The 65,451-nt window shown below is 39.8% G+C and overlaps 1 protein-coding gene across 3 annotated transcripts; it reads left to right on the plus strand.

Moving 5' to 3' along the window:
- Positions 1–1,440: 1,440 nt before the first annotated feature.
- Positions 1,441–35,847, plus strand: SLC39A12 (solute carrier family 39 member 12). 3 transcript variants are annotated; one of them, XM_065399494.1, is made up of 12 exons: positions 1,441–1,713; positions 6,072–6,353; positions 9,022–9,229; positions 14,723–14,910; positions 19,665–19,836; positions 22,295–22,467; positions 24,185–24,337; positions 25,599–25,709; positions 28,013–28,073; positions 32,053–32,211; positions 34,256–34,443; positions 35,719–35,847. In XM_065399494.1, the coding sequence occupies exons 1-12, from the start codon at positions 1,441–1,443 to the stop codon at positions 35,845–35,847; spliced, it is 2,097 nt and encodes a 698-aa protein (XP_065255566.1). The 3 variants fall into 3 exon arrangements, with proteins under 3 accessions (XP_065255566.1, XP_065255567.1, XP_065255568.1); XM_065399495.1 differs by having other exon boundaries at positions 25,602–25,709; XM_065399496.1 differs by lacking the exon at positions 25,599–25,709.
- The last annotated feature ends 29,604 nt before the right edge of the window (positions 35,848–65,451 follow it).

The following is a 65,451-nucleotide window of genomic DNA, read 5'->3' on the forward strand; positions in this document are numbered from 1 at the left end:
CTATCCACCTCCATTGTTACCTTAAGAACAGCTCTCTCCATAGCAACTGAAAACTTTTCAAGGCAGCAATAAACTAATCCTCTCCAGCTTCCCGAGCACCATCAAGGAATTTTAAAAACATCGGACTTTCCAGCAGCTAAATACTTTTGGGGATTCAAAAGGCCACAAAGCTAGAGATACACAATCATTCATTTTTTTCTGCTGAAGGTAAGAACACGGTGTTAGAAATGGTTGTGTCCCTATAACTGTGATGCTTTTAAATGCTAACCTATTTCTAAATGTTAACTTAAAGCTAAAATAAATTTTGAAACATCAAAACCTTTCAGAGTGTGCTATCCCACGCTAACTTTTATCTGAATGCATGCCAAGTTATAACTCAGCAAAAGTTTTTAGTTTACTCTACTTTAGCAATCTGTTAGCACAGCATTTTTTAAAAGGAAATCAGATCTGTATTATTTTACAGTGAAAAGAAGCAGATGTTGCGTGTGGCTATTTAACATATGTATGTATATTTCCAAAGGCTTGCTCCTCAGTAAAGGGAGAACTCTTTAGTGGAAAACAAAAGTTAAACTCCTTTACAACTGGCATGCTCCTATATCAAGATAGATTACAGTAAGGACAGATCCTACAGTACGTTAGGAAAGATATGTCTAGGATAGTTTGCTTTTACTGTTTGGAACACTATCTTTGCATCTAGGATTATTGAAAGTGAGAACTAGTTACTTTTGAGACATTTCTACATTTTTCAAGTTGTATGAATGACATAATTACAGCAATTTTGCAGCTCTTTCCTCTGACCATAAAGCAGCATTAATTTCCGGTTAAAATGTTTTGGGTTTGTTTTTTCCCCCTGCTTTATAGCTAATGTTAATTAATTAAGATGAAAACTACTGTAAGTCATTGCTAGGCATCAGTACTACTGAACATGTATATCAGAATTCCTGCACAATGCTTTATTTGCTCCTCATACACAAGTACATCTACTAGCCCTTGGGAATCTGTTTCCTAATGGAGTAAAAGAGAAAGCAATTATATTTGTTCCTGTACTTACTAAAGGAGATTATAATCAAATATAGTAACATAACAGGGAAATGAAAAATGTGTATTATACTCAAAACTTTTAATGTGAAGGAAGGGCAGTCCGATTTAACCACTTACCAGTAATTCTACAGAATTTTTAAGGCCACTGTCATCTTAGTTTCCTGCTGTTTCAGGCTGTAAAGTCCCTACAAACCCCCTGTTGTTCAGAAACAGCTTGTCACTGCAAATCAGCTTAGCCAACCAATTAATAAATCCTTTCAAACATATTGCAGTCACTCTAATTAAATGGTTTTTGTTTTTCTTTACCATACAAATTCCTCAGGGTTCAACTTTAAGCTGTGAACTACGAACCACCATTCAACTCTCAACACGGACACGCACTTACAGGAAGAAGAGGAAATGTGTTTTCTGACCAAGCATCCAGCTTTTTGGGTGGCATTTTCAGCTTTCATATTTGGTGTGGTCACTGCAGAAGCACAGTCTGGGAAAGAGCACAAGCAGGAAAGCAGCTATGCTCCCAGCCAAGGCTATCTGACGGAAGTTTTACGCATTCTCTCAGCTGACAACTACACTGAGCTCCACAAGAATCACTCAAGAAAACTTATCAAAATGTTATTGGAGAGAGCTGAATGTCCACAGTGGATTTATGGGATGCAGGAGGATTGTAATCTGGTTAGTGTATCAATTAATGAAGGGTACATTTAAAAGATGAGTTAAGAAATCATTTATTCAGGTGAAGCCATCCTAATGCATATCATGGGCACACACGACATTCATTCTTTCAAACAAAAATGAACTGCTACAATTATTTAATTGCTAATGATTTATATTGCTTATTTATTTTTGTAAAGCGGACCCCCAAGTACTTCAAGTACACCTTAAAAACTTAGATCAATTTATCTTTCACTTATTGCCAGATATTTCAGATATTTATTTTCAAACTAATGTTTTCCTCTTTACTTCTTCCTACAGTTATATCGTTAGCTTGAATTTGAAACACAAAAAGAAATTTCCATTGTAATTAGAGATGGATGGGGAGAAATAGGAATGGTTTTTTGAAACATCATCATTCTGGTTGTTATTTTGCAAAACTCAAACCCAACCCATGGTTTGTTCAGATCCATATGCCATTTCCCCCAAGCCTGCAAGGGTTAGGGGTGGTTTTGGAAAAAAATGTTCTGGTCAAGATAGATCAAGAGCAGATAAAGGATTCTGAAAATCCAGACTCTGGGATTGGAAGAATTCCAGGGTATTAAAATGTTTGGAATCACAGCTCCATGCGGGGGCTCAATCCCCTAGTAAATTCAGACTACTGACTGGGCTATTTCTTCCCACTGGTTTGACCATGGAAGGAAAAGGGGAATAGGATGCCAGATTCAGGTACGAGGGGGACTATGCTGTGGTCGAGGGCCCAGATGGAAGGAAATGTAGATTTGGAAGATGCTCCAAGTTTGGATTGGGACCCCAGAAAATTGATGGATTCTGGCTCCAATTAAGATTAATCCAGCTTGTTCTAGGTCTGGCTTATCTCTAACAGCAGGGCATTATACAGAGAGTATTGTGGCTTCATGTCAGAATCAAGAAGCAGCAGGTGGTGAAGGCTAATGATGGGGAAAGCTGACGTTTACTGTGAAAGTAAAATGCTCCCTGTATTCAACAGGACCAATGTGTTGGAGAGGAGATTTCAGTCCTCTGCCGTAGAGCACCTACTCATTTAAATAGCCATAGTAACAAATGCTGACATTTTTCATAACTGCCCCAGGGTGAATGAGCACTGGTAAATAATGTAGGGCTCCATGCCCTCCTACAGGGGTTATTCCTGCATAGAGGAGTGGGAACTTCCTGGGAATTCTTCCATCATGGGCCAAGGTTTTCCTTGTGTTTTGTGACCTATTTATAGAAAGCACAGGGATGATGGCAAAGGAAAGATTTTCTGAATCTTTCTCACAGATTCAGCTAGGCTAGCCTGGGCAAATAGTAAGGTCCATGCAGTACAGTGGCTTTTTTATAAGCTTGAAATCCTGCAAGAGCTAACAAACGCCCAAAATGGAGAAAAACTCATGACAGCAATTGTTCTTGAAACATCTGCAGTCTTTAGAATCAGAAATTAGCCCTTCTCCTTGGCACTGGAGCTAACTTCCCAAACAGTGGGGATAGGGAAGCCCCAGATCCCTCCTCCCCACCAACAAAACCAACAAAATGGATCAATCAGACTCACATTTCCCTTCTGAATCTGGGATCCCAGCCATCACAAACCATTGCTTTTTCAGATTATTTAATTTGCAAACAAGACTCCATCCTGCATTTAAATCATTGCCCTGAAGTTCTATACCTTTATTAGACCCTTTCTTTTTTCTTTACTAATTGACCCTCCAAATCCATGGCCATGTGCTTGATGCTCCTTAAGCAGTATCTGGCATTACTCTATCTCCCAAGTGCACAAAAAAGGCATACCTTCTTCTGTATTGATGGAATCCTTACTAATAATCATTAAAAAATAGGGAGTTCAGTAAAAAACATTCTGCTCCCATATTCAGAAAGGGACTTGTTTGTTTTAGAAAATAAGCATTCTGAAAGTAAGGTCATGCAGGTGTTTGTGACTCTAACATGTTGATAACAGCAAAATAACTAGTGATGAATCAATCTATATTCCCCTGACACCTTCTTTAAGTACTCCCAGTGGAGGATCCCACATAATCTCCAATAACGGCAACTCTTTCAGTGCACCTGCTGCCCTCCCAGTAGCAATTTCCTTTTCAAACATCTTGCTTGCCAGCACCAACAACCTTAGTGATTTGAAGTTATCCTTACTAGACCTTGAGGTGTAATTATAGAAATCTCTGAAAAGCCTCCACCCCATATAGTATGTTTGTCTTATCGCCCACTGGGTAAATTTAAAAGGATAGATTGGCTTAACGTGAGGCCTTTAGGGAAATGAGCTAGAAGAATTAAATGTATTCCTCCTAGTCCAAAACAATAATACACAAAGACAGTCATGTTAATACATGTTATCAATTCTTTGTACACTTGGGAGATAGAGTAATGCCAGATGCTGCTTAAGGAGCATCTAGTACACGGCCATGGATTCTGAGGGTCAATTAGTAAAGGCTAGTATTGTAGATGTTGATAGCCATATTAGAAAGGAGACGGGGCCAGATCCTAATCTAATTTACTCACCAGTGTGAATGTTTAATTTGGCTATTGGCACCCACAGTGCATAACCTTTTCTAACATTCCTCTTGGTGTGGATTTAGGTTGGGAATATTTCTATTAAAATGTCTATGAAACGTCAACTCACTCACTTGCTTATAGTTGAGGGAGTATATGTAACCTGAGCTCCATAATCTGCATTTGATTCAAGTTTTTTGGGGGGTAAACATTCAAGGAATGGGTTTTGACATATACGGTGTACCAGATACACCAGTACACAATGTCTGTAGCCATAAACATAGTTTAACCCAGTAAACTAGGTTTTTTGGCTGCTTTGAATCATTGGAATGTGGCAAAATAGCTGAAGTGTGTTGGTGTATCTTGCCTAGTGACTATGATTTAGGTGCTTTTGTCTATTTTAGAGTCATAGGTACTGGAACTAGGGGCGCTGCCGCACCCCCTGGCTTAAAGTGGTTTCCATTATATACGGGTTTAATGGCTCTCAGCACCCCCACTATGAAAATTGTTCCAGCACCCCTGTTTATAGTCCTTATGATCTGTCAGGATAGTGGAGATCAACTCAAGAGATAGTGCTCAAGATATGATTGGATTTAAACAGGAGGGAGCTATTAGCATCCTTCCAATGGGACCAGCTGATATGGCCTACAAATCACAACAGGAACAGGATATTTTCAGGAAGGGGCTTTCTGTTCTGGAACTTGCTCACCCACTTACCCTAGTCTGAGAGCACTTGCTGGTTTTCTAGGCCTATCTGCTCATAAAGCCTTTTGCCTGAGATGACATTGGAAGGGGTCTGAGTGTGAGGAGAAATGGTGCCTTATTGGCATTGAGCTATTTTGTTTTTAAAATATTATACATGCCCTTAGGGGGGGAATTCACCCCTCTGTAGAGAGCAGCACAGACCCATGCATGACTTCTGTCTCTCTTGAGTCCCATTCTGACGACTTAATTGATGCAGAGGCTTTGTGCTGACCAAATGTTCTGATAGCACAATTAATAAATTGAGTAAGGCTCAATTTGAGTAAGTGAACAAGGTCGCAACGCTACTCAGACAGATTTGGCCCAGCTGGCTCCTCATCAGGGGCTGCAGCACCACAGGATGAAAAGTCTGGAGTAGGGAGCCAAGGTGACCCCAGCCAGCCCCACAGGACCTAGCCTCTTCCAGGACTTCCCACCACCACCCCACACAGCCTATTTACTAGGTTGCAATAGGCCATCACCCACCTCCCCACAACCCTCTGGAGCAGGACCCAACCCTGACCCTTGGCCTATTTACTGGGTTGTGACAGGCCATCAATGTTTACAAATGGATCCTGACCAAAAAGGTTTAGAACCACTGCCTGACACTGATATAACTCAGGTCCAAATTTGGCTTTTTCTGGCCTTCATTCTGCAAACCCACACAAATGCAAGTGGAGGCCTTGCAGCAGTTAAGGTAAGGTTAAGCGCTAGCTGTAGTCCTTTGAACTGAGGGCCAGAAATAATGCCTAGTGATGTCAATGGGGGTCTGTAAATGGACTACAACAGTCCCGAGTGGGAGTAAGTCTCAAATCCTTTGGGCATCTGCCCCCTTGCTCACAAGCAGGCACAGTTTATGAAAGGCAGCACGGAGAGTGATTTGTCAGCCATGCAGCAGCCCTCATTACTGCAAGATTGGATTTCCATGTGCTTCCCTTGCTGTCCCTATTGCTCATCACATTTTACCGTATACACACCCCACTCTGCATCTGTGTAGCCTCAAGACCAGTCTCTTCAACATAAAGTTGAATTCTCCTACTCTGTTCTCTAATCCTATTTTCAGTAGAATAATAGTGACATGTAATTTGAAACTAATTTCCATTTGTTTTAATTATTTGCAGTGCCTTGAACCAGATGCTTTGTTATTAATAGCTGGTGGAGATTTTGAAGACCATCTCAGTAAAGAAGTATTCCAGAGAATTTCCCTCATTCTTCTCTATTATATTATTCATCAAAGAGACATCTGTTCTTCAGAGCTCATTCTGAGTAACAAGGATTATAAATTTTACCTACACAGTATGCTCAGTTTAAGGCGTGATGAAGACTGCTATTATTTCTCAAGGAATGAAACTGAAGACATTTTGGCTGCAATAAGGCAACATTTTAAAACTCCTGAAAGCCAGGTAAACATATACCCCCAGCACTCCAAAACACTTACCAAAGATCTAAAGGCTAAAACCTAGTTCTGCCATCAAATTTGCAGTCAAATAATATGGTCCCTAGGGGACCATACCCGCTTGGGACAAATAAGAGCAGCCCCTTGGCTGATCTAACCTGCGCTGGAGCTGAAGCTGGAGAAGAGAATCAAGTTTCTGTAACCAGTTCCCTGCTGGTCCTTCACTGTGCTACATCCATCAGATACTGGATGTAGCAGGGAATCTGCCAAAAGATGTGGCTGTTTCTTTGACATGCCAGATACATCTGAAGCTAATCTACCTACCATAGTCAGTTCCTCCATCAGAAAGAGTCATCCAAAGAAGACTAAACTTACGTTAGGAATGGCAAATAATGCATTCATTATATTTAGCTGTAAAGACCCTTTTAAAATCAGGAAATACATGGCAGGTATAACTCACCTAGTATTTATTGTTATTTATCTATGTCAGTGCCTAGGGACCAACCAAGAATAGGGCTCCATTGTGCCAGGCACTGTACAAACACAGAATGATAGACAGTCCCTGCCCCAAAATGTTTACAATCTAAATACATCTATTCTCCTTACAATGTACAGTAATCAAAACCACTTACCAGATTTTCAAAGTTAGAGACTTGTTATAATATATATATTGACCTGCTGTGAAAAGTTCATCAGCCCTTTGGATGCTACAGGATCAGACTCTGTCCTGGTCTGATGCTGACTCTCCAATTCTTCTTTTCTTTTCCATCTCACTGCTCTTTAATTTACACCACACAGTGGTAGCAGCAATCAAGGCAAATGGAAGATTGCTAGAAGCCACTAGCTATGCAGCATAAAGCAGAAGGCCTGCAATTCCTCTTTCTCTTCATGTGCTTTGTGTAATCTTTTCCCGTCATAAATTATTCATTGACTAGTACAGTTGGTTCTAAGTCTCACTGAAAGTGCCGATTTCCAGGAACTCAAACAGTATCTCGGCAGCTATAAAGAGGCATCGGTGGGTATTTGGCATGTCAACGTGGAGTAACAATCCATACAGCGCTTTACAGTGTTGTCTATTTGTTTATACTGGCAGTGCACTCAGTATGTCTGTTTAGTGTCTGTGATTTCAGCGTTCACAGAGAGGAGAGTGGGGAGACTCTTTGTCAAAGGTAGTGAAATCATTACAGCCTATCTAATGCTTTGAATCACAACATCTGTGGCTAGGAGAAAGGGTAGTGATCCAGGGGAAGAAAACCATTTTGGTCAGTTTTTAAATGTTATGATTGTTTAAAACTTGTTTCCTTCTCGCCATAGCAACTAATATATTCAATTTGGTAGGAAAGAAAAGTCTTCAGCTTGTATGGAGATATATTGGCAGTGAATTTGACATTAGAAATACTTGCTTTTCTTCATGGTGCACAGCGGGGTCCTGGTTCGGGATTGGGGCTCCTAGGTGCTATGATGATACAAATAAATAAATAATAATAATAATTAATAATAATACATGAATAATTAACCAGCTAGCCACTAGCCAAGGCGGGGTTACATGTGTATGTGTCTATGGCTGCTGTCTATGTAAAATGGACACGCCACTCCGAATGGTGCGCTTATGAGGCTGCAGCACATTTAAGGCAAAATGAAAAACTGGCCTTAAAGGTGTCTCATTCACAGCTGGACATGAAGACCTGAGCTTCATGCACAAAAATGCTCACACATTTACAGAACTATGTCTGTGCACCTCTCTACTGCAATGACACATGCAATTACTAGCATATTTTGATGGCTAAGTACACTTTTACTCATGCAACTGTGATAACTACATGTGCAGCTGAACTAAATGGACATGGAAACATAGGCACACAAGTGGACACTGGAAATCAATTTCTTAAAATTGATCTCATACATTTCTTCCTTCTTCATCTTCTTCTTCGATTACAGTAACTTAGAGGTCCCAGGCCAAGATCAGGGGCTCACTGTGCAAGGCACCATATACATGTGCTGTAAGAAACAGTCTCTGCCCCCAAGAGACTGCAGTGTAACTAGATAAAAGAGACAAAATGTCAGAGAAAGTGAATGTTATCACCCCCGTTCTACAGATGGGGAGCTGAAACACAAAGGTATTCGGGGAATTGCCGAAGGCTATACCTGAAAGCTGTGGCAGAGCTGGGAATTAAATCTAGATCTGCAGTGTTGCAGTCCAGTGCCTTAGCTACAACATCCACTTCTCTTCTTCCTCTTCTGCCACTTTTTGGGATTGTACTGGCTACACTCTACGCAGCAAAAATCTTGAAGAAAAAAATTAAGCAGAAATTGCATGAAAACAAAAATAAATAAAAATAATTTAAAGTAGCTAATTGAATGTGGTGTTTTTAACTGTTGCCTCAAGTTCCTTCCCCTCCTTCCCAAACTGGCTTCCTCCCCATTACATGACTGAAACTGATCTCATGTTGGTCTCTAACCACCTCTTCATAGCATAAGCTCAGGTCCTGCATTCCATTCTCATTCTCTTTGAGTCTCTTCTGCTTTTCATGCTGTTGATTATACACTCTGTCCTAACAACCTATCCACCCTGAGCTTCCGCAATACTGTGTTCTCTTGCTTCTTTTCCTGCCTATCTGATGATTTACACTAATGTGACCAAGAACCGCTTAACTAAATTTTTATTCTGTTTGCAGTGTGTTGATGTAACCGTTCTGGAGAAAGAAGCTGCCATATTGGACAGTGCCGGTGCTGATGAAAATACACTTCCTCGCCTGGCTGCTACAATCATTACTTTGGCTCTCCAAGGAGTCTGCCTCGGGAGAGCAAGTTTACCCACCCCAGAATTCTTTATAAAATATATTTTCAGTTCTCTAAACAGCACTAATGAACTCCAAGTAACAGGTAGGGCTCTGTATTTCAGGTTTGCCTTTTGTGTCAGTACATTTTAGGTACTTCTGAAATCAGGGTTTGAATCACTATTTCATCATTTGTATTTGATAGGTGGAACTCTTCTAAATGTAAAAAGAAGGCAGGGAGACAAGCTCCTTCTTTATTTTGAAAATCATTTTGGGCACTATAAAATAAATAATAATAATCATATATAAAGTGACCTCAGTTAACCTTCGACAGCCATTTTCTGGAGATTGTATCAGTAGATGTAGACTGGGACACGGGGAGCTTCTCAGGGCAGATGAAGTTTGTTCACCCTGTCTTGACTGGATGATTTCTGATCTTTACTCATAGCTCCTTTATGTATTATTTCTCCCTACCCACTTTCTGAAGTCACCAACCTCCAGTGAGACTGGGACATGTAAAGTCCATTTGGTTTAGAAATTCCACTTCAGTTCTAAAAGATCTTTTGCCAGATGCAACTAAACTTAACTACAAATAAGTAGGCCCAAGATTTTTTTAACTGGGCCTAAAATTAAATAATCTAAACAAGTAGCCTCATTTTCAACAGTGTTGAGCATCCATCTCCCATTATGTTCACTGGGGAGCTGCAGGATGCTCAGCCCCTTTGAAAATCAAACCACTTATTTAAGTGCCTACCAGGGCTTTAGGAACTTAACTTTAGGCACCTAGTTTTCCTTGTTTGTGGTTCATTGACTAATAGTAGCTCTTTACAAGGATCTCAAAGTGCTTGAAAACATTAATTAATCTGTGTGATGCACCAGTGAGCTAAGTAAGAATTAATATCCCTATGATGAGTGTATTGAGTCACGAGGGGCCAAGTGATCCCAGGTATGGTAACACGAAAAACAAGCTGCGTGCATAAAAGAATTCAAGCATCTTGACTCTTAGACCTGTTCTCTAATTCATAGATCACACTCACTCCCATTAACCCTGGTTATGTAACAAACACTTTCCCTTAAAAAATGTCAGTGTAGAACTCATAAAATAATTGACTCATGACAATGAACAGAGCCAGTTAGAATGCAGAGGGGCACTGTGCTATTTAAGTAGCTATCAAGAGTGAAATCCAGATCGGGGCCACTGAAGTCAATCACAAAACTCCTGTTGACTTCAATGGAGTCAAAATTTCAACCACAGAATCCAGAGGATATATTTAACCAGATTGGGAAAGTGCCAGCATATTTTAAACCAAAACTCATTGGCATTCCTCTTTTAAATATATTTACATTTCAAATATAAACTGGAAAAAAGGGCTAGAATTGGCAGCATATAGGAAAAAATGAAAATAAAGCTGATTACAGTGACAACTTTTAGAAAGAAGCTTTAGCTGACTTCAAAAGTATTTTTGCTCAAGAGAAAAGAAGTAAATAGAAATCTTAGCATACATTTTTCTTTAGGAAAAAGGTCTAAATTTTTTTTTTCAAGCACTGATGGGGACAATTGTTCTAAATAACAATGAAAGTTATAAAACAGGGGTCGGCAACCTCTGGCACGCGGCTTGCCAGGGTAAGCACCCTGGCGGGCTGGGCCAGTTTGTTTACCTGCCGCATCCGCAGGTTCGGCCGATCGTGGCTCCCACTGGCTGCGGTTCGCCACTCCAAGCCAATGGGGGCGGCAGGAAGCGGCGCAGGCCGAGGGATGTGCTGGCCGCGGCTTCCCACCGCCCCCATTGGCCTGGAGTGGCGAACCGCGGCCAGTGGGAGCCACAATCGGCCGAAACTGCGGACGTAGCAGGCAAACAAACTGGCCCGGGCCGCCAGGGTGCTTATCCTGGCGAGCCGCGTGCCAGAGGTTGCCGACCTCTGTCATAAAACAAAGTATTGCCATCATGTGGAAACATTCTTAACATCTGTTTGGTAGTGTGTAGCGGGGCAGTAACCCCGCTCCTGCCCTGAAGGGCTTAAACAGCCCTGGGAGAGGACTGTGGTAGGGGAAAACCTGGGCTGATTGGGGAAGTAGCCACGCCCCAATCAGGCTGCAGCTGGCCCTTATAAGAGGGCAGTGGACCAGGGAGTAGTCAGTCTCTCTCTGCTTTCAGAGAGAGAGGGGTGCCTAGAGTAAGACAGGGCTGGCGAAAGGCCAGAGGGGCTAGGGAGCTCCAGGCTGGCAACTCCCCAGGCTGCAGGGCCTTGTCCAAGGCCCCATAGAGGTACTGGGTTGCAGAGAAAGGCAGGAGGTCCAAAACACTCCTTGCCTGTGATGAGTGGCTTATACTGCAGTCTGCCCCAGGGAGCAGTGGCTAGTTGGTGACTGGCAGTAGCCTACGACTGAGGCGAGGTGGGGATAGGGGGTGGAGGTTCCCCGGGGAGGGGAGACCCTAAGAGTGAGGGGTTACTGTCAGGGGCAGCACCCCAGATAGCGGGGCACCGGAGTCCAGGGAGGGATGTGGGGGCCAAGCGGCAGCGGGACACCGGCCTGCCGAGGGCACTCCGGAGGCTGGAGAGCTAATTCCCTGAGACGACCAGCAGGAGGCGCCGCTGGGGTGAGTCCCGCACTGCTACATAGCTAAATACCCTACCTAAAATTAATTGGTGGGCTCAGCCCAGTTCTTAATGGACAAAGTCTCCATTTCACAAAAATCACCACAATGACCCTAATTCTGCAAGTTATTCCATGTTGGCCCATGGCATCCATCCACATACAATAACTTGCAGGATCATGGACACTATTTATCAGTACCTTGTTGATGATTTCAGCAGAGCTATCAATGATTATATGGCCACAAAGGGTGAACTGCCTTCTTATCTCTTAGAGATCGTCAAGAGGAAAACATGAATGTGGCAGTGTGGAGAAGTAACTGCTTACTGTATAGGTGACTTCATACTCTAGAGCTGTCAAGATGGGATCTTCGCATTTACTAGAGAAAAAAGTTATTTAAAAAATATTGTTAAATAAATCCTCAATGCTGATTTTCAATAAATATTACAGCACTGGGGAAGTTCAGAAGACTGGAAGAAAGCTAATGTTGTGCCAATTTTTTAAAAGGGTAAATGGAATGACCCAGATAGTTACAGGCCTGTCAGCAAGACCTGGGCAAGATAATGGAGCAGCTAATATGGGACACAATTGATAACAAATTAAAGGAGTGTAATGTAATTAATGCATATTAGCGTAGGTTTATGAAAAATAGATCCTGTCAAACTAACTTGATATCTTTTTTGATGAGATTACAAGTTTGGTTGATACCTTACAGAACTCTTAGTATTTTATTTTGAGTTGGTACCACACAACATTTTTTATTAAAAAAATAAAATGTATGTTAGGCAATATTTTGATTGGACCAACTTCTTTTGGTAAGAGACAAACTTTCAAGCTTACACAGAGCTCTTCTTCAGGTCTGGGAACCCGTACTCAGCGTGTCACAGCTAAATACAAGGTGGAACAGATTGTTTAGCATAACATATTTCAAGGGACCAGTCAAGGTGAAGTGGCCCGTTAACACCACTCCAGTCATAGGGTGGAAAGAAAGGGATGGGGGGAAAGGCAGCTCGGGGGATGGGATGGGGGCTACAAAAATAAACGAGCCTCTCCAAGCTCATCATTAGAAGCAAGCTCCCCAAAGACCCGGAGACACCACCTTAAAGCTGCACCAGACCCTGCCAGAATTACAGATGCAAAATCTGTAGACATATTTCCACTGCCATGATGATCAACACCCCCAACAACACACTTTCAAGATCCATGGCTCCTACACATGCCTATCATATATGGTGTACCTCATCCAGTGTGCTAAATGCCCCAATAACAACTATTTGGTCAAACCAGATAATCATTATGCTCTTGAATGAACTCACATAGGAAAATGATAAAAGACAAAAACTCCATCTCACCTGTGGGTGAACACTTTCCACAAAACATTCACTCTATATCTGACCTCTCAGTCCTCACTCTTGAAGGAACTCTGCATAAACCTTCAAATGATGAGCCTTGGGTCTATGAGTGTTGATTCATAACTTTGCTAGCCACTAAAAATCATGGAGTGAATAGAGCCACTGGATTTATGGCTTATTACAACAGTTTATAACCCACTAACAGCCCCCCTGCCCTGCCTCCCAAGCTGCCTCCCTCTTTCCTACATCTTGACAGACCTTCACTTTGAATGGTCCCTTGAAATATGTGGTAACTGCTTACGCTAAACAATCTGTTCCACCTTGTATTAGGTGTGACACTTTGAGTACATTTCCCAGATCTGAAGAAGAGCTCCGCATAAGCTTGACAGCTTGTCTCTCTCACCAACCGAAGTTGGTCCAATCAAAGATATTACCTCACTTACCTTGTCTTTCTAATATCCTGGGACCAACATGCCTGCAACAACAATGCATGCATAAAATTTACATGGCACACAACAAATGGATTAAAAACTGGCTAAATGATAGGTCTCAAAATGTAATTGTAAATGGGGAATCATCATCAAGCAGATGTGTTTCCAATGCGGATCCACAGGGACTGATTCTTGGCACTACACTATTTAACATTTTTATCAATGACCTGGAAGAAAACACAAAATTGTCACTGACAAAGAGTGCAAATGACACAAAAATTGAGATAGTGGTAAAAATCACTCATTTAGAGCCATCTGGATTGCTAGGTAATCTGGGCACAAGCAAACAATATGTGTTTTAATATGGCTAAATAAATGTAAATGTATATATCTGGGAACAATGAACGTATGCCCTATTTACAGAATGGTGGACTCTATCCCGGAAGCAGTGACTCTGAAAAAGATTTGAGCTGAACACAAACTCCCAATGTGATGCTGTGGCCAAAGAGGCTAACGTGACCCTGGTATATATAAACAGGGGAAACTTGAATAGGAGCAGAGCTATTATATTATCTCTGTATTTGGCACTGGTGCGACCACTACTGTAAAACTGTGTCCAGTTCTGGTACCACAATTCAAGAAGGACGTTAATTAATTGAAGAGGGTTCAGAGAAGAACTACAAGAATAATTAAAGGGTTGAAAAATATGCCTCACAGTGATAGACTCAAAGAGCTCAATCTATTTATTTTAACAAAGAGAAGGTTAAGGGGTGACTTGATTGCAGTCTGAAAGTATCTACATTGGGAACAAATATTTAATAATGGGCTCTTCAATCTGGCATAGGAAAGTATAACATGATCAAGTGGTTGGAAGTTGAAGGTAGATAAATTCAGACTGGAAATAAGGTGTAAATTTTTGACAGTGAGGGTAATTAACTATTGGAACAATTCAGCAAGTGTCATGTTGGACTCTCCATCACTGACCATTTCGAAATCAAGATTGGATTTTTTTTCTAAAAGATACACTCTAGTAATTTTTGGGGGAAAGTTCTATGGCCTGTGTTATACAGGAGCACCAACTAGATGATCACAATGGTCCCTTCTGGCCTTGGAATCTATGAATATGCTATATTTTGACATTTTGAACAATTGCTATTTCATCTTTCTCTTTAATTTGTGTTTATAATGAGGTAACACCACATTTTCTAATAAATTCCTAGAAATAGACCAACTCCTAAGCATGCTGAGGGATGGAAAGACCTGCAACGCAAATGGACAAATGGACAGTCATGGCATGACAATCAGAGATGTTGGATATTTAAATATTCCACTCACATCGAGACAAAAGAATGGGGAATATATAAGTGGTTATCATGAAGATAATGAAAACACTGCTGATTGGGATCAGGTTAATTTATTTTTTACTATTCTTACCAACAGTTGGAATCGGATGTCAATTACAAAAGTTCAGGTTGGTTTGCAAATATATAGTACAAAGAATAAATCACTTCAACAGGTAACATTTATGAATTTTGTGAATTTCTAAAAGTCATATATATATATATATATATATATATATATATATATATATATATATATGACTGGCCTTTGTGCTTTAGACTCAAGTCAAAGCAGCCAGGACATATCTGATGACTTAGGCTTTTCTTCTTCTTCTTTGTAACCCCAGGTTACCTTTGTAACCTGAGGTATGGTTGCAGTCTTCTCCCTTTTCTCCTCTGGGGTTCCTGTGTTCACCTATAAGTGCACCGGGTGCCTCTACCCAAGGAAACCCCTCCTAGTGCAAGAACACAGAGGGCCTGTTTGTTGGGAAAATTCCAACACCCAACTCACACAGCCATGTTAGTCACAGCACAATAAAATAAAATAGCTATCACAAATTCCACAATAATAAAACAGTAACTGGGGCTTTGTTAGGTATGGGTAACTCAAGTGAGAGGAAAATGGAAAAGAGGAGTAGGATAATAAAAGATAAAACCAACAATACATAAACTGTACCACCTTAACGTTTTTTGGACAATTTATTTAGGAAGTTTTAACAAGTTTATAAATCTTTGATATGTAAATATCAGAAACAAAATACCCCTCCTAACATTTACAGCCAATAAAAACCGCACTGTGCTCCCTCCTAGCACCTGCTTAGGCAGATAGTTTAGGCTCAGTCTTCTGGTGGGCAGTACAGCACTGAAATCGGTGACCGGCTTAAAATGCAATATCAAATTAAATAAAGTCTTCACGCCAAGGATGGTAAGATTGTTCTTGTGGCTCTCTGGTCCAGATTCAAATGTGCAGTTAGACAGACTCTTGGTAGCTTGGCCCTGACTCTCCTCAGCCTTTTGGGTTTCTGGTCTCTACTGAGATGACACTGATCAGTGTCCCAGAAATCCCAAAGTCTTTCCTTGGGAGGAATGTGGAGAGTCAAAGGGTCCTCCCTGGCTGTGTAGCTCCTTTCCCTACTACACTGTCTCCAAACAAAACCAAAAGTAATATTTCCATACTGAACCCTTTGTCTCTGATTTGTTCTCACAGTGTTCCTTTTCAGTTCTGTCTCTGGCCTGGACCCCAGGCAATCTGGGAAATGGAGTCTGAGCCTCTGTAGCCATTGCTGCTGTAGTACAGCTGCAAATCCCCTATAGGCTTAATGTGGTATTTCAGGAGTAGCCCTTCCAAAGGGGTTATATTTTTTAATAATACATTTTAAGATGATTCAAAGCCTGGTGGTTTTACTATCTTGAGTGGATAAAAGATGTACATCTGGCTTTCATTTAGTGTTCATTTTATGATATGAAGATGACACAATTGCCTTCGGAGTCAATGCCATCCTGACAGTTGTTTAGCTGAGTGATTTTATTTTTTTATTTTGAATTCATATCCCATCAGTATAATTATTTTCATTCTGGTGGACCTCAAAGGAGAGTCATGCCAATCAGCCAAGTAGATGTTTAAATCAAATGTGGCCCCAAAATAACTTAAATGAAGGTCATAGGACAGTAGTGATGCCAGGAGTCCAAGGAATATAATTCCCCTGGGCAGAAGGCCAATTTACAAAACTGAGCACTTTTTAGAACTGTTTTGAACTTTTCGACTTCCAAGACTGTCCTTGAATCAAAGGCTATGCATTATTCCAGGCATGGCAGTCAAGCTGAGAGCCAAAATATTTTTGTGTAGCCTTTGAAAGGTTATAAAGATACATTTGGAGAGAAGAGATTTGCCATCCTTTTCTGATATCTAGCTTCTATTTTTCATTCCATTTTTCTTCTTACTATTTACATTTTCCTTGACAGATCGTTCCTTTAGAAGAATTTGTATTTGAATGTTATTGCTAATTTTATCTTCTGTTTTCCACACGTCCCTAAGATAGCCATTGTGTTCCATTAGTAACAGATGCTGTTATGTGTAAGAAATGGACTGGTTTCTTGCTTGCTTCTGCCAGTTCAATTAAGGGCTGTAATTTAGTTTTTCAGATATTAGCTTCATATTTTGATATATAATGCTAGAAAAGTAGGTCACTGCAGTCTTTTTAAAAATCAGCTTTGTCTTCAATGATTTTTAAAGTGCATATAAAACTTAAGTAAATAGTAAGATGAACTAATAAGAGCTATAAAATTTAGTCACTTAAAACTATATAACTCATGTCTATATGTTAATGTATGGCTTCTCATTAAAGAAATCTATGTGAGGGGAAAGGAAAGTCATGCATCTATCTGGTGTTTCATAAGAGAAAATGTAAGCTCTATTTATCTTTTTCTGTATTATTCCCCTCAAAGACAGTATAGATTTCTTTCATTAATAACAAAGGCCCTTATCTTTTCGTCCTCATATTAAAAGGCACAGAGAAGCCAGGGTTTATGGTAGAAGATGCAAAGGTTCTAGTCACCTATATTCATTTGGAAGGGATATAAACCCTCGTGCTTCAGGGCTTAAGACAACTTCTAATAAATGGGAGTTAATAAAAAATTTCCCCATAGACAGGTTACGCCGGAACTGCCTGCTGCAAGGTTTCTTGTACCTTCCTCTGAAGCAGCTGGTGCTGACCACTGTCAGAGTCACCATACTAAACTAGATAGACCTCTGTTCACAGTGGGGCAGTTCCTGTATTCTCTTGGTGGCAGGGCCACCTATGCTCATAGAAGACAAGGATCCTCAGGACTCGATTGATTGATTGATAGTCCTTTATTCACTCAAACTGTCACTGAAGTCCAAAGAGAATGTTGCCTTGGTAAGGGATGAGCAAGGACAGAAGGATTTCTCCCATTATTTGTATTACTGAAGAATAACTAGAACCTTCTTTCATTTACATGGTAATTTTCTTCCTAAAAGAAGCCAAATAGTTTTATAAGTTTAACTTATAAATTTTAATTAATAAAACTTATATATAGGGATCATTTCATCATTAGTGATATGCAGCCACCTTTGGGGTGAAAAGAACAAGCATTTAACAATGCACAGCAATGGGGACAAGAAATGAAGAGTACCTTTACTCTCTTCAATTCGGGGTGTATATATGTAGTCAGAATACACTTTCTTGAGCTGGAATTTTGCCAAGATACTGGAATTAGCAACCATGTTCTTATGAAAAGTATCATGGGAACTTTAATAAGTACAAATGATCAGGACCTCCATTTAATGTCTCATCTGACCAATGGTGCTGTTCCCCTAGCATTATACTGGGGGACTGGTTCAGTTCTTCTGCAAAATAAAGAGTGACATCAGCTAAGTAACATTTCTGCAGCATCTCATTCCCTGCCACACACATACACAAAGTACTGACTCAGGCAGCAATGTGGAAATCCATGTTGTACCTGAATTGATCCTTATTACTGTCATGTAATGAATGAGCATTAGAATGCAAAATCTGTAGTCATTGTATTAAAACATGCCCCTAAAAATAAATCTTAATACCAAAACTAGATTATCTCACTAATACTCGCCGGAGGTAAAAACAACAGGGCGTTTTCTAAAAGTAGTAGTAAACTCTATGCAATGCTTAGTATATCTGTGTTATGATTCAACTAGTAAAACTTTATAACTTTAATTATCTCTATGTGTTATGAAGGGCACAGATATGCAGCACAAATACAGACTTCATTGCAATACTACCGCAAACTCTGGCTGCTAACTTCCAAACTTTGTTCCAAACATGCAAGTAGAAAGCCATGATGTAATGGGTGTGGTTTAATTAGGTTGCAATTTTATTCATGTAACCTATCTGGAAGTACCCAGCTATAAATCATACAGTGGGCAGGTCATCATTCCTGCCTCACTTGTTTCTACCTATCTGGGAGAGCTGCCATCAGCTCTCCCCCTTCCCAGTTTGTCTCAGCCCGTTGCGGGGATCCTGCTGCCCTCCCCTCATATGAGGATAAAGGGAGGCTGGGGGGGGGGAAGGGGGGGCTATCTCCCTACTGTACCAGAAGTTAGGAGCCCACACCCTTTTTCCAGCTTCTAAGTAAGGCTTTATAACTTCCATTAGCTCGATATGTAGGGTGACCAGACAGCAAGTGTGAAAAATCGAGACAGAGGATTTGGAGCCTATATAAGAAAAAGACCCAAAAATCAGGACTGTCTCAATAAAATCTGGACATCTGGTCACCCTACCTATATGTTAAGAAGGACACAGACACACAGCACAAATATAGACCTCACTGCAAATATCCGGCCTGCTAACTTCCTAACTTCTACTGACTCGTAAAGGGTCAGCAGGTGCCATCTTTGAATACTCAATAGCAGCAAATGCCCAGCTGCTGTTAATAGTTTTAGCACTAAAAATAGTCTTGGTTGAGAAATATGCTATACACATATTTAGATATAATAATGGGCCAGATCCTCAGGTGATGCAAACTGGCTTCAGTGGAAACTACACTGACTCACAGCAGCTGAGGATCTGGCCATTGAAATGTGGAAGTGAAGATGATGTATAAGGTTTTCATCAATAAACAAAAACTTCATTATCTTTTATTTTAAAAGATGTAACCAGGAAGCAGAAATGGAAAATGCAACTTTTCTTTGGATCCACTTTTCATTTTTTTTTAAAGTTCATGATTCCATGTCATTTAAAAAGTCCTGCAAATCCGCATTTAACCTGAGCATCAGACACAGTTAATGGTATCTATATTTAGTAACCACATATCCTTTCCCACATAGGCTTGCTTCTCTGCCAGTGAGCTTGTGAAGATATTTTTACAAAACAGTCCTTCGTCCATTTCTAAGGAACATTTCAAGCAAATCAGCCCAGCGATCATTCAGCAACTACTGAGCTGTTCTTGTCAGCTTACAGAATCCAAGCAAACAAAGCTGCCACCAACAACTCTGGAAAGTGAGTTATGTTGCCATTGTGCAGTATTGCATTGTGCTAATTCAGCTGAAGGGTTGCAGGAGTTTAGCTTTCTGGAGCTTTTGTATTCATTAATAACTAAAAAACAAAACACCCAGATGTTTATACACCAAAGAATTTCACGGTGTGCATGCTACACAGTACTATACAATGAGAAATTCAGGGATCCAGCTCCCAATAAGTGTTTCACTCTCTTATCAAAAGAACTCTCATTTGGGCTGATTTTTCTTCCTTCTTAGATGCTTGTCAGAGACACAGACAGTAGGTATAATGGCTATGGTGCTATAAGAGGCCCTCCCAGTAGTAGAGACGGGAGCCTACTTTGACCCTGTTTCTCCAGTTTTACACTGGTATAACTTTATTGGTTTCAAGTGGGATGCTCTGGCATAGAACTGGAGTAACTCAATGATGAATCAGGCCTCAGTGCTGTAACATCTGTTATTTTACACCATGATATGCTGAATTAGTGGTGTTAAGATGCTCTCCAGAAAGTAAATGTGTATGAAAAGTGCAGATTTTCACTTTGTGAAATTTTCACAGCAAAAGTAAAGGTTTTTGTGAGATGTTGTTGTGAAAATAAAAAATAGCAGCTTTTCAAGATCATCTACTGTCCTGTGCCAAGCAAAAATGAGCTCCAGGCTTTGTACACCTTGGCCTGTAGAAAGAAACCAGTTAGAAAAATTTCTCAGGGCACATATCAATCCATTCAGTGCCTATGTCTATTGTATTGTGCCTTACTCACCTGGTAGCTTGCCAGATCCATTGGGGGCTAATAAATGTTCCCCATGCATCCTTCCAGCCAGTCATCTGTCTGGGATAGAGCTTTAACTCCCTGAACTACAATTGTTAGTCAAGATGGTCAAGGATGCAACCCCATGCTGTGGGTGTCCCTAAAGCTCTCAGTGCCAGAAACTGGGACTGGATGGCAGGGGATACATCACTCGATAATGGCCCTGTTCTGTTCATTCCCTCGAAGCACCTGGCACTGGCTGCTGTCGGAAGACAGGATACTGGGCTAGATGGATCGCTGGTCTGACCCAGTATGGCCATTCTTAGGTTCTTAAACTGGATTAATTAGGCTGCTGCTGGGAATGGACTGAACCACAGTTCCACATTGTACATTTGTAGTATCAGTGTGCATTGATTAAACAACATGGTAGATCATTGGCTGGAAGGAGGTTTGTAGACATCCCACTAGTACTCAAAGGAGACAGGAACCTACAAAGTAGCAAGAGGTACTGAGACTCCCCAAAAAGAGTTATTTATTTTCTTCAAGTCCCTGTTACTGTAGTGTCTCACACTCTTTCAAGTATTCATCCTCAAAACATCTCCATGAGGTAGTGAAGTACTATCATCCACATTTTACAGCTGGGATACCAAGGCACAGAGGGGCTAACTGACTTTCTAAGGCCACACAGGAAGTCTTTCGCACAGCTGGGAATTGAACAACAGTCTTTTACAGCTCAGGCGAGCATCCGAACCACCAGATCATCCTTCCTCCTCTAATGGTGATCTCTTTGGAGTGAAAGAGACCATGTGTGAGAGATGAAGGCCTTTATGACCACATAGGTCTCTTTGCAGGATTAAGGCCTAAATTTGAGGAGTCTCCCAAAAGAGAAGACAGGCAAATGGCCTGATGTAAGACAAAAGTAGCCTAATGACCTGAACCTAGGACTGGGAGTTTCATTCCCAGATTTTCAGTTAGTTGCTGGTTGGTCTTGGGTAAGTCACTGAGGCCTAAGTTTTCAAAAGTGTCTGCTAATGTAGGGTGCCTTAGTGTTTGGGTATTTAACTGGCGTTACCTAGGATCCGATGTTCTGAGGTGCTGAGCACTCTCCGCTCCTGGTGTGTGGAAAAAAAACTTGATGCACCCAAATTAGTGGACACTTTTGAATATTTTATCTTTAATTTCTTTGTGTCTGTTCCCCATCTTGTGACTTACCTACCTCACAAGGGTGAAGGGTGTGGTATGGATTAGTTAGTTCATGTTGTACAGCAGCTTGAAAATGTAAGCGCATACATGTGAGTAACCTCCCAATCACTCTATTGAATTAGGAAAAGGAGGTTATCACTCCTGATTGCATCCCTAAAGGAAGTGTGTCCACACCACACAACAAATACAATTTGGAACAGTAGGCGTGGTGTGTTCACAGGAGGCCGATGACCTGTCTACTAAGAGCATATTTATCTCTTTAAGGCATGAAATCCAGTGGATTGGGCTTTTTTACCTGCAGGTCCTTGGCCAATGAATGCTTTGCAGACCTTGAACCCCCTCTTCCTTCTGTTATGCTGTCTGTCCCTTATATATAGCAAGAGAATGTGGTACAACTCAAGAATTTCCCTCCTGTTTATTCACACAGTTCAGAATAAAGGGCCTCAAGTAATTAGATACTGAATTGTTAAAGCTGGACTTGGTTTTATTTTGATTCCTTTTCCGCAGAGTATGGCTACAGCACTGTTGCCGTTTTACTTATTACTATTGGATCTATGTTTGGTACAACCCTCATTTTCTTCAGCTCCTGTCAAGAAATCTATACGCTCATTTTACAGCTGTTTGTGGGTTTAGCTGTTGGGACGCTCTCTGGAGATGCTCTGCTACATCTTATTCCACAGGTAACACGCCAGTTTGTATTTTCAAAAGGAAGTGTTCCTATATATATAAAGAAATGCGTACCTAGTGAAGCTGCATTCCTTTGATTCTCCCACAACACTGATGGACAGGAGCTCAGGTGCTCTCATCTTTTTTTTAAAATAAAGCTGTCCATGAGATCTGAGAACCAGAGGGCCAGCACTCTAGTTATACTAGGAGCTGTGTAAAATCAGAAAGAGATTTCAGGTTGGGAAATAAAGAAGCAGAAGCCAAAGAATGATGAATGCTGAAGAAACACAGGTACTGTTTTAATACATAAGTACTCAGTGATTAAAAGAAATGGGGGGGGGAGTATATGATAAACAGGTAAGACAGGGCTAGCTCTAGGTTTGAGTGGGGCTCTGTGTGAAGCCAATGGGTAAGGTCTCAGGCATGCTTCAGTAACCCACTCAACTGGGCTAGGGAACAATCAGGAGCAGGCTGGTAGATAGTTGGCTTGTGGTCACTTGTCAGTGGTAGGTGCCAGCGACTTTTCTCAGCTGGTGGAGTCAGGGAGGCTGGACTGTCAGGCCTCCCTCCTCCCGTCCCGGGGTTGTGGGAATGGAGTTCTGTAGCACAGAACCCATAGAAAATACAGGGCCTTATGCAAGCTCCACACTCCACATATGCTTAAGGCAGGTCATGTAAGGAGAACTGATTCAGGAGAATGCTGTTCAAAGTTTTCCCTGAGCATCAGCAGCCCCACACCCAAGTTGTTCTAAAATTCCAGGGGCTTTCAGAGACATATAGTTCAGCTGTCATGAACTGCAATAAAAATGCCTCAGTGGTAGGATTTTCTTTTAAATTCAAATATATATTTTACATACATGACAGTGTAAAAGAAAAGACAAGCCTTTGATTAGTTATTCATTTGGTTTTGCTGCTTTTTCTCTGCATTGCACAACTCGAAATAAGTAACTGAAGGGTTCTAACAAAAGGGGGTTTAACAATTTCATTTACTTGGTAAATTGGGCAAACACATTTCTGATGCTTCTCCATCTTAAAATGTTCATTCTGGTTTAAGAGACAGTAAAAGTTCTTTGAGGTATTCCATATAACTAAAAATGGGAAAAACCATCAAAACCAGTAATATTTCAGGAACTAGAGCTGGGAGAGATTTTCAAAAGCACCAAAAGGATTTAGGAGCACTAGGTCTCATTAAAAGTCGGTAGAATTTGTGCTCCTAAATCCCATGTGTGCTTCTGAAATTCTCCCCCTCAACTTTTAAAGTGCGGTGTCCAGTATGCATCTCTTTTAAAGTGACAACTTTCAAATGAAGTCAGAACACTTCCAAGGAAGGTTATTATGTTCTTTCACAGCATAGAAACTGGAGCAAAGACCATGAGCAGAAGGGTTAATTGATTATTTTCTGTATGAATTTGACTTTTGAAGATGATCCGAACAATTTTTTAAACTGTAAAAGTCTAAACAAAATATACAAAGGAAAATCCTCTTGTCAATACAATTAAATCTGCCTCTAGAAATAATATTACTTTTACCAGCAAGAGATGACAGAAGCATAATGGAGGCCATTAATAATTAATTTCATTAATCTATACTGGTTTTCCAGCACAGCAACTTAAAATACAATTAAAGTCTTGAGAGTGGTAATAAAAGGAAAGTTGAGAGATAAAGCTATTATAGCTTACTCTAGCAAAAGTCAAAACAATTTTTCCCCTTTTATTTCACCTCTTTATCTAGATTCTTGGTTTACATAAACATGAAGCTCAGGAGATGGAACACATCTATGAAGGGAAAGAATATATTTGGAAAATGTTGGGAATGATTGGAGGAATTCATGGATTTTTTCTGATAGAAAAATGTTTCTTTCTTTTGGTATCACCAAGTGATCAGGTAGAACTTTCTTTTTACCCCTTTTAAAATCCTTTTTGTTTTTGAGATTATAAACTGCACAGTAAATTTTAAAAAAGTTTTTGGAAAAATAATTGCCTTGCTTACAAGTGAAATGAAGCATAAACTGCCTCTTCCCAAATTGCTCCCATCAGACTGATTTTGCTTTGTACCGTTTTGTTTTGGTGCATAGGTTTGATGTGTTTAACTGTAAAAATGCCAGTTATTTTAATTATTGTATTCTATAAGCAGACTTCTGTGGCTGGCATGGGAACAGGTAAAGAGCATGTCTCTCTTTGAAAGAGTAATGAGAGTTTCTTTACCTAGGCACTGTTTGAAGAGCTCAAAGACTCACATGTTATCCAGGCTTTTTAAAATGACACTTTAAAGAATTATACTTTAAAATTTACCAAATTGCTTATAATTTTCTACCCCAAAGGATTTTGAAAATTAGTATAAATGTTGAGCTCCGTAGACTCCTGCATTATATGGGTACTGTCTCCTTGTTGGCTGCTCTGCTCTCAGTAATTCTATTTTATCTCAGCGTGCCTTGTGTTTGAAAATGTCATTATGTACCAGATATAATGTAGCACAAAATGTGACGCTTCATTAAGTTTCTGAGCATGGGAGACTATCTTAATGCCACTTCAAATGGCATTTGCTGCTGCTGTTTTACAAAGGATGCTTAATCAGAGGCCTAATTTAGATATCTGGGTCCCAATCCTGTATTCTTCATGCACCCCAAATACCTACTACCTTTGAGGAATACAGGATTGAGCCATACAAATTATGTAAAATGAATGTAAAGTGAATATTTTGCTAACTATGATATTATGTGGGTTTGCTTTTAAGATGTTAAGAGCAAAGTTGAAATCTACTATATAAAGAATAATGAATAAAGAGAAAGGGACTTTATAATTTTTTTACAAGACTTTAATAAACCCATTCGGTTGGGGGCCATCTGAACACTAAACATTAAATAATTTGTTTATCCCAGCTTGTAACTCTAAAATTCAGCTTTACAAAAATAATTTCCTATAATACCCTCTGGTTCTCACATACTTTTCTGGTTCAGTTTGCAGTTTTCTGAGCTGAAAAGGCATTAGCAAATGTTTATCACAGCTAGCATTCTTTTCAATTGTTTTTATTCTCAAGTCAACAACTTTCATAGGTCAAATAAAAGCTAAATCTGAACATGAAACTGACAGAAGCTGCACCTGTGTTCATCTGGCTTCAGAACTAATTGCAAAGCATCTTCATCCAGCAGGGTCTTTCATTAGTTAATGGGCACTTGGGGCATTCCCATGATCTTCCAGTGGAATCTGAATTAAATGACCATTCAGGCAGAGGCAAATCTACTTCAACCATACAGTTGGTAGGTTACTGATATGAAATGCTTTACTGATTGATTTCCTTCTTTCTCTGTGTCTCAAAAAATAAACCCAATTAACTTCATAACTGAATAATATTTTTCAGTGTTTATTGATTTTTTCCTTACTCCATGACCTCAAAAAAGAATGTATTGTCAGAAATCTGTAGATTTGTTAGACCACAATAAGCATTTTCAGACATATTTTATTCACAAATATTTACAAAGCCAATCTATCGATATATGTCAGGTTGATGTAATAAACCTCCTTATATGCCATTTCCCCAGAAGATCTTTAAAACATCTACTGTCTTCCTGGTTTTCCAATGTAAATCACATCTCTGAGGAGCCAGATCCTGCAGGCCTTATACCAGCAATACTCCCTTCAATCTTCAAGTTGGAGTAAGGACTGCAAGATAGTGTCCAAAGAGATTACAGTGTATAAATTAGCTACCAGCTGAAAACTTGGACTATATGCAGTCATTTTTCCATTAACTTGAATAATATGTAAACAAAACCAGATGGGCTGAAAATAGTGCTTTCCCATTAGCAATTCTGTAGGTTCCCATTAGACCTATGGAGAGTGCCCAAGCAAGATGTTCGATAGATACACACACACACACACATACACATACTCAACTACATAAATTGATAGGTTTTAGCATTTTTGCAAGCACAGTTTGTTCTTCATATTATATGTAGTTTCAGGATATGCTAATTGTAGTCTTGTTATTTTAGTCAGAGAATCTCAAACTTTCCCATATTATGGTCCACATTTAATGAAGAGATGGTTATCAACAAGAGCAATATGAGCCAGTATTGGTTCACAGAACACAGTTTGGGAACTGTTGACTGAATGCCTGTAAGCAGACCAGTGAAGATAATTTACTAAATTTTGACCCATCTGGTCACTTCCTGTTTCTTCATTAAGTAATTAATCATTCCTTTCAGCTGACAAACTGCAAGATCATCCTAAAGTTACATATTGATAATATGAACTAGTGTGGCTTGGCTTGTTTGGATGAGAGCTACCCTTTTTTTTCAGGATCATATGGGTAACAATGAGAGAAAACATTGGCTGACTATGAGGAGATATTAAAAAGACTGGGACTTTTTAGCTTGGAAAAGAGATGACTAAGGGGGGAGATAGAACAGAAGTCTATAAATCATGAATGGTGTGGATAAGGAAGTCAAATCCTCTGTCTAGACAAAGGCTGACAAAGCAGAAGAGACACTATGCCACAGTGAAGGAGATATATATCACTTCTCACTAATCATTTTATCTCCGCTTTTATTGTTTTTTGGAAGGGGTCAGGATGCTCTAGCAGTGACTGTGAATTCTGATGAAATAAAACTTGCTGTACTACAATTCTGATGCAATTAATGAATTGGATACAAGGGAGTATTCTATTTGCATCTCAAATAGGGTGACCAGATGTCCCGATTTTATAGGGACAGTCCCGATTTTTGGGTCTTTTTCCTATTTTTCACATTTGCTGTCTGGTCACCCTAATCTCAAACAGCCCTATTAGCACATTTTGAAGGATAGAAGGGGGAAATGGGAAGGGAAGAAGTATGTGAGGAAGGGCTGGAAGAGGGAATAGAGTACTAAAATCAGGGACCTTTGTTACCTGATCAAGTGTGCACATTTTTGCTACCTACTGTCTCATATCCAGGTGGTCAAGCATCTTAATATCTGCCTGGTTGCTATGTATTTGTTTTCATCTCCTCAAGTCTTGCAATTTCACAGAGAAACTAATAAGAATATCTTAGGCCTGGCCTACACCTAAAACTTTCTATATCACTCAGGAGTATGAAAAATTCATTTGCCTCATGTGATGCTGTAGCATCTGTAGTGTAGACAAGCCCTTAGTTATGGACTCCAATCTTCACCAGTTTTCTTTCAAGATCCTGTAGCTGCATACACAGTCGTGCAATACAACAAAACCCATTATCCCATGAGAAACTGTACCAAAACGCTGAATTATAACTTAATCATTTTTCAGCTCTGCATTTCCAGCTCAAAAGTTTGTTTCACCCCGGAAATGTGTTTTTCTCAGGGCACCACAATGCTACTGAATTGTTTTTGTTTGGGTCTGAATTAGACTGTAAGCTCCTGGGGGCAAGGACAATCTCTCTTGTGTGTGGAGTTCAGTAAATAATTCTAATGATAATAATGGTATATATTGTAGATGGCAGCAGCTAACTTTTCTTTAAAGAACAGTAAATCTATTTAAGTTGTCACTGTTTAATAACAGCAGATCAAAACAACCCCTCTATGCTGATCCAATATCTTTCCTTTTAATTAGAGAAGTCCCGAAGACTCTGAGTCTGAAGTTCCTCCAGACAGCAAGGCGACAAACAGAAAGAGTAAGTATTGATACAAAGATTAAACAAGCAGCATGAAAAACTTTAAGCCTGAGATGGGATTGAAAGTGTGAAACTGGCTCAGCTCTGTGTTTTCTATGTATTACGTCACCACATCTGATTCTGCCTGGCTACATAATTAAATCTCTGCTTAAAGACCTGTTTCCAGCCAACCAGACCCATAATTGTAAAGTTCATTAATCTTATACTGTCCTTGCTTCAACGTTTGTTTACCCACCCTTGCAACTACTTTACTGAAGCCTTTTACTTAAAGGGAAACCCTCACATATTTACCACCAAACATCTTTTTATAATTGTAGACCTTGCTTGGGCCTTTCCTTATTGCAAAAATATTGAAATTGTCATCACTTCTCATTTTCTGGCTCTCTCGCCACACTATAATGTCCCTTCTGACTCTTTCTGTCTCATTTATGGTAATGAAATCATGGTTATTAAAATCAGTGGTGACTTGTTCCTTATATGGGACTCTGGGCTCATAATACTTCTCAATCTATCAGTAGCTTTAGACTGAACTGATATCCTAGTAAATAATTTTGAAATAGTTTTTACTTCTCTGCTCTGCTTTTCCTTATTTTAAAAATTAAGAAAAAATGGTGTGGACCTAATTCTGCTCTTGATTGCATGCATGTAACCCTGTTGAATTCAACAGAGCAGCAGGAATGCTACTGGGAAATAGCATTTTCCCTAAAATCTAGATATTTATCTTATTCTACTCCCCTTTGTCTAGTGACAATTAATTTCAGGACATGACCCTGAATTCTTGGTAGTCTCACTGTCTTCTGCCAGCCCTTTAGTGTTATTCTCTGATACTGTGGAATTCATTTCCATTTCAGGGCATAGATCTCATTTTTGGAAAACTGGATTTCCATTGCTTGAATCTGACCTTCCCTTCAGCATACAATCTAGTCCCAGTTTCACTGTCACTATCTACTCCATCTGTCATTGGTTCAGTGCTGTTCAGTCATCACTCTCTACTAATCATCTAAAACATATTCCACACAAGGTCAAGATTATCTGCTCCAAGTACAGCATGCCTATAACTATTAATTCTCCTCTGCATTAGAAGTTTAGGAGTAATAGTTGACTAAAAGTATGTTTTGAAAAATAACTAACTTTCAAAGGTTTTGTACTGATTTTTTTTATCATGATCCCTTCTGTTAATATCAATAACCAATATTATGACTTTGTTGTTGTATTTCCTGATTCACATTAGACTAATCAGAAGTCCTATAGGCACTTAGTGTTAGCCCGGAAAACATTGAACTAGAGCCCTATGCATGAGCAAATGTAAGGTTTAAGCCATTACCTTGTTAGTCAGAACTTCAGAAGTGTGATCTATAGTAGAAATGCTACCCACCAGTAGCTCTATGAAAATTAAAGAACAAAATTCCAATCCCTGGTTTTATGCAAAGAATCAATTGAAATTTGCAAGTTAAATGCAAGGTTGTACAAAGAAGAAGAATTTGGATCCAAATACTCATTTTCTAAGAGGTAGTATAAGAAGTTTTACAGTCACAGCAGTAAAGTGCATTGATATAATTGCTAATAACATGATTTAGATTTAAAATAGAACTAAAATAAATGAGGTTAAAAGCACTCCAATTTTTTCGTGTATGTATTTACTTAAATTTCAGTCAAGTGTGTTCACATAGGTTACATTTGCACAAGCTTTAAAATGCCTAGCACTTCATAAAGTTAACCTGACTCCCATTTTATATTATAGATAATAGGCTAGAATGAGTTCCAGCCATTATAGTATGTTTTTTTCAACAGCTGTTACTTAAATAAAACAGGCTAATAACATCTTGTGCCGAGCCACAATTTCACCCTAGCCAGTGCAAATTACAAATCACAAACTTAATGTAGTGCAGCGATCTGTTATTTCTATATAATTCTTGTCCTGCACTATTGAGTATAAACTGCCTATAGTGTTTAGAAAGAGCTATGCAAGATGGGGACAGCCACGTCTGGCTCTGTGAGCTGGCAGGAAAATCTACCAAGCCTGCCAATATTACTGAATCCACAGAGCTTCCAGGCAACTGGAGAGGATTTTCTGAATACAGTTGTAAGACTTTATTTTCTGTGTGTTTTCTTTTATAATAGTTTTGAAGGCTTCAGTTCTAGCCAGTTTACGTAAGAAAAACATCTCTCCCATCTCCTTAAAAACAGTCTCCTCTACAAAAATGCCACTGCAGTAAAACCTCATAATAACGACATTCAGCAGGGTCTGTGGAATGCCACATTACATCTCCAGGTTGTCATGCTGTAGCTGGGTAGGGGGAGGAAAAGTCAGGAAATAGATGAGTTTATAGGGGCAAACCCTGCCACTGCCTTGACAACTACAGAGGCAGACCTTGGCAGTGGGACAGAATCAGTAGAGTTCCACTCTATGTGCGGAGTGGAGGGGCAGTAGGCAGGATTCCTTGGAGGCATGCAGGTAAGCATTGTTGTCAATTGGGCAAAATGGATGTACCAAGGGAGGTGCAGGACTTGGGGAGCCAAGTATGGGTTGCAAAGTCCACTCACCGTTGAGCTGGAGTAACCTCCATGGAGCAGTTCTGCAGCTGCTCTGCAGCATGGGGAGATGGTTCCTTCCCTCATCCATCTGCTCAGCATGCAACCCAGCTACTTGGGTCAGGTGCTGGGAAGAGGATTTGCCCAACGTTGCTTAACTGTATTTCAACATGCAAGCTACAAGATCACTCGTTTTCAGTGCCCCATCGCACACAAGCAATATGAGCTTCAATGCTAAAGGGAGGTCATGGAAAAATAGTGGAAAGAAAAACAGCTATCTGTATTCATGAGTGATGTTACAGACAGCAGTGCTAGGGATGAACAAAACAGCTATTAATTGATTAGAACAAAGGTCAGAATTGAATATGATGTGACACTATATCAGTGATGATAATTTGAGGTTGATTACGTTTTGGATTCTATCTCCTGTGAAATACTATGCTTAAAGATGAGAACATGAAAACAAAATAATTTCCCCCTTATTCATGACACTAAAAGTATCGTTTACATGAGGCCTGGCAGGGATAAGGCCATGCAGATGCACCTTCTCAGTCTGTTGATGGCCCACCTGATTGACTGAGGAAGCTAGTAGACCTGTCCTTAAGCTCAGTGGCAGTGGTAGCTCCCAGGCTGCTCAATTCACATGCCTGCAGATTCTCTGCCTCCCTGTGCTCACCTTGCTCCAAGATCTGCTCCTGCCCTGCCCATAGCCTTGACCCTGCCCTGCACCTGGCCTTGTTTCAGTCCTGTTCCCGCCTTGCACTCACCTTGGAACCAGCCTTGCTTGTGCCTTCCCTGACTCCAGGTAATCTGGTTCTGACCCTTGACTCTGATTTCTGGCTCTGACTCTGTCTTGACCTTTGACTCTGGCATTTGGAGTCTGACTATGGTTCTGATCCTGATTCCGACTCTGTCTTGAACCTTGGTTCTGGCATTTTGGACTCCTACTCTTGCTCCAACCCTTCTGCCGGACTGCCTAAGATCTGGTCTCTTGACAAGGCCAAATTGTTCTCTTACTTATAGATGTGCAACTCTCTGACCCCCAGTGTATAAACGCCTACCTTTTAAGACAGAAACTATTTGAGTTGGGAGGGGGAGGGAGAATATGAGCTTTAGCAGCCCAGGGTGAGGTTTATGAGATGCATTGAAGGTAAATTACTCAACTGGACTCAGACCAACTTTTTGTCTCAACAATCTACCTAGTAGAAAAGACCCAAAGGAAGCTACTTCCTAGTGTTTGCATCTCTGAACTATTCTATTATCTATTTTCTCATACTGAAAGTCTTGAAACCTCTGTAATAAGAACAAATTGGGTAGGCTGTGTAGTCCTCTACTTATCTTGGCTTTTTGCAACACAAAAACTAGTCCATTGAGGAAAAAATGTTTGTAGGAAGCCTAAAGCCTAGGAAGACATGTTTTTCTTTTTACTTTTGACTTTGTTCCCTAGGCAAAGGAATTAGTTTGTTGGCAATAATGGTTTTGGTGGGTGACAGTCTTCACAATTTTGCCGATGGCCTGGTAATAGGAGCAGCATTTTCATCCTCAACAGAAACGGGTGTTACCACGACGATTGCTATCTTATGCCATGAAATTCCCCATGAAATGGGTAAGCAAATATAAATACACATTTTTCCTAACTGGCTCAAGTAAAGGAGCTATGGCTCGGTGTTTCTGGATTTACAGAGACATTTAAGGCTAGATCCTGCCCTGTTCTAACACAAATGCACTGAGTGGATGGGGTAAAGAGGGCGTGTAGCTCCCTTCATCCCATCCCTGACATAAGCAGTAGAACAGGAGCTCTCCCTAGTGCTTGGTTACTACTCCAAGCCACATCCCCATGCATGCATGGTCTGTCAGCTGGTGAGGATGGGGTTGGCACAGCCAGTGCATATGCTATGGTTTGTAGCACAATTTTTCCTGCATGTTATTTTTGATTGAAGCACTGCTGACATCACTTTGCTTCCTGCCCCTCACAGGATAGCTCCCTAATTGGGCACGAGATTTCTTTCCACTACACGTTAAATTTGTTTCAGTCCAAAGGAAAGGAAAGAGTAAGTAAGGACAGCACAAGCCCTGATCTTTAAAGTCCTTTCATAGTGCACAGCAGGAATCCCAACGATGCTGCGCTCTAGAGCAAGTGTGAATGGAGACTATGTAGGAGCACATAGGCATAATCCTCCACACAGTGGAATTGCCCTCTGTTCCCTTATTCTCAAGCACATAGGCAAAAAAAGTGGTGAGATGTGGATGCAGAATGGGCATGTCTGAGGAAATATGGGGTCAAATGAGACACTTACCAACTCCCCCCCCCCACACACACACACACATTGGTCTTACTCCTGCCATTAGGAGCAAACTAATGTGACCAGACAGCAGTGCTCTCAGTATTGAGGATGGGTTCCTGGCACTGCTCTTCCTGCTTATTACCTTTGACATTGCATATGTATGCACAACACTCCACTTATGCACTGTAGAGAATCAAATCCTTAGTGAACAAAATATCTGGTACCAGTGATGACAAATAAATGAACTGTTTTTCTAGCAGATAGCTCTTTTTCAGATCTTCTTTCTATGTTTAGTTCAAAAGCTTGTGTCTTTCACCAAGAGAAGTTGGTCCAATAACTGACATTACCTCACCCAGCTTCTCTTACTAGCAGACAGGCCAGCAAGATAAAATAGCAGTTTGATTGGAGATAAACTTTCCCTTTTTCTCCATTGTTTCCTCATACTATGTCTTTTCAGAAGTTTGAGGCTATGCCTGGCATTGCATTGACATACATATATATGGTGGTAGATGGATCAGAATGTTGGATTTGTTTCCTTTCTTATGGATTTACAACACAAATGTTGGTCGTGTGAATAATTTACCAAAACGTGTGTGTGTAGCTGGGGATTCCTGGAAAACAGGCAGGTTTATAAAAACAAAAAAATCTGACAAAAATATTGAATGGCTGATACTGGTATCAGACCAACTGGCCCCGTGGAGTTACACCAGTGCAAAACTGGTGTGAGATCAGAATCTGGTGCTCAGATACTTGTGCTATGTATTTGTCATGCAGTGGGTTCTTCTGCAAGAGAAGCATCCTGAGGGCTGATTCTGATCCAACTTAGACCAAGGAAGAAAATTAGGAGTAACTCCACTGAAAACTAGGGAATTACACACGTGTAAAACCTGTGCTGCTGAGATCAGAATCAGCCACTGTGTTTCTCTTTCTGACATAAAGACCCAAAGACCATGTTAAAGACATAATCACATGATTTCTACTGGCAAGTTCCCAATCAAGAAAGATTTAGAAACTCTGGGAAAGCATGTGACTTCACGTTTGCATGTATCCAAGTTGGAAATGTCACAGAACATTGAGAACTAGTGGAGAGCCCTCCCTGTATACTGTATGCTATCTTTAGGAACAACTGAACAAATATGACTGGATATGTAACTTTCTGCTAGCTGCACGAATTTATAATAATTTCTACAGAAATGTAAGGGCAACCCTCCAGCATCCAATACTGTGTGTGTGTGTGTGTGTGTGTGTGTGTGTGTAATTCTATCTAAACTATTATCATCGATGTCTTACTGCCTGCCATGCAATCTTGAAAATGCTTTATCAGATAAATAATATCTTTTTTCCCCCTCTATTTTCTCTATGCAGGTGATTTTGCTGTGCTGTTAAGTACAGGGCTCTCCACAAAAATTGCATTATTAATGAATTTTATAAGTGCCCTAACTGCCTTCATAGGGCTTTACATTGGCCTTTCAGTATCAACTGACTCCTGTGTTCAGAACTGGATTTTTACTGTCACAGCCGGAATGTTCTTGTATTTATCATTAGCAGAAATGGTGAGCACTGCAGTCTCTTCTATTACATTTTTCTTTTGAGAACAGTCATATCATAAATGAATATAAGAAAGGACTGTGAGCTCTTTGGGCAGGGATGGTTTTCTACTCTGTCTTTGTACTGTGCCTTGCACAATAAGACCCCATTTATGGTTGGTGACTAGCCACTAATGTAATAAACATGATAAATAAGAAAAAGGGAAAAATAAAGGATATAAAGTGTAAGAAATGAGATGAAATTGAGGGATCTACATTTTATAGTCCAGGAAAGAGTACAGAATAGTTCCAATTCTGGTTCAAAATTTGAACTGAAGTGTTTTAAGTATTAAGATCCCGGGCTTTTGGTTTTGCTCTTTATTGAGATTCAGAACTTTAATTTGGAGCCAGAATTTTGAGATAGGGTTTTGATTTTGACTCATCTCTCGTTTAAATATTTTATCAAGTTTTGAAGCATATAACAACAAATAAAAAAAACACGTAAATACAGTAAAATACCATGACTCTAGATTTATGTTCAAATGTTGATTTGGACCTACACATAAGAAGTTGACCAGAAGAGATTCATATGATACTGTTACATGAAAATAATAATAAAAAAGCTGAGTGACATGCATCAGGCTCAGAGTCAAGTATTTTCACAGGCTATTGTCGGACATAAAATTAAGATACACTATCCTCAATATTGTGATTCGAGAGGTTCTGTAGGGTGAAAAGTCAGTGTGTAAATAGCTTTTAATCTGATGCTAAACATTTGGTGCCTTTGTATCTGATCTAAACCTTATGGAAAAAAATATAAAAGGTAATTTTTAAAAGCATAGTTAATGGGTTATGCTTTTAATTTATGTACCCACTAAAGGTCAAGTCAATAGGAATTTTTCCAATAATTTCAGTGGGAGAAGGATTGGTCCCTATATATAGTACAGAAACAAAATAATCAAAACTGCTTTATTCCCATAAAAAAGGAACACTGATTTTACCAAGTGTTTCCTTACATGAAGTTTCTTTAAAAATATTGAGAAGTTAACACATTTTGGATCCTCATTTGGTAATTCTCTCTAATGTTGGTAAAAGATTCACGATGATAGAATTAGATCAATTGAAATATTTCACTTTGAATAGTTGTGATAACATACAGTGTGTGCTACAGATTTGCAACTATATTCAGAAACTCAGGATTTAAGTCTTTTTATATGAAGTTTGTCAAGTTTTCCCATAAGACTTTTTTTCCCAGAGATGAATATATCTGGCTTTCATTCTGGTATCTTATTCTTTTTTTAGCTTCCTGAAATGACTCACATTCAGACACGGCGACCCTGGTTGATGTTTCTCCTACAGAACCTTGGATTACTATTAGGTTGGCTTTGCCTCTTTCTTTTAGCTATATATGAACAGAAAATTAAGATATAATGTTTCTACTGGAAATCTCTAAATATCAGTCATGAATTTGTATAGCATTATTTCCATTTTTTCATGCCCGCTATAGTCATTTATAAATTAAGTCGGTGGGATTTTTGTATCTAAAGTTAAGTAGGCAACAATTTCACTTTATTAACTTATTGTTCAGATTTTGTAATTTTTTAAAAACATGAATGTTTAGATTGATGTTTTATTTGTTATTGAGTTTACCAAAACTCTTATGATCAAACTCACAGGAGCTTCTCGTTAGTTTATTGAGTCCATTCTAGTTAAATGCTTCAAGTGATCTCTGCTACTCTGATTGAAGAAAAGAATTATATACAGTAATCCAACTGAAAAGGAACATAGTTGAAGAGTTTGAAGCATAAAATCTTGTTACCTCTTAATGCCAAGAATAAATTTCTATGAAACTGAAAAGTATAGTCAAGCTGATTTACTGAGTTAAATACCACACAATCTTATTCTAATACAATGTGCATTATCTACCTTGCTGATGTACTGACAAAGTTTTGTCGTCTTGTCTTGCTGGCCCACTGTCATACAGGAAACACTGGCAAACAAGTGTTAAAGCCTGTGACAGTATTAGAACACAGTTGAGCAATGTCAGAATATCCATTAGTGTCTGCATTGTATCATGTGTATGTTATGCATATTGGCATCTATGGAAGCCAATCAGATCATTAGATAATGTCATCAGTCAGAAAGTAGTTTATTCATACAAATACAATATGCTTTTAATGAAAATCTGTTCCGACTGTCTGAAGTGTACATTGATCCAGCAACCCCTCTCTCACTCGAGTGGTTTTATGCAAGTAGCCCCTATTGACTTCAGTGGGATTATTCCCCTGAGTAGACCACTCAGTTAAGTAAGGTCTGCAGAATCAGGCCCTAAACACATTTTGACAATAACAGCCTGACTCTGAGGTGCTGTGTGACTTCAGTGAGGTATTTTATAATTAAACTCTGTAATTTATTTGGCATAAGGATTCCCTCCCGCATTTAATTTCTTTTCTGTAAACTACGTAACAGACTTGCTTTTTGATTGAAAATGCTTATTTCTCTTATTTGCTGAAGAGGGAGAGCCAGTTACTGAACAAAATTGTATTCTGTGTACAGCCAAATGCACATCTTTCTTCTTTTCTCTGGCTTAGGTACTCATACGGCCTGCATTACCATAGTATTGGAGTGTCCCCCAGTCTTTCATGTATTTGTTCTAACATCTCTGAAGTAGGAAAGTACTGTTATCCTCACTTTACAGATGGGGAACCGAAATACAGGGGGACTAAGGACAAGATTTGTAAAGGTATTTTAGGCTACTAGGGATGCAGACAGGCACCAAATGGGATTTTCGAAAGCACCCATGTGCCTAACTCTCATTGATTTCAATGGCTGTTAAGTATCTATGCACTTTGGAAAATCCTGCTGGGAATTTATCTACCTAAATATCTTTTAAAAACCTGGCCCTGAGTGACCTACACAAGTTCACACAGGAAGTCTTTGTCAGTGCAGGGAACAGCACCCAGGTGTCCTGACTCCCATGCTAGCCCTGAACCACTTGTGCTCAAGGGACATAAGATTCTGATGCTGCCTATTCTGTTACATTAACTTCGAGATAGTCTAGTTTCATTGAGAAGCTGTGACTGATGGCTCTCTGTCCCACTTCACATTTTCTAGGAGTTTGTGTTTAATTTTAGTAAGGTGAGATTTCAAAAAATGGATCTCCCAATATTTCATCTGCTAGTGATGGAGCTGAGTCACTTCATGACCTTCAACAGACAGTTAGTTCAAGCAGTTGCAGGACACCACTGGATGTAAGAAAATCTATTCTTGTGAATATTGGAAACATTTGTTATTTCAAAGAGCAGAGCTACTATATTTTGAGTATGTGCATGCAGGCTGTTCAGTACCAAAGAAAGCAAAGCTACCAACTGAACAAGATTTTGCATCATGGTTTGAAGTTGAATAATGAAATGTTTTTCTACCTGTTGTCAAAAAGTTTCTGGAAAGAACAAGGTTTATATTTTTGTAGTATATTTTCCAAAATAAAATAATAATATTTGCTCAAGTACTTGTGTGTGCTAGCAAGATTTGTGCATATAAATGTACCTGCACTTGCTTAGAAAATATACTCTTTTGACTTAAATTAAAAAAAAAAATCAAATACCCTGGTCTCACTGAACAACCAGCCATATTTACACACTCTCTACCAAACACAAAATCTGATTTGTCAGAATACTGGGTAGCCACCTGGTGTAGTGACTCAGATTCTATGACTGTGATATTTTCTGTAGATGAGCAATCCAGTCACCAATTTTCACAACTGTTGACTGTATCACAAGCCTACAGAAGAGGATTTGGGTACCTGTAGTACCCAAGAGAGCTAATCTACCTCACCATTTCATTAAGGCTGATCTTTCAGCGATAATCTTTTTCTCACCAAAGGAGACTTCAGTGGATTTCAGGAAACACTGAAGATGAAGTATTACTATGATGTAGAATGCTAAACTGTAGTTTTTTTAAAAAGGGTAAGTTTTCCTCGATCATGATTAATATACTGCGTAGATTGATAGGAATTTGCCACATAGACATCTACAATAAGTCAGTCTCATCAAAAAAAGAACCATTCACATTACTCTACTCTTATCTTTTTTTGTCAAGGTGACCTCCAAGAACTGAAAAAGAAATAAGAGAGTCCTGTTTCACTCTCCATTGAAGGGAGAGTATAAAACTACTGTGGAACTGAATTCATTCTTTTCTTACACAAGGGATGGAGACTTTGTTTTGTCTGGCTCAAATTTTGCAGACCTTACTCAAAGACAATGTTTATTGTCTTTAATGGGCTCAATACTGATGTCCTTAGATAGTTCTTTCTCAAACAAAACTCCAGTTGAATTCAAGGGGTCAGATTCGTCTCTCTTACTCCCACTTTAAACTGACAGAGAGTAGATTCTTCCCCCCTTGACTTCTGTCAAAACATCTATCAAGGCAAATCCCAAGGAAATACTGCAGAACGTTATCATTTGTAGTCCTTAAATCAAGACTGCATAGTTTTCTAAAGGATACACAATTGCTCAAACAAAAGTTATGGACTTGATGCAGAAATTACTGGATGAGGTTCTCTGGCCTGTGTTATGCAGGAGGTCAGACTAGATGATCAGAGTGATCACATCTGCCCTTAAAATTTAAGAGTCTATAAATCTACTAACTTTTTTAGCAGAAAGGGGTTAATATTTCTTTTGTTCTTCCATACATCCTCAGTTTTCAGCCATTCTTAGGATGAAACACAAGAGAGGCTCTTCCTCGCATGCATGCACGCACACACACACACACATAAACACACACACAGAATATCTGTTTGGTAGAATTGTTTTTCCTGAAAGTTATATGGCAGAAGAACTCATAAAAAGTAGTTCCAGTTCCGAGCTCTTGAGTCTTCTAAGTGTTGGAGGGTTGACCCTGTTCGTCCGTTCTTGTTTATGTTATGCATTACTCACTGGCTTCTAAGATAAATACTACCTTCCTTACAGCCAGCTTTCTTAATGCCTTTGGAACATTTCTGGAGTCTGTCCTTAAGTGTTAAACACCACTGTCTATTCCATCACTGATCTTTGTGCCTTAAACATGAACTTGGCATCTCTCCAGTGATAGAATAATGTACCAGCATGGCCTATAATGTAAGAAACAGGGTTAATTTTGATATTGTAATCCAGCAGTAATACATACAAATAGGCTGACATAACTCAGCTTTGCCACTCATTCTTAAGAAGACTGTCATGACTTCAATAGGGTTGAGTGTTCTTAGGCCTAGGAACCAATGTGCAGCAGTTTTATTTCAAAGGGCAGAGTAGAGCTGAGAACTTTATAATAAAGATGGGATGTACTTTTGTGCAGTGTCATTAGTTTTCATTGCTTTACTGTAACCTTCTCTCATCCCTTCCTCTCATCTTAAAAAGAACCTGCTTCCTATTTTGAATGTATTCTTGTGTTATCTATAGCCAGATGCCTAAGAAAAGATTACACAATGTTTTTAACCAAAACAAGAAAATGCAGTTTAGTTCAAAAGGAAAATTAATTGCCCTAGATCCTCAAAGTATTTAGGGATCTAATTTCCATTGAAATCAGTGGTAGTTGGGAGCTGAAATGCCTTTCAGGATCTGGACCTTTGCACCTAGCTCCTGTCTTGGGGCACAAAGGAGGACAAAGGTGTAAAAAGCCTCTTCCAAGATAAGTATGGTAAGAGGTGTAGCTAAGTATCTTACATAGATAGATTTCATAAGATGTAGGGAAGTAGCCTAGATGACCTACTGTGAGACTCTTCCAGCCTTAATAATGAACTCCTCACTATACCAAATCCTGAGCACTCTCTCCAGGTGGATTCTGACACTTCAGTAAAGTCACATAGAAACCATAAATCAGATTTTATTCTCCAAAAGATCTTGCAGGAAACTACTTAGTGTGCTTATTTCAAGTATTTGGCTACTAGAGAATGCCTGAGACTCCTGAGTAGATCTATCCTTAGAAGCAGATGCTTATTAATGTTGTGTGAGAAAGTGCTTGAATCTTCACTCTGGCCAAAATATTACCAGAAAGTCAGGAACATTACTATTGTGTATGCTTACTGCTCTGAAAGCAAAGGTGTGTTTTACCAAATACCAACAAGCACCAGTGTCAGTATAACATTTAGGACCTGTCTATAGGATGATTTAATACTCAGCAAGCCGGTGTGCGAAGCTAGAACGCACAAGCCTGCACAGTAAGTGGCCATGTGGACCCTGCCGCTACATGTTCAAAGCTCCATAGTACATTTTGATATGGTGTTGTTTCAAACAGTTTAAAACAGCAGTAGAACAAAGCACACTATGGAACTTTTAGTGAACAGCAGCAGGGTCCACATGGCCACTTAGGCCTTGGCTACACTTGCAGATGTACAGCGCTGTGAGTTAAACCTGACTTCGTGCAGCCGAGTAGGGAAAGCACTGCAGTCTGTCCACACTGACAGCTGCCCAGCGCACTGTCGTGGCCACATTTGCAGCAATTGCAGCGCTATTGGGAGCAGTGCATTATGGGCAGCTATTCCACAGAGCACCTCTTCCCATTCTGGTGCCGTGGGTTGTGGGAAGGGGGCGTGGGTGCGGGGCATTCTGGGTCCTGTCCCAACGCCCCGTGATGCATCGCTTCGCATCCCAGAAATCCCTTTGTTTCCGTCCACCTTTGGCACCATCTTTCAACGGTTTCTGTGCAGCGCGATCTGTCTGTGGGAAATGGAGCCTGAACTGCTGAGACGTATGCTGACTTATCTCGACAGCACGTCATGTTTGGCTGTCGAACTATTCCTTAAGATCCAAAGTGACAGTGAGAATGAGGAGTCCGACGATGCTATCGAGCCGCGTAACGCGTACAACACGAAATTGCTTGTGGCATTCACGGACATGCTCAGCACCATGGAACGCCACTTTGGGGCTCTGGAAACAAGCACCGAGTGGTGGGATCACATCATCATGGAAGTCTGGGATGACGAGCAGTGGCTGCAGAACTTTCGGATGAGAAAAGCCACTTTCATGGGACTGTGTGAGGAGCTCGCCCCGACCCTGCGGTGCAAGGACACGAGATTGAGAGCTGCCCTGCCAGTGGAGAAGCGGGTGGCTATTGCAATCTGGAAGCTGGCAACTCCAGACAGCTACCGGTCGGTCGCAAACCAGTTTGGAGTGGGAAAGTCGACCGTTGGAATCATGTTGATGCAAGTTTGCAGGGCCATTAATCGCATCCTACTCAGAAGAACCATGACTCTGGGTAACGTGCAGGACATAGTGGATGGCTTTGCACAAATGGGGTTCCCTAACTGTGGAGGGGCGATCGATGGGACGCACATTCCTATTCTGGCACCACCTCACCTAGGATCCGAGTACGTTAATCGGAAGGGGTATTTCTCTATGGTTCTCCAGGTGCTTGTGGATCACCGTGGGCATTTCATTGACATTAACACAGGCTGGCCTGGAAAGGTGCATGATGCACGCATCTTTCAGAACACTTGGCTGTTCAGGAAGATGCAGGCTGGGACTTTTTTCCCAGAGCGGAAGATCACGGTAGGGGAAGTTGAAATGCCCATTGTGATCCTTGGAGACCCCGCTTACCCGTTAATGCCGTGGCTCATGAAACCCTACACAGGGAGCCTTGACAGCAGCAAGGAACGGTTCAACTACAGGCTGAGCCGGTACCGAATGACTGTGGAGTGTGCCTTTGGCCGTTTAAAGGGCCGCTGGCGATCTCTGTGTGGACTTGGCCGAAAACAGCATCCCCGCGGTTATATCCGCGTGCTGTGCCCTCCATAATATTTGTGAAGGGAAGGGTGAAAGCTTCACTCAGGCATGGACCTCTGAGGTTCAACACCTGGAGGCTGAATTTGCTCTTCTGTTTCTCCTCCACCAAGTACCGACCGCTGCGACTGGCTACCTTCCTCCTGGCTCGAGAAGAGCTCCTGGCTGCATGGCTCCAGGGATTCCAGGGTGTCTCCATCCGGCCCACCACCCTCACTCCCGTTTTCCTCCTCTTCCTCCTCCTCTCCCCCCCGCCCCACCGGCTCTGAAGTGTCCATGGTGGTGCTCGGAGTGGAGGTGGGGTTAACCCCAAGTATTGCATCCAGCTCTTTGTAGAATCGGCAGGTCGCGGGGGGAGCACCCGAGCGGCCGTTTCCGTCGGCGGGCTTTGCAGTAGGCACGCCGCAGCTCCTTCACTTTAATCCTGCACTGCAGGGCGTCCCGGTCATGGCCCCTTTCCATCATGTCCTTTGATACCTTCCCGAAGGTATCGTAATTCCTATGGCTGGAGCGCAGCTGGGACTGTACAGCTTCCTCCCCCCAAACACTGATGAGGTCCAGCAACTCACCATTGCTCCATGCTGGGGCTCGCTTGGCGCGTGGAGGCATGGTCACCTGGAAAGATTCGCTGATAGCACTCCACACCATGCCGGGCTGAGCAAACAGGAAGGGGATTTTTAAAATTCCCGGGGAATGTAAAGGGTGGGTCACATGGTTGGTTACCTGAGGCCAGGGCAGTAGAGTTTGAACTGATGACCAGAGTGGCTAGAACAGGCATTGTGGGATACTGCCGAATACTTCTGGAGGCCAGTCACAGCGCATTGGGCGGCCACACTGGTGCCGAAGCGCTGCAGCGGCAGCACAATACACGCTATTCCTCTCGGGGACGTGGAGTACATGCAGCGCTGCAACCACGGAGATACAGCGCTGCAAATGCCTTGCCAGTGTGGAGGGGGAGTGAGTTACAGTGCTGCAACTCGCAAGTGTAGCCAAGGCCTGTGTGTGTGGCAGGCTAAGGTGCTGTAGATTAACACCCTGACTTGCTGGACACTAAATAGAAATGCCCAGTCTACTGTTATTTTCCTGGTGGTGCCAGTTACATACCTTGGGCTGGATTCCCCAATACGTTGCAACTTGTGTAGTCATTTACATATTTGCAAACTGAATGCAGAGTATAAAGTACTACAAAATCATTTTGCACTAACTTTGCACAAGTGGAAATGGTTTCACAAGGAGTGAGGCACTGGAGAATCAGGCCCTTTTTGTAAACTACTGGGACAATGAGTACAAGTGAAAATATATTCTAAATTGCACAGTTTTATCATTCTGTGATAGTGCAAAGCAAGTCTCATCCTACTTACAGGTAGAACGGACAAAATCAGAGTATGCCAAGATAAGGTGTGTGACCAGCCAGAACAAAGGTGTGCCAAGGAAAAATCTTTAAGCATATTGCAATAGTGCAACGGGCCACAAAGAAAATAGCAAGAATATGTAAAATAAAGCTGTCCCTCCTCATTTAATTCGTTCGCAGCAGCATACACAAAATCCACACACAACTTCTGCCAGTGCTGCTAAAAAAATCTCCTGTCTGACCAAGCACCATTTCAATATTTTAATCATTATGAAACAGGCCCTTTTTATAACACTTAAATGAAAGACATATATTGACAATATGATCCACATGTTCATAGCCATGTATTTTGGAAAATACATATTCATGCCTGATGTAACCATAATTTTGTATATATTATTTGTATTTAGTAATTAAAGATGGAAAAGATCTTCTAGGAGATATAGTTCTTCCCCCAGCACCTCCTAATATTACTAAATAAATAAAACTACTTTTTAATATGCCATTTTGTACTTGCAATTAGTAAGAGAGAATATGCCATTTCTCTAGACAGCAGAGTGTCTTACTGTCTAGCATAATGGTGTCTGGCATTATAAAAGTGAAGTGAGAAAGTACATGACTAGCCATTGTAAATTATTTACTGGTGTGTGATATTTTAACATACCATGAAAATACTTGTGTTGGATTTTAAATTACTAACTGTCCCTCTTCAATTGCAGTTCTCCCCCACAGAGCTATGTCTTTTAGAATAAGATATGGTGAGATCCTCTTAAGGTGAAATCAAGTGGGTTTTCTTTTTCTTTCTGTTGTTTTTCTAACCCCCAAAATTCACTATGTGTTGAGTTTCACTATAAGTGGGGAAAAACTATCCTGCAAAAGATCTCCTTCCACGTACTCCAGCAGTGGTGACAAGACCATTCTTCCCCACTCTTCCCCACCTTGAGTTTGCACTGACAGCTGTTGATGAGTTCGGGTAACATCTGAAAGAACAGTTCTTTGCTCCCACAGGAAAATAGCTATAGCAAGAGCAATTCCTGTTCACTTCTTGCAGGGAACACATGAAGTAAGGCCTTGTCTACACACAAAACATGCCCCAGTTTAACTAAAATTGAGTTAAAAAATTGGCACCCCTGTATTCACACCCTATACACGACTGCAATAATATTTGTACAAAATATGCTTGTGAGGTATCATAGGAAAGCTAATAATTATTAATATCATTGTAAAATGCATGTGTTAATGTTATATGTGACGTTATTAATTCTCTTTGTATCCTGTTACTAGAACGTGCTTAAGACCAGACAGCCTAGCTTAGGTAAAGGTGATAAACAGGTTTGTCCTAGACAAAGGAATGTGAGTTTACCTCAATTTACATGTTTGCAGTAAAACACAACCATCAAGCTTAACTGTAGGGGTTTAGCCTGATCCTGAACTTGAGAGTCAGAGAATAAACATGGCTCCTGCACTCCAGAGACTGAATCCCCAGGAGACCTTCTTGACTTGTAAAACAAAGGCAATGCCTTTGGGAATATGAGGAACAGAGAGAAACTCCATCTTTATCCTTTACTTAGGGGACAAGGAAACCAAATGATCTGGTCTCTGTGAGGGATCCTGGCCAGGCGGGCTAGTAAAAATCTGGTAAGGAGACTGTGGATGAAAGAAACCATCTTGAAAAAAGACTGTATCTTGCTAGATTAAGTTTTAGACTTTTAGGGGTGTGTTTTCACTTTTATTTGCTTGTAACCATCTCTACCTTTATATCTTTTCCTTGGTATCATTTAATCCATGCCTTTTGTTAATAAACTTGTTTTGCTTTCATTATAAATCATCAGTGCTGCGTAAGTTCAGTAAACTATGTGCTTCTAGAAAGCTAACAGGTTGGAGTGTTTTACTGTCTCTGTAAAGGCAGTGAACCTAACACTTCCTTTGTGAGTGTCCAGTGAAAGGGACTGGTCCCTGCAGTAGGACAATTCTGGGGAGAATTTGGGGCTGGAAGGGTACTAAGGTCAGCCTACAAGGAGCAACCAGGTTGGGCAAAGCCAGGGTGAGGTCAACTTGTGGGCTGCTGGCAAGCTGTTTGGATCAGAGTCCTGGACCAAACCTGCACAGCCACAAGACAACCAGGGTTACAAGGCAGATGGTGACTGACCCCCTTACTAGTCTAGATGAACCCCAAAAAGTCTCAAAAGTGAGCTTGTGGAAACCTCTTTGTTGATGCTCTTAAATCAATTTAGTGTTGTGTATAAAGACAAGGCTCAACACAAGAAGCTAGGGATTCTTTCTCTCCCAGTCTAGACTCTAGCTTGGTGGGAAAGGTGCTTTTCAAAAATGAATTTGCTGTTCGATTTTAGGTAACATTATCAAGCATGTTAATTATGGTCGTACCTAAGGGCCAGCTGAGAATGGGGCCTCATTGTGCTAGGCCTTGTGCAAACACATAGAAGTAGATGGTCCCTGCCCTGAGGAGCTTACAATCTAAATCGACAAGATGGACAGGGTGGGGGAAGGAGTAGAACACACAAGTAGAGTGAACAATGCTATGACAGCAAATGTCCTGTTAGTTCCATTTGGGGAGGGGATCCGCTCAGCGGGAAGAGAAGGTGGGTGAGGGGAACAGGGCAGGTGAGAAGAAGATAAGAGGGAGAAGAGACTGTGAAGAGGGAGGAGAAGGGTTGGAGGAAACAGTCAATCAACACAGAACAGTCTAACGTTTTCACTGGAATGTCAAGAGGTCCCTGCTTTGGCTGTTTCTGGTCCTATTGGCTGGAGTCTCTGGCTGGCTGCTCTCTACAGCTCTCCCACTGGGTCACTTGGTGCAGGGAGTGGGAGAACCATCTGGTGCTCCCAGAGTCTGTGTATGTGGGTCTTCCCTACACAATTCTGGGTCCATGGGAGTGCTAGGGGGAGGGGTGTTCCCAGCTGGGCCCCATTTTACTCCCCCCGCCCCCATGCACCAATCACTGCTTTGTCCTATCAGCTACATAACCTGAAACACCCATTACACCTTGTGTGAATCCAGGTGAACACCTTTACAATTGTGTTAGCTGGCTGGGTTGCATGTAGACTCCCTCCTATATTTTTATTCTGTCCTCCCTTTGTGCTCCCCCTCATCACTTCACATCCATTATGGGCATTGCAGATTCAAAACAATAAGAACGAGGCAGCAGGCTCCTGGGTTTCTCAAGAGTGACAACAGGAAAGGAAAAAGAGGCAGCATGTAGCATCACATTTGGTAGACTAACAAAAGTAGCAGCTATAATATCCTTTTGGTATTATTTTTTTTCTCATGCCACATTCCTGCATTATGCTAGTCACGTTCAGATAGGCCTGCCCCCACATTCACAAGGAGTACATTTCTGAAAAGTACATTTTAAATGGTTAATTGCACAGCAAAAGGACCCTTTACTCTTTCTGCATTCATTTATGCTACAGAAACTGCCAAATATGATGTCGGGTATTAAACTTGCCCTCCCCCATAATTCAGCTTGGTTGATGGAGTATGTTCTCCTGTGTTTAAAACCTGATGAGAAATAGACAGGTTTTGTGATGTAAACATATTCATGTTCATTTGATTATAGAACAGCATAAGATCAAGTGCCTGTTAGACTGCTCTCTACTGCTTATTTCAATCAGACATGTTTACTTCTTAACATGTAAATGCATAAATCATGAGCCAGAGTCAATTTTTCCTCACAGTTTTTTTGCTGATGTAACTCTGTTGACATCAGTGGAGTTAGTCCCAATTCACACCAGTTTAAGTGGAAGTAGAATCAGGCTCCTTCATGCCTTTGCAGAGGCTCCCATCTGCCTAGGGTGTCCATTACTTTGATCTATGCTATAAGAAATTCACTCCAGTTCTGTCACATAGCTGAGGACCAGCATTGCTTATGAAGTACTGAAGGTTCTCAGGCATCAATCTGATGAAAAACATATTGCATATTCATTTATCCCCAATGACTATTTAAAACATAAAATATAAACATCTCTGAGATTAATGTACTCAGTTTAGCAAACCTGTATCTGGTTTACATCCCTCAGTCACCACACTGACATTTTGTTAGCTAATTCATTGAGCAACTGATTAGAAAGCAGCAGCAGAAACAAAAATCAGCACTTCACCATTTTCAGCAAAGTAGGAGCAAATTAAATTTGCCCAGTCTAACCGGATCATGTAATATCCCTCTGGTAAGTATAACACTCCAGTTCTAGCTGCCTCATGTTATTGTTTTCTGGTGACAGATAAGCTGGCTCAAATACTCCTGCCATAATTCATCTGTCGTAAGAGAAAAAAACAAGCTGAAAGTAAACTTGCAAATCATACACCGCCACACCTTATTATATTGTAATGTAACTGAATCCTGGTGGGCTTCAGCTTTCAGCTTTGAGAAGGTCAAATGGAACAAAACAAATGCAGCCCCAAATAACATTAGAGACAGACTACTGTCCTTCTTAAATATTTGTGGATGCTAAGGGTACGTCTATACTTACCTCTGGGTCCGGCGGTAAGCAATCGATCTTCTGGGATCGATCCTGGAAGTGCTTGCCGTCGACGCCGGTACTCCTGCTCCGCGAGAGGAGTATGCGGAGTTGACGGGGGAGCCTGCCTGCCGTTTGTGGACCCGCGGTAAGTTCGAACTAAGATAGTTCGACTTCAGCTACCTGAATAACGTAGCTGAAGTTGCGTATCTTAGTTCGAAGTGGGGGGTTAGTGTGGACCAGCCCTAAGTAATGACCATTGGTGGCAACATAGCATATCTGGCATTACACTACTTCTCTATACCACTGTGTATTTGCTACAATAAGAATGGTACAAAAATGTACCCACCTGCTGAATCATTGTAATTGTCCAATAGTTCCACTTATACCAAGTTACAACCATAATGTATTTTAAATAAAAAAAGGGACTGATCATCATCTCCCACAGGAAATCCAGTGAGAAAGGAAGAGTTACTCCCAAAATATTGTATCTTGCAATGACTTGTTCACCACATTACCCCATCGGTTATGCCTGATAGAAGGGGAAGCGGGTGGAGAGCCTCAGGTCAGGAAACAATGGGAAACCCAAACCCCATGGATGCCAGACCAGTTGCACAGAGCAGTTGTGCCCGCCAGGCACCCCTTATCCCTTGGCAACATAGCTAGCTCAAAGTTGCCCTACTGTGGTTATACACTGCTACCCCTTTGGTCGATGGTTAGTGTCAAAGTAGAAAAGTAAATGCTGGTCCAATCAGCATTAAAATTCACTGTAAATGCATTAGACTTTTGACAAAGGGACATGAGGCACAGAGCAATCTTTCCCTGGTTCTCTTTTAGCCAACCTTGATACACACAGAGCCCCCTAAATACACAATATTCATGTAGCAGAACTGCTGCAGACTCCATGGGAGGGGTGGCACATTGCATAGGGCTATTGCTTAACCCTTCAACACAGGCCCAGCCAGCCACTTCCCAGCACATTATTGCTCCTGTTGGTATCAGAGTTGAGGAGCATTAGGACCATGTGGCCATTTACTTTTTAAATTTTAATCAAGTAAGTAAATGTTTGTGTGTGTAAATCCTATAAAATCACATTCCTGAAAAGGACATAGGAATAGAGCTGGTCAAAAAATCTGTTTAAACTGTTTTTTGATGGAAAATTGTTTTTTTGATTAACTTTTTTGCTAAAAGTGTCTGCCATGGAAAATTCTGACTTCTCATAGAAAAAACAAACACCTTAAAATATACCATTTTTGTATTCAGAAAAGGTGCATCATTCCTGCATGCTCCTCTGTGAGCTGGGCTCCCCAGCCAGACTATATTTGTCAAGATGCATGGCAGCCATAGACCACCTATCCTGCACCCTGGAGGTTCAGCAATAGGGGCTATCATGGGAGTTGTAGTCTGGCCTGGAAGAGCAGCTCATAAAGAAGAATGGGGACATGAGGCACTCAAATTACAATTCCTATGAGATACTGTGGCAGCATTTCTGAATAGAAATTTTTGGTATTCAGCCACAAATTCACAAATTTTCAGTTTCTGGATGAATTTTTCAGTTTTTCCTTTTTTTTTTTTGGACAAAAAGTCAAAAATTTCTGTGGATGGGGAAAGGGTCAGAAACATTTTCTGAACAGCTCTACACTGAAATTGTGTGTCTGTTTATTCACACCATGCAGGGATCAAGCAATAAATAATACTCCTGGTTATTTTAGGTTTTATTTCTAGGTATTGGTCAGACAATTACCAATAGTAATAGAATGATATACTAATGCAAGGGTGGCCAACCTGTGGCTCCGGAGCCACATGTGGCTCTTCAGAGGTTAATATGCGGCTCTTTGCATAGGCTGAAGCTACAGATGCTAACTTTCCAATGTGCTGTGGGGTGCTCACTGCTCAATCCCCCACTCTACCCCAGGTCTTGCCACCACATCACCCTTCTCAGGCTCAGATGGTCACTCCTGTACTAATCAGATGCATATACTTAATTTCATTCCAAAGGAATATAGCAATATAGTGTGTGTATGATATATAATTAACATCTTCTGTGGATTCAAGGCTCCCCTCAAAACTGACAGTTCTTACACCCTTCTCCGAATCTGCTATGGAACCTTCTGAAACATTCCTCTGCAAACTTTAATTCTCTCTCTCAGCTCCAGTTGACTCAGATTCAGAGTCTTCTTGCTGGATATGTATGGACATGTGAAGTAGCTACACATCAGTTCACTAACAAAATTAATTGAAATTGTTAAATCCAAAGCGTAAACCGTTCTCAAGGAAAATATCTGGCTTTTAAAAATAAACAATCACTTTGCAATTAATAAGCTTCCTCACTTTCCTGCCTTCACCACATGCCTGCTATGCTTTTGTTAACCCCCAAATGTGCCCATCAGATAAAATTTTCTGCTTGAACAGGGTCGCTTCTCTTTCTAAAATTGTTCTCAGTGGAGCATGAGCTTAAAAATGCTCAGTTACTAAGATATCTGTTTTTCTGAGTGACTTCTCCTTCCGTTCAAGCTGCAATACCCTCCAAGCCATAGACTGCTTCAGCTCTGATAAGAACAAAATATAAGTTATACAAGACTAATTTATTACAGCCATGAAACAAAGAGAGTCCAGTGTATATAGAATATTATGCAATTAATACAGCTTAATGATACTTGATAAGACAAAACCTTTACTATATTTGTACTCAGAGTGCTTGATTCACTTCTGTATTTACACCAGTTTTATACCTGTGAGACTCCATTGAGGTCAGTGGGGTCACATCAACATAAAACATAATAGAGATTCTGTACTCCAGCATTGGCTCATAGGAACATTGTTAATAAAGGCACAAGCTCTAGGGCAGGCCGTATTCTAGTCTTTGCCAATGGCCAAATGCAAGAAAGAATCTGGCCCCCTCAAAGGGAGCTAATTGGGTATACATAGATTATATGCACAGGACAACAGTGCTAGTTAGCTGTAAGAGAACACCGGACAGGCTGCTGTGTTCTCAGGAAACAAACATATTAGCTGTTGTATGTAGGATTTCAATTAAACTGTAATTATATAAACACTAACAGAAATGTACAATGAAGGAACTGGAGTGGACTGCAAAAGGGAAGCAGAGATAAAATCATGATGGGATGTAGTTTTCCCAGTGGTCAAAACCTACCAAACTACTCTAATGTCAACAAACAACTTCTCTCTGCTAGCTTGGAAACTTTGTTTAAAATAAATTCCGATTTCTATTGTATGTTTTTATACATCAGACTACCCACACTAAGGCACCTATAGTGCCTTAAATTAGCCACAGCTGGGCTGGCTGGGGTCTAATGAGAGCTAATTATCAGAAAGCTCCTGACAGAGTCAGGATCCTGCTGGCTCAAGCTAGAGTGAGAACTCCTACTATTTCTCTTCCTCAAAGAAGGGCTTGCATTTTATAAAGTGGAGAAGAAAAGGACTAAACTAGATTTAGTTCTTTCTTTTATTAGGAGACAGTAGTCTCTTCTCTTAGCTCTAGCTTAACTGTCTCTCAGTCAACTCATTTTTTAAAGAAGGTAAAGAAAAATGTTTCTTGTTTTGCTCTAGAAAAGAGTTAGAACAATAAACTGGTGCTGTAATTGAATAGGAAGAAGAGAAACTCTCTTGCCAATCTGCATCAAGTTCACTCATATGCATATCCCAAAACGTGGAAGGTAGCTGAGGTGAATGAAAAAAGCTCCTAGTCTCTGCCTTCAGGACTTATGATCTCAAGTATCCCTTAACAGAGAGAGAGAAGGAAAAGCTCACAGTGACAGCAAGAAGAACGAGGAGTACTTGTGGCACCTTAGAGACTAACAAATTTATTTGAGCATAAGCTTTCGTGGGCTAAAACCCACTTCATCAGATGCATGCAGTGGAAAATACAGGAGGAAGATATATATACACATGAAAAAAATGGGTGTTGCCATACTAACTATAATGAGAGTAATCAGTTAAGGTGGGATATTATCAGCAGGAGAAAAAAATCTTTTGTAGTGATAATCAGGATGGCACATTTCCAACAGTTGACAAGAAGGCGTGACTAACAGTAGGGGGGAAAATAGCATGGGGAAATAGGTTTTACTTTGTGTAATGACCCATCCACTCCCAGTCTTTATTCAAGCCTAATTTAATGGTGTCCAGTTTGCAAATTAATTCCAATTCTGCAGTTTCTCGTTGGAGTCTGGTTTTGAAGTTTTTTTTGTGGGAGTATTGCAACTTTGAGGTCTGTAATCGAGTGACCAGGGAGGTTGAAGTGTTCTCCGACTAGTTTTTGAATGTTATAATTCTTGAAGTCTGATTTGTGTCCATTTATTCTTTTGCATAGAGACTGTTGCATTTATTCTTTTGCATAGACTGTTTGGCCAATGTACATGGCAGAGGGGCATTGCTGGGAATGACAGCAATGCTGGGAGTGACAGCAAGGAATCTTGTTCTTTGCTCTGCAACTTACTGACAACCCTTCTTTTCCAGGTAAACACAATAAAACACAAACAGTTTCTTTAACAATCAGATGACTTGATTGGAGGCCTATAATGAAACCCTGGCTTGTACATCAATAAGTTTTCTTCCACTCTATTTTAGGTGTCTCTCATTTGAAGCACGTACTTCCCACAGGATTCCCAGGTGACTAAAGCCAGCCAGGCATGCTTTATGGGAATGGTAAAACAGAAAGGTGTGCTTATATTTCTATGTGCTCCTAATTACTCATCTGTTCAAAACTCAGAGTCACTGTCAGGAAAATCCATTTTTCATCTCAACATTGATCATGCTTTACTGTGGTATAAGAATAAAAGATGATCTCTCTCACATGGTATAAACAGCTATTGAAGTGCAAACCATTCCAATCCAACCCTGGAATACTGTGTTATATTAATGTCTAAATCCCAAAGAAATATGTCAAAGGAATTGTTTAATATCAAACCTCTAATACATTTTCTCCTTAAGACTAGAACATTTTTCTTCCCCACAGTGTTTAGTGAGTTTAGCATAAAATGTATTATAATCACACCGACTTTCAGTTTACAGTGAAATTATTCAAACTTTGTTGCTTGAAATCTGTAAAATAATAACAAAATGAAAATTGGCACTACTAAAGATCTCCCTACCTTTTCAACATTGTTATTTCTTCTTCATTGTCAGCTGCAAATTATTAATACTTTTAGTTAAAATATTTGATATATTTTAAGTATTTTGCATGGTTTATGTTTTCAAATGCCCTTGCCCCTCACTAACAATACATAGTGAGAGAGAGAGAGACCTCAAAACACATTTATGCTCAGAAAAATGCTGGAGGTAATAAAAATGCTAGTAAATGTGCACTTAGAAATACTGTACATGTTGTACTAGCTATTTATTTAAGTTATGGGTCAGCTCCAAGATAGTAGAATAGAAAATTAATAGCTATTTTCTGGCAGGAGAGTTAATGTCATTATTATATGCACTGGATAACACATCAAAGACAGATTGTTTCTTTTTGGGATCTCCCAATGAATTAGCGAGACATTTGGCTGTCATCCTCAGGATTTTTGGAATATACAGAACCCTCCTTTTCAGTAAATATTTACAGTTGTTGTTTTATATAAAACACAGTGCCAAGCCCAAATGAGAAAAAGGATTCAGAGCTTCAGAAATACTGGAATAACATTTTACTATTTATCCCACTGCTAAACATTCTTTTCTTTTAACTGTATTTCTGTATCCCTTGTAAGTCTCAATCATCTCTGGCTCTTAAGATAATATCTTAGGACATCTGGAAGCTGTTGGGCTATTACCTAGTGAATTCATTTTCTACCTTTAATATATATTCAACTGCAGCTAAGATTTTAGGGCTAGAACCTTCAACTCGACCCTTGTAATAACTTCAGCGAGGTTCTGCATGGATGAAGATATCCAGTTGCAGGCTCTGGCCCTTAAATAGGGCCTGATCCAAAACCTATTGCCATCACTGGCAGTCTTTCCTGGACTTCAATAGGCCTTGGCTCAGACTCATATTGCTTAAGTTGCACCACGGATGGAGGTAAGTGCATCTAGGAAATCTCCCACTTGGAAATGTTTTCAGCAGCATACAGTGCTGTCAAAGTAACCGAGAGTAGCATGGTGATAGTGCTGGACTTGAATGGGGGATCCACTCCTGGGAGATGTAGGGTTTCTTTCACAGACTTCAGAACCTTTCAACAGAAAGTTACATCTGGCCTGGAGTGAAATAAAGGCATGACTCCAAACTAGCTGCCTAAAAGCCACTTTGGGAGTCTATCAATGGGGTTAAGATATGAAACTATGTATCATATGTGCCTGCAAACTATATGCACTCTGTGCTGTAATATGCTTCCTGTGTTATATGAAGAGGGCAATTTAGCAACATTGTGCATGTATTAAGCATTATATTAAGCTCTCTGTAAAACAATACTTCAAACAAATTCAGACAATCATAATACACCAGCCACATTTTATTGCAGTTTTAATAAAGGTTTTTCTGCCTGATCGCCCAATAGCTACCAAGAGCCTTAGAACAATAACACGGGAAACATCTAATCACCCTCTTGAGAGGCATACCTGGCCACATTCACAGTACCCTGAGCTACGTTCCGCTCCTCCCCTGTATACTCTCACCATTCTGAAATAGCACAAGACCATTCAAAAGCCACCCCTAATAAAGTCTTAGAAACAAAAGATGGTACAGAGCTGTATCCATCTCACCACCTTAGGGTAGAGTAAAATTGATATATTGATCCATGTTTGCTTGAATCTAAGCAATCCCATTTCTTAAAGGCTGACTACAATATTCAGCACAGATTTAAAGGGTGCATAGTGTACTAATTCTAATGTTTTGCTGTAGTCGCTAAATATGAAGAGTGCTGTAAGTATAAAATTGTTTACACTCAATTCTTGCCAGTTTCTTATAGGAAAGAAAAAAGATGGTATCTGACCCAAAAAAATTCCCTTGGGAAAAAATTAAGTTATAAAAAGGATCTTTCAGCCATATAAAATGTGTTCTCTATAACAAGAGCTGTGTCAGAAAAGGGTTAGCTGTTTAAATGGTCATTAAAACATACATAACTAGGGCTAGCTTGGTCTCCTCAATTCAAAGCTCCCAGGTTTATCAATCCAAGCAGTTAGCCCTAACTGTATCTTATTCAGCTTGACCATGTCAATGACTAAGCCTTTTCTAATATGCCTGTTTTTAGATAATTTTATAAAGATAGATAATTCATATAAAGGTCTTGTTTTCTATTTATTTATTTTTTTTGTACACTAGTATGTTGGATCAGATCTAATTCACTAGATTCCTTTAGTATGAAGTTGCAAGAAATAGCCATACATTCAAGAATCTCAACATGATGAGTCTGGAATTGGTCTGGCTAAATGCAAGTGCCAATCCACCTCAAACCTTGTGGGAGGTTTGGAAATGTCATCACTGATAACATGGGCATATTGCTTCCTGGCCTCCTGGATAGTTTATCAGAAGTACTGATGCTGAAATATTATTTCTGGGAATGGCACCACAAGTTCGGACAAATGTGATGCTGTGAACACCCTCCTTGAAGCACTATCACCAATCTGTAGATCCTCCAAGACAGCCACACTCCATAGGGATGCTAAGAAAGCTGCAACTCAAACCACATCAGGCTATATTGAATGAAGTCAATATGTTGAACCGCATCCTTAATCCAAATGAAAGTCAGTATAGACACTGGTACACGTGTGTTGTGTTCCCTGCAGGAAATGGCACTAAGCAAGAGAGCAGCTACATTCTGCTTAGCCCAGTGAGAGCACCACTGCAGTAATCCAGTCTTGAAATGATATTCAGAATAACTAGACATGAAACTATTCCCTTTATTTTGCTTCCATTTACTTCAGTGGGAGTTGGAGAAGGCACTAAGTTTCAAGGATAGACACTCTTGACTGATTGTTACAGAAGCTTAAATATATCTACTGTTTCTTTCTTAGGCAGACATGATTTAAAACAACTAAAGGGAAAACCATACAGAAACCTGTCAGAGGACCATGGTCCTGTTCATGCTGCCACTGGTTATTTATCTAAGGTTTTTCTATAGCACCTGTCAGCACAGTATAGCTTTTCAACATTTTACCTTTCCTGTTAAGTAGACTTAAATCTCTAGTCCGTTTCTTCTTTTAAAGCTTGCATGAGGAATCTGGGGAACAGTAGAGGCAAAGATCTCTTGGCGAGTATACTATTTTACATTTTACAACAGTGAAAGAGAATTAGTTACTTCAGCCAACATTTTAAAATACTCCCCAAACTAAGATTAATTACCAGATCTTCCAGGAAGCTTATCATCATCACCCCCACTCAGTCCCACTGTCCTTGCCTTGCGGTACACGCTGTAGTTGCCCTTTTGACATTTTATACAATTGCTTGGACCGTTTCAAGGAGTAACACTTAGATTGCTCTTTGAATTAATTGGTTTTACAGTGCAACAAAAAACTGAATACTGTTTCAGGCTGCAGGAAAGATGAGAACTCTGTATAGTTTCTCTTGATTACAGTGCAGATTCCCTCAATCTGGATTTCAGCTGGAAAGCAGCACCACAGGATTCTAATCTTCCTTTGCTCTCAATGCACAGGGATTAGTGTTAATGGAAATGATATGTGAGACTCTCTCACAATGTCCAGAGAATAGTTTCCTTTACAAACATCACCTCCCCTATTCATGAAATCCTTCTGTGTTTATCTTGGGACATTTTGAAACATACAGTTCCCATGAATATAGCCATAGCCACATAAACAGGTTTTTAGTTAAACCATCTTCCATCAGAAATAATAAGCAAATTAGAGAGTGGAAACTACAGGAATATTCTGCAACACTTATGTGTTGTGTAACTCATATGTAAATTTCTCATTTAACTAAATAGCAACACCACAGGACAGTCACTGTGTCTGCCACACTGGGGTTCCAGTTACCTTGCCTCCACAAACGTGACTACTCTTGCACACATTTATGTGAAGACAGTATCCCATCCACCTTCATGAGTTACAAACTGCTTTTCCAAATTGCCCTTTAAAAATATACCTCAGACTCCCAGCTTGCAGCAGCAGCTCTCTCAGCAACTTCAGCTAATGGTCAGCAACAAACCATTGATTGGCGAGCACTTGGCAATTCACGTTTTCTATTCATGTGTGTCCCCTCATGCCCCTAATTATGTCTGTATACTGACACACACATCTCTTGGGGTATTTTAAAAGAAAACAATTTAAGTGAGTTTAGTGCTCATGAAAAATACCTGACTCATAGCTCTGTAAATTGAAATCCTCCCTAGGGCATATAATTTGGACAGTGGCACTACAAGTTTTCCCCCACTTCCTGGAATGACTGTGTCTAAGCTGAAAGGACACTTCACTCTCAAAATTCATTCAGTCCTTGGCCTGCCTGCTGAGAATGACATCAAGGGTGCAAGCTGTGATACTGGGTCACAATATTCTTAGAAGCACATCTTTCAGAAGGTAATGTTTTCAGTAATAATGTTATGTAACCTGTGAAGTTTGGACAATTCATTATCATGTCAGATCCGTTGGGTATATGCTGTTGAGCCAGGAGACCAGTTCACATGTTCTCCCAGTGTTATCAGTGAAATATCCTGGGAACATATTGTTCCTACATTATTTCTATTAATGGTCTGATACACAGTCTCTGCTGCTCAGGTACCTTTGGTAATTACTAGAGCTGGAAAATGTTTTTCCCCCAACCCCCCCATGAAAAATTTCAACTTTCCATCAAATAAGCACAAATTTGTGACTGTAAATTGAACATTTTTCACAATTTTTTTTTCATGTTTTGGACAAAAAGTAGAATTTTCCACACTGGAAAAAAATCATTTTATTGAAAACCCAATTTTCTATCAAAAATCAGTTTCAACATAAAATTTTGATTAGCCTTAGTTATTACTAAAAACTGAAAATTGAGGGGAAATTAGATATTGGGATAAATTGTTTTATGCTCTGTTTATTCCCTCTAGTACAAGTTGATTGAAAAAAACTCAGGAATTTCTTAACACAATAGTGGTGGTTGATGGAAGTTTTCCTTCATCACTGATATCCTTGGACCCACTGGATGCTATTAATCATAACGTTCTTGTGATACAATTGTTTTCTGTACTGGAGTTATCTGGAAAGGTTTCAGGGAGCTTTCACTCCCTATCTCTCACAGTGATCACTAGTGGTGTTTTTGCTTTGTTATTTTGACTTTTCTTTTTCACATCTCATCCATTTGCTCCTTTGTCAAGCATATTACAAGATTTAATTTTAGAATCTTTCCTTTTTTATGTGCATATATTGCCATTTAGATCTTGCTGACAGATATTATTACTTCTAATGTTCCATTGTTCTACAGATGATACAGACTTGCCTAGTGCTTGCATCCAATCATACCTGAGCTGTCTCAATCCTGATGGTTTGGTTGTATTAAGGTTTATGCAGCCAATCTCTCTCTCTCTCTCTCTCTCTCTCTTATATATAAAAGAAGTTTATAAAAATTCAATCTTTTTATATATATATATATATATAACATTATACTCAAAGTTAATTGTCAGATTGGGAGTCATATGCAACAACTGTCTAAAAGAAGTTTATAAAAATTCAATCTTTATATATATATAAAAGAAGTTTATAAAAATTCAATCTTTATATATATATAAAGATTGAATTTTTATAAACTTCTTTTAGACAGTTGTTGCATATGACTCCCAATCTGACAATTAACTTTGAGTATAATGTTGTTCTACCTTATTCAACTTTAAGGGCTTTGGAGGGCTAATATCTAATCTCAGTAAACTTTCATAATCATTTTGTATCTGTTACCTTGTCTACACTAGATAGGGTTTGCTGTTATAGCTATACCAGCAAAACCTCCTAGTGGAGACTCAGTTTATACTGGCAAAAGAGCATTTTTGCTGGTACAACTTATATTAGTTCCTCAAGTGAAATAACCAGTGAAAGGATTATTTTTCCTGGTATAACTGCATTTACACAAGGATTTTTCTGGCATATCTATGTTGATGGGTTGTTGTTGTTTTTTCACACTCTGACATAGCTATACTGACAACAAAATTTTAAGTGTAGACCAAGTCATAGTAAGCAGTTTTATTATGCTAAACTACTTTAACCCAATGTTTTCAAATATGTTATTTTCTTATGAACCATGCCATCCTGGTTTGGAGAGAATTAATTGATTTTGAGCTCTTGACACAAAACTTGGAGAAATACCAAGCTAAAGAAGGAGCTTTTCAGAGACAAAAATGGCAGTTAGGCATTCTACTCCTATTGGCTCTCAGTGGGAAATTGGCCCCAAACTGACCTTTGTACTTTTGAACCTCTCCCCAAAATTGTCTAGTACCAAGGCTATTTGCTTCAAAAGCAAGACCTGCACACTAAAAATATATATTATAATTGGGAAGCAGGTTTTAAAACTGATGAGATTAATAAAACATATTATAGCATAAAGTTTGGTCACAAACTGCTAAAATGTTGGTCTATACCAACCATCTTCCTGTGGTTACCTGCCATTTTGGTTTCTTAGTTGTTGTTTTAAGATGGGTTTCTTTACCTTCCAGTCAAGGCCTTTTACTCTTCATACGAAGATGCTGGTACAATATAAATCAGTAGCAGAGTGAAAAGAAAAACTTTTGGGGGGGAAAGTGTGACAAAGTCACTAAGGGCAACATTGCAAACCTCTTGCTCACATTGGAAAAAGTAACTCATATTGGTACAAGTAACTCATATGAATAGTCCATGTGAAATCAGTGGTGCTACACATATAAGAAGCTACTCACCAAAGTGAGCAATTGGTTTACAATCTGGTACTAAATATTTAAGCAGTTGTTAGGGTCCCTAATTTGAGCTAATAGAGAAAATATTTCTGTGTACATCTGTTTTTTATTTTACATATTTTGGGTCAGTCCATAGCCAGGAGTTTCTTCTTTTTGTTACATGGGTCCTTGCAAATGTTTTAGGTTAAACTGTAATAGCAGATGGTCTTTCTGAAGGCCTCAGAATAGAACATTTTTACAATGGTATTTGTTAATGAATGTTTGATAAGTGCTTTGAGATCCTTGTATAAAAGGTAATATGGAAGTGAAAATTGCTTTATTGCAATAAATTAATGTTGAGGTGTACAGTTGAGGTTTATCTGATTTGAAAAAAGTGGCAGCTGTGTTTTGGGATGAGAACTATGGAGCTGAATACCATGGAACCTAATTAAAATTAGTTTAGAAAGTCTAATAACGTGCATGGGACTCATGTCTAAGGACTGAGCCCTATACTTGTAGCATTAATTTATTATAGACTTCATTCACTAATCCAGGACAAACACAATTGGAGAGATGTCATGTCAAATAATGCTAAAGTAACAGGAGAATATCTCTCTTGACAAAGTGTCTGGTCCTGCTTCCTTTACATCAGTCTTTACTGTGGATAGCCCTTACTTACACAAATAGTGCCATTGAATTCAAAAGGACTACTTACAAGGGTAAGGGTTTCAGGATTGGGTCCAAAGTCCCCATTCCTCGCAGTGAATGCAGTTTGCTCTTTTTTCCCTTTTCTCCACACAGTCTGGACAACAGGGCACAACAGTGGTCATGTGAAAATAGGACCCTGCTGAGATAATTCTACTCAGATTCTACTCAAAAGCTAACAATATTAAAGATTTAGTTAGTTAGCAGTTAGAAGAACACCTGCTATCATCAGCAATTTTTAGATATGCCTTTGATGTGATTTTACTAAGTGAATTTAAGTTAACAATTTCAATGAGATATTGTCAAGCATCTTAGGACTCAAACAAGATGCACCTTAAATTGCCTTTGACTAGTTAGAATGTCCCCTGGGTCCTTTTTAAAAAATCTACTGGTTTGAAGCCAAGTTGAAACAAAATAATAGCTGTGGTGTTGTGGGCTCTGCAATGGCTGTGTCACTGGGGAGCACCGATTACCAAATGCTGTTTTCAAAGCTGTGATAATTGCTTTAAAAGAGACTTTTCTCATGGCAAGTTTTACAAAGTAGACAAGGTGTCAATGTAAAAATTGTAAAAGTTTTCAGAAATGAGGTAGTTTAAAAATTATTGGTGGTGGTTGGTACTCAACTAATCATTGACCCCCTTCCCACCAATCTTTAGTGTATACATTAAGAACAATATATATGCACTGTAACAATAAATAGTTTTGAAAATAGGCTTCATTATGGCAACTGCTCTCTTAAGGACTTATCAAAATGTGTACTGATGGCCTGGCAGTTCTTACCCATATAAAAAGCAATTATGAAATCAGTGGGAGTTTTGCATGAATATGGGCTGTCAGATCTGACCCTGAATTTGTAAGAGGAGCTTGATAAAAATCAACCAGTGTATGGAACAAACACTGGAAGTTCATCCCGCTCAGTGCTCCTGTCCAGGATCAGCATTATATTCTCCATTAGGTAAAACATTTCAAGCCTGGCCCATCCTGGCTATCTAAAATTTATATTTTTCTTGTCTTTCATGCTATAATGAGGGAAGTAATATATTATCTCCTTTGGAGAATTAAAGCTCTCACTGAGCGTCTGCTCTCCCGGTCCTTGTTGCCATGGAGCTCTTGCTCTCTATTAGCCTCACATGCAGCCCAGGATTTAGCTTTGCATTTCACACTCAACTTTATCCAATTTGTCACTAACACATGTACTTAGTGACCTGCTCATACATATAAATCCTCAAATGTCAAACATGGATGTAAATAAAAAACAAACAAAGCCCCTACTATTAGACAGTCCTTGTTAAGAGTATCTTAAGATGCATGATAAGTTTTCAATTTGTTTTCCATTAAAAGTTTGCGAAAGAGCTGCAGTTCTAACATTCTTTCATTATGAGGTTGAACATTTTGGTTGAATTATTATTTTTTTACACACCTATTCAGGAAATTGTGCTGAGGGTATCATATTATGGTTCACAGCATTGGCACCAATTCACGTGCTACCCAGTAGGTGTAGCACTGTATTATTTGTTTTTTATGTCTTACCTATGACAGCTGGGATGGCAAGGAAATAGGTGGTGTTCAAAGTCAACAAATAAATACATTTTTTTAAATGGGAAAATAGGCAATCCATGCCAGAAGTTTGTTCTTATTTGCCCATTAGTGTAATCAAATAAGTTAGTAAACAAGTTCTATATTTATTTTAAGCTTTGTTATAAGCAGTGAAAACATAAAACTTACAAAATGGACAAGGACAAAACTGGACAGCAAAAACTTTTTTTCAAGCTTCTAAAAGAGGATTTTATGTAATGCAGACTTCAGAAATATGCTATAAAGAGTACTTGCCAGTGTAGTTTTAAGTACATGCAAGTCAAAATAATGCTAAGGAGCCCTTTTAACCTCCAAAAGAAAGGCAGTTCTGATTGAAGGTTAAGACAACTTCCTTACTGTGCATGTGCCTGGGTACATAATATATATCACTAATTTTATGATCCACAGAGAATCATACTGTATGTTTTGTTATAGGTAAAGCTAAGGTCTGAATCCAAACCATAGCTCCCTACTGTTTGAGGGCAGGGTAACTGAGAAGTAAGTACAAGCATCCTAACCAAACAACTCTACTCATATTAAAGTCCAGGGGAGTTTTACCATTGACTTTAATATTACAAGGATAGACCACCACCGCCTCCCGCCATAGCTAATTAGCTCATGACTGCAAGGATTTGTAGGGGAGGGAGGCAAAGAGCTGAACTAAATCTTCATGCACCAACTTTTTAATGTATCTAGAAGGCCAAACTTTCCTTTTTTTTTTCTTCTAAAAGCTTTTATTTTATCTTGCAGGGACAGAGGTTTTTTGTGGCATATAAGTAACTTTATGTCAGGGGTCACATTGGGCTATACACTAGTACCTCTCAACTGCTATCTTCTCCAGAATTTCAGTTATGAATTTTTTTTTTAAAAGTAAGTGTCTAACTGTTATGGTTGTGAAGAAAATCTCAAAAATGTGAACACAGAAGAGTTGGTTGAAATTTGTCATCAAAAGATTGTTTTAAATAAAAAAATGGCATTCTGAACAACATTAAATTGTTCATTTTGGTCAAAATTTTATATTTTTTGGTTAAAAAAAATATTGAAACCAAAATCCAAACATCTTTCAGTCAGAATTATTGGTTTTTGAAAACTGAAAATGTTGACCAAAAACAGCTTTCAAAAATGTATGCAGAAAAACTAAACTTTTCATAGGAAATTTGGTTTTTTTTTAAAAAGAATGTTTTCTAAATTTCCTGTGGAAAAATAATTGACATTTCGTGAACTGCTCTAGAACTGAATGTAACTGATGCTCTTATAGATGAGAATTGTTCCATTCAGCTCAGTCAGGTGTTAACTGAGACACCCAGTGATGATGAGTTAAATGTCAACAGCATTAACTATTGCATTTCTCATGTAAGAAAGGAGAGCAAGTATCACCAATATATACAAATTATTGTGATTGAGGTCTCATTTTGGTTCCACAAGTGGGTAACATTTGGGAGATATCACCGATTATTATTTCTCCAGTCAAGAAGGAACCAAGCTGGGTATGTCTACACAGGCCACGGCAGGGAGTCTCAGAGCCTGGGTTGATAGACTCAGGCTCACAGGGCTTGTGCTACCACACTAAAAATAGCTGCATAGGCATTGCCACTCAGGATGGAGCTCAGGCTCTGAAGCCCACCCCCATCCCTAGGCTTCAGAGCCCAAGTCCCAGCCTGAGCCACAATGGTTACACACCTATTTTTAGTGTGCTAGTGTGAGCCCAAGTCTGTCGACCTGGGCTCTGAGACTCTGCTGTTCGCTGTGTAGACATCCCCCCCTGTGAGGGGGATCCAAGGTCAAGTTGTTGAGGAGAGTACACCGAGCATGCTTGACAATACTTTGAACATCTGGATAATCTACTGTGAGTTGTCTCTCATGTTGGTGACTCACGTGGGCAAAGCATATTTTGTGGGCAGATCATAGAAGAAAGCCATCAGTGTGGCTTTGATTCACAATAGCGCAGTGCTGCCAGACTTGGGTGTCATTGTGCTAGGTGCTGTACAAACTTAAGAAGGGAGTCCTCCCCCCATTTGACTCCTGCTGTAAGCTTTTTGGGGGGAGGACTCCCTTCTTAAGTTTGTACAGCACCTAGCACAATGACACCCAAGTCTGGCAGCACTGCGCTATTGTGAATCAAATATTACTATAAATTGTTATATTATTACTATAAATTGGAAGACCCGAGTCAGTAAGGACTGGGGCATACAAAGGGAAATGTTTAGGCTCAATTATGAAGAGAACAGAAATATACTGAGTCAAAATGTAAATCTCTGAATATAGTCAACATAACAATTTAAAATTCCCTCTGGGCAACGTGAACTGTATGCAATCAGGAATATTTCTTTTTGTGTGTGTGTGTCACATTTGAAAGGGGATGAAAAGGTGCTTAGTGCCTGCTATGGATTTGCGGTAACATCCACCTTTCTGTCTGCTAAAATTACTTTTTTGTCAGTATTTTTGCCATCACATAGTATGCTTACTCTCTTAAACCCACCAGTCTCTCCTTCACAGAATCAGTCATAAGTCTAGGCCAGAACCCTTACTGTATCTCATCAATGCTCTGTAGATTAAAGTGAACAGAGGATACAATAAACAAAAGTTGAAAGTACAGATCAGTTTATTAAAAGCAGTCTGTGCTGCTTTCAATTTTACAGTGTGATAACAGATTTATAAGTAAGGTTGCCTGACTGTCTACAGAGTGTTTTTGTTCAGTTGTGTAATGTGAAAGATTAAGTAAGGAGAAAAGTATTAAATACAAAAGTAAGGGAAACATCTCTTTACTTCTCACTTGTCAGCTAGTACAGAAACAGTAATCAAGGAAGAAAATGTATTATCTGAAATCTGAGACACAAAACCCAGGTGACTATTAGTGATTTTTTTGTTTTTCACTGTATTGCATTTATTAGCTATAAAACATTTTAAGAGGTATTTGGCACAGCGACTTTGATAATTAGCCCTTCATTTCTGCAGACCTCCCAAGACCCTGATCTAGCAAGGTCCTTCATTAAGCTTTGGATTAATTTTAAGCATGATGTTAGTTCCATGGAAATCAATGGTTAAAGTTAGGCACATGCTTAATGGTCTTGTTCAACCGGAGCCCAAATGTTAAACTCTTGGCTTTATTCACATATGAAAATGAGTTGGGTATTCTCTCCTCACCCTTTCTGCACAACAAAAAACAGGTTGTAATAAATCCTGTACTACTTCTTAGCATATTAGCAATGTGCCTCAGGTGGCATGTGACCAGGATTCATCACCGCATTTGGTCCACTGCTTGAATCATTAGCTTCCCTGGCTTGGGCTGGGTACTGACGGGGAGTGTGATGTGAACACTGATCCATGCCCCCCAATCCTGCACTGACCAGAAAAAGATGGAAGATTTACATATGCACAAAGGATCACATACTTTGCTGGACAAAGA

The sequence above is a fragment of the Emys orbicularis genome, chromosome 2, assembly GCF_028017835.1.
Source record: "Emys orbicularis isolate rEmyOrb1 chromosome 2, rEmyOrb1.hap1, whole genome shotgun sequence".
NCBI lineage: Eukaryota > Metazoa > Chordata > Testudines > Emydidae > Emys > Emys orbicularis.

Coding starts and splice junctions, on each gene's coding strand:
- SLC39A12 (XM_065399494.1), top strand. CDS start 1,441: ATGTGTTTTCTGACCAAGCATCCAGCTTTTTGGGTGGCATTTTCAGCT. Junction 1,714..6,071: donor TGCAGGAGGATTGTAATCTG/GTTAGTGTATCA, acceptor AATTATTTGCAG/TGCCTTGAACCAGATGCTTT. Junction 32,212..34,255: donor TGAAATTCCCCATGAAATGG/GTAAGCAAATAT, acceptor TTCTCTATGCAG/GTGATTTTGCTGTGCTGTTA.